At 40.4% G+C, this 52,408-nt stretch overlaps 1 protein-coding gene across 2 annotated transcripts; it reads right to left on the bottom strand.

The window, feature by feature from the left end:
- Nucleotides 1-13,019: 13,019 nt before the first annotated feature.
- Nucleotides 13,020-52,119, bottom strand: WARS2 (tryptophanyl tRNA synthetase 2, mitochondrial). Of its 2 annotated transcripts, none has more exons than XM_005523864.3 (6): nucleotides 51,198-52,119; nucleotides 31,221-31,478; nucleotides 20,162-20,242; nucleotides 18,359-18,444; nucleotides 15,543-15,661; nucleotides 13,020-13,550 (listed from the first exon to the last, which is right to left on the bottom strand). In XM_005523864.3, the coding sequence occupies exons 1-6, from the start codon at nucleotides 51,498-51,500 to the stop codon at nucleotides 13,102-13,104; spliced, it is 1,296 nt and encodes a 431-aa protein (XP_005523921.2). In that variant the 5' UTR covers nucleotides 51,501-52,119; the 3' UTR covers nucleotides 13,020-13,101. The 2 variants fall into 2 exon arrangements, with proteins under 2 accessions (XP_005523921.2, XP_087907692.1); XM_088051566.1 differs by lacking the exon at nucleotides 51,198-52,119 and adding an exon at nucleotides 50,705-50,973.
- Nucleotides 52,120-52,408: the final 289 nt, after the last annotated feature.

Raw genomic sequence — 52,408 nt, 5'->3', positions numbered from 1 at the left:
GTTCCGCTTCGTGGCCGCGGCCTCGCCCGCCGCCTCCTCTGCCCGAGGGACCCCGGCAAAGGCCCCACCGACAGATGTGACACCTCGGGGTCACACCTTCCCCCTCCGCCCTGACACCGGCCATGCGGCTCGGCCTGTGCACTGTAGGTTTTACTGACCCGTTTTTATTGTAGCTGCATCTTCTCTGGTTTTCACATCGGGTTTTTACTCCCTCTTTTGATTTTTAAACTCGCGGCTCGGGCGGACGCCGTCTAGCCGGTGTTATGCGATTAATTCTCTTTGCGGCTGCAAAGATTTGCAGGCTCCCCATTCCCTCTTTAGGTTTCACGACTGATCCCCGATGAATTGGTTTCCAGGTCTGCACGGCGCAGCTTAAAAGCGACGCTTCAAAGGCCGCCTTTTCGTTTTAATGTCGGCATTGGAAAACAAATTTAGCAAACGCTTCCCTCTCCCCGAGAGACCATCACCGTGCACAAGCCCCAAAACCTCGCCAGAGAGAAGACACCTCGGTGGCATCACACGAAGGATGAAAATCTGGTGTGTCACAAGCTCTCGGGAGCTTTACAGCACCGTCCCTTACGGTTTGCGGCCGTAAACCCGCGTGGAACTGCAGTAAGAGCTCGACCCCTCCGCTCTTTGCACACTTCCTATAAATAATCGTTGTAAAGAGCTACAGAATAAACTTTTCGGGGTCGGGATCTCCGCAGCTGTAGTTTCCCTCCTACACTGTTTCCCGGCTAAACGCCGAGAGGGTCGTCCTTTCGGAGAGCACCTTTTCGTCAGCATATCGCCATATTCCAAAACATGTGTGTCTAGAAACAGAACTAAGTTGGCGGCATTAACTCTTCTGGTCCTCTAACCCTGATCCCAGATTTAGAAATTGCTCATCTCCCGTTTGCAATGGCAGATACATCACAAAATAGGGGGAAACCCCAGGGGGAAAACGATTTCAAAAATCTGTTCATGTTTATTTCCAGAGGAAAAGATCCCAAACAACAAATTAACCATCAATAAACCTATTTCAAATATGCTTAGGAGATCAATGTTATCTCTTTTCACATAATCGGGGTTGACACCTCGTTTACACGCTGGCGCTTTTTATGGGTGTGTTCATGTATATGAATATAAATATATTTTCTTGAGAGAAATCCTCTGAATTTTGAGTATTGTGATTGGGTCTTGGTTTGGGGGCTCTAGGTGCTCAGGAGAGTGATGAAACTTTCCTTGTCTAATTACTCAAATAAGAACGAATTCGGGGGAGGGAGGGTTGAGAGCAGGCTCACCCCAAACAAACTGGAAGGGGTTGAACACATATTTGACAATCCGACCCGGGTTGCCTCTCCCAGAGAGGTCAACCCCAAAGGAAGACAGACGGACAGATAGCTGGACAAACAACACTTCGAGATGCCTTTAAACAAAAAGCAGGCACGGACACGGGTGCACAGCGCTTCCACACACACAGACACACACACACAGCGACACACGCGCCGTGAGAGGCAGGCGAGCCCCTGGGTGCGGGCTCCAAGCTGGGATAAGTTTCGGGAGCGGCGCGGGGAACCCAGGCAGCCCCGCTGTTTTCCTGGGGCCGGGAAAGAAGGGAAGGTTGCAGGGACCCGGCGGTGCCGATTTGTGTCGGCCGCAGGGTTCCCAAAAACGCCTCCCCAGGCGGGGAGTCGACGGCTTCACCGGGGCTCGGAGGAGGCCGTACCTGGGGGTGGCTGCTGGCAGGCTGCCAGACCATTTCCCCCCTCGTTTGCCCTCCGCCTTCACCCCTGCAGGGTACTCGCTGAGCACCAGACCCACGCCCACAGCACTCCTGGCTCTGCACGCATCCTCCCGTGTAAGAGTTTCTACACGTACCTTCCTTCTATCTCTTTTTTCCTCTTTATATTTTTATATATATATATTTTTTTCTCCCTCCACACGTGATCTTAACTCTTATTCTTGATCCATCTTTGCCATGGCAATTGATCGCTCTGTGTTCAGCCTGTTTTCGGCAACGGCAATAAAAATGTCCAGGGCATTTTTAGCTCTGTCTTAAGGATAGACTTACTTCTTCGGAATCGGCTTTAACAGTGCATTTACCTAGATTTAGTTTAATCTTTCTACCCAAACATATCTCCCAAACCATCCTGTACAGTTTCAGTGTATTAGAATGTGAAAGGAGTCAAGTATGTGTAAATACGCCTTTCCCGGCTGAAAGCTGCCCAGCTCGCAAGAATCGGAGGGGAAAGAACTAAACCATATGTGTACAACGCCACATTCTGCATTGCACTATAAGATAAAGAGCTTTGCCGCATCGATTCAATGGAAGTCATTAAAAAGAAAGCCAGTGAAGATTATATCCGTATTTGGGAGGCAAACGCTTGCTTAGAGCTTAGAAAATTTATTTGGGATACAGCAATGCCAGGTGAGAGTTTGCGAGGCACTAGGAGAATCGGTGATGTATAAGCCTCAGTTGCCTGGAATAAAAGAGGTTGAAAAGATACTCGGCGGGGTAAAAGATACTTCTACCTCGGGAGAAGACGGGAACAGAGACTTCCCGCTCGGGGTAAGCAAGCACCACGGGGGCAGGGAGAGAGACCCGCTGCTCCGAGACGCAGGAGTGATGCGCTACCCGCCCTCGGCACTGCCACAGGCTACAGCACAAGGAGCCTCCGACGAAAACGCGAAGGGATCGGCGGGACTCGCCAGGCTTTGCCGAGATAAGAATGAAAATGAGCAGCGGGATTTATCTACGGCAGCCAGCGGGGCACCCTTCACCGAACGGTGCCGGACACGCAAGGTTCCATCTCTCGAAACGTACCAACTAATTCATTAATTGTTTCTATTCTCCTTCACCTCCTAACTTGGTTTTCGTTATATGGAAATTGCTGCAATATTCCCCGCGGAGATGCTTGAAAAGAGCGAGCACTGCAGCCTGCCGCTGTTGCTTCCCCGCTTGCCCCACGCACGTTGTCTCCGGGGCACTTCCACGTGAACCTGGAGTTTTGCCTCTAACTAATCCCAAAGTGCTCAAACCGTGGGCAATAATACATGATGGGGTGCTCGGGAACTCACAGACTTATTCCCTGCCTCAGCAAAACAAGCTCGCTTTGCCCGTAACAGGATGAAGGCAATCATTGCCTTGCTTTAAGCCCTCCCCGAAAGCCCGTGGATGGGAACAGAGGCGTGTAATTCTTCCCACCCACGGGCTTGGAGCCCAAGGAGAACAGCAGATGCGAGGGGCTCCAGACTCGCCCCTCTCGTCCATCACCTCTTGCCTTGCCGGGATTTGGAGACTTGCGGATCCGAGGCGATGCAGGGCCAACGAGAACTTTAAATCGCACTGCAAGTCTGAGAGAGGCTCAAGGTTGGGGTACACAGCCAGGATCAGATGTGGCTTTCCAATCCCCACGTCTCCGCTTTTATTTTATTTACCCAGCAGAGGTAGCGGGGAACGAGTGAAGGAAAGAAAGAGGAAAAGGTCGTGTATCGGAGCTCATACTGCAACAAAATAGGGCGGGCAGACCTTTTTATCTGCCGGTGCGTTCATTCTGTTCTCTCTTAGCAGCATCAGGTGTATTTTGCCCTGTCGCTCCTATTGCCGACTGTCGAGAAGAAAATAAAGAAAGTTTTCCCGGACATCGCTTCTCCCTCTTTTCCCACGTTACGGAGGAGACGGCTCGGGCCAGCCTTTGGCTCGTCTAGTATTTTCCGCGTTAAGGGAAGCGGGAGCGCTTAGTAAATAACCCCCAATGAGCAGACCTTATTGCCCCTGCACAGTCCCTTCACGTGTCCTTTTAAACCACTCGGCCACCGAAATCAGCCCCAGCTTACGGCTCGCCTGAGGGAAAGCGCTGGGGAATTTACGTTGGGAAAGGCACGGACAGAGTCAGCCGCCTTTTCCCTGCAGGGCTTCACTACTCCAAAACTGGAGCAGGGACTGCCCCTGTTTCTGCTTTAAAATCTGTTCGAAGGAAAGAGCCCTCCGGGATGCGGAGGTGTCAGGACAGCCTTCAGTGTTGGGGCTGCATTCCGTGCACTAAGCTAGCACCGTTCCAGAGGGAAGGAGAGAGAGGCTAGGCGGCTTAGAAAGGCCCTTGACGCACCTCCTGATGGCTTTTAACCTTTGGGAGGATGCGGTGAGTGCCCAGAGTCTTACGAGGGGACACAGCCCATCTCCTGTGCAGAGCTGCGCAGCGTCGCGACAGAGGGCTCATGCGATACTCCCGCACTCACCCCGCCCTACGGGCTGAGCCGGGTTCCCTTCCCGGGAGAACTAGTTTGAAAGTTTCCTTGAACCCGCGGAGCTCGGAGTCCGCTCCCTCGTCCCGGTCAGGGCAGCGGGACACAGGCAAAAGCAGATCCCGGCCCTGTGCCGTGAGGAAGCAGAGCGCTGTGCGGGGCCGGGGAGCCCGGACACCGGGCCGGGATGGGGAGCGGGACACCGGGCCGGGATGGGGAGCGCGGACACCGGGCCGGGAGGGGGAGCGCGGACACCGGGCCGGGATGGGGAGCGCGGACACCGGGCCGGGATGGGGAGCGGGGCACCGGGCCGGGATGGGGAGCGGGGCACCGGGCCGGGATGGGGAGCGGGGTTTGGTGCGTGTGTGGCCCGGCCCGCAGCGCCCCCCGGCCGCCGCTGCCCCCTGGCGCCCGCCGCCGCGCACTGCGCCCCCGCCCGCAGGGACCCCGCGGCTCCCCCCGCGCTCGGGAAGCGCCTCCCCGCACACGGAACCCCAGCAACGCTGCCCCGCTTCACTTCCCAGTTCTTTCCACTGGCCGCTAAGTTTCCAGGTGGGGAGCGGGGAGAGGCCTGCAACAACAGCAAACAGGGGTGTGCCATCCTTGAGATACCCACCAGCCGTGAGAGGACCGAGAATGGAAGGACCAGTTCCCTAAAAAAAGACCCAAACGCCAGCCCAAACTGTTTCCTATTCAAGAAATTTAGTAATTATTTTTTACCCTCCCTGTAGCAGAATTACCTTGCTTTTGATATTAGATCCCGGGTAGCCCTTTGCGTTCACAGTGCAAGGAGGAGACAAAGATTAAGAGACATTATCAAGTATTTTGCAGCACAACAAAGAGTATCAAGGTAGAAATCAACAGCCTACAGGTTTCTGTGAAGACACAACTCGGATGCTTTTACTAAATGCATTATTTATTACTCTGTACTTAACTGTCTGCCCTTCACCACTTTTCATTGTTTACTTTCACCACAAGCATCACCAAAAGAGCACTTCAGGAAGAAATACTGTAACTCAGTGCCAAGTGAGGGCACCTTGAACTAGAAGGCTCAAAAAGCTTGGTAAATATTAGTTTAGCCTCCCAATATATGTGTAATGAAGTTTCCTATGCCTCATTTATAATGAGGAAACTGAAGCAAAACATCCTGCTCAAATGCAACAAAGAAATAAAAAGTAAAATGTTTTTAGATTTTCTTTGCTTAACCAAAGAGCAAAACTCATTTTGCAGAGAAAGTAGTAAAGGAACAGAAAACTGCAAAGCAGACAACAAAGGCTCAAATCACATTAAAAACAATACACCAAAATTACTTTGATGATGAACATTTTGCTGTTTTCTATGAAGTTGTAGCAAAACATTCAGTGAAACTGATAGGGAATATTTAATATTCTCTATTTATTAAATTCTCACCTGCAACTACAGTACACTCTCTTTTTTTTGTTTTTGTTGTGTTTTTTTTTTTTGTTTTTTTGTTTTTGCTTGTTTTTTTTTTAACTGAAGACAGATAAAACATCCTCCCCAAAACCTTGCAGCATCCATGAAATCTTCTCAGGCTACCCAGAGATCTCCCTTTACACTCTTCATCTACTGAAATAGCCTCATAAGCCATAAAGACAACATTCACACTCAAGCTAATTCACCTCCTCAAAGGCAAGCAGAAAGTAGACTGAAGCCCTTTGGGTCAGAACTTGGTTGGTTTGAAGAAAAAAAAAAAAGTGGAGTTTCTAATCCTGACAGTGTGTGATGCTGGTAAGCAAAGTGGATTAAAACAGCAGCAAAGCTCATAATTTCTATTTTGTTGTTATGCTACACAGATATTTTGGAACTCCGAAGTTTATTTTAACAATATCTCTGTAGGAATTAGGCCCATTAAATATAAGTCACCCCAAAAAGCACATTACATCCTCAGGGGAGCCAGAATAACCCACATAAAAACCAGCAACACATCTGAATATACACAATCACAGAATGGGTCAGGTTGGTAGGGATCAGAGTGGATCAGCTGCTCCAACCTCCCTACTCAAGCAGGATCCTCCCAGAGCGTGTGGCACAGGATTGTATCCAGATGGTCCTGGAATATCTCCAGTGAGAGAGACTCTACAACATCTCTGGGCAATCTGTTCCAGTGCATCTGCGCAGTAAAGAAGTTCCTTGTGTTCAGGTGGAACTTCCTGTCCATCAGTTTCTGTCCACTGCCTCTTGTCCTAGGGCTTGGCACCATCAAGAATGGTGTGACTGGATGCCTGGCTCCATGCTCTTGACAGCCTCCCTGCAGATACTTGTAGACACTCATGAGGTCCCCTCTCAGACATCTCTTCTCAAGGCTGAACAGGCCCAGCTCTCTCAGCCTTTCCTCATAAGAGATTTGAGATCTTCGGAATCCCAGCACATCCTTGGGCCATTTTGGCAATGGTTAAACACCAAAAAACACCAACAGGTCACACCAATCATACAGAACCTGCAGCACTTGTGCAGTGTACTCAGTAAATTTATCCACTTCACAGCTTCTTTCTAGGGGGGTTCATGTTGGTGAACTTAAGGTAGGAGTGTCACAGTTTGGATCAGTTGTCTCAATGGTGACAACAGTAATCCTCTCCTCCCAAGGCCCTTCTTCCTCATGCGCCAGTGTGCATGCATAGCAAAGACACAAAGGCTCTGAGACAGAAATGGGTTTAGTTGTGGACATCCAATGCTTTTTCCCCTGAATATCCACACAATTTTAACTTTGGGGGTGTGCAAACAGTTAGATCACTAAGAGAAAATTAATGACGACTGTCTAAAAATAATGGATGCCACACTGCCACTCACAGTTTACATTTGGCCTACAACCCTAAGGAGAAAATTTCTCTTTCTCACATTCTTGCTCTAGGAACATCTGCCAGACAGGCCATGAAGGAGTAAGTATGGGCAGAGCAAACCCCAACCCACTCATAGATATTTCTTGGCTTAAATACTCAAGAGGCACTTATTGAAATCTTTGTTATTCATTCAGCAAACACCACAAAGAGACTCTTCAAATATATTTGACCAACTGTTTCCAGTCACAATAAAAAGTCAGTATCACAACATTCAACATGCAGGTTTTACTTTACACAGAGAGGGATGTGGCTTAGGGGAGGAAGCACAAAGGTAAACAAGGTGAATGAAGCCAGAAATCAGCTACACCAGAAACTCCAGAAAATGCCAGAGAATAGCCTTGTTTTGATAAGTTCCTTATTTTTTTTGCTTAATGATTTCTTTCTATAAATCCTGGGGCATCAGGAAAGAACTTTTCACCAAAGATAGTAGAGAGCATACATCCAGTCTTTCAGACCAAAGTTCCATGAATTTTATCAGCATGTGGCAATCATTTCACCTTGACAGGTTACAATAAAGTCACGCCAAACTGAAATTGGAGGAATTGCAGAGTCACAGATACAACAGCAAGAGGGACAAGTGACACTGTTCATGCAGCATGTCCCCACCTGAACTGTGAGCACCTGTTTTCAGAATGGTTTAGGATACAAGAGAGCTGTGGTACTACCTTGCTCTGCCATAAACTGTTATTTCCCACCTGTGATGGTTAATCCAGTAACCCCTCAAATTAGACTCATTCTGTCTTTAGATTATTGCACTGAGAAGCAGATGGCTTACCTTATGCCACCATCATACTCAGCTGTGTGACTGCTCCTGTCAGCTGTATATGAGTGAGGCTAAGAACACACTATCACAGGCCCTATAAGCCAAGCTTTACAAGCTTGCTGTACTTCCAAACATTTAATAACTTTTAAGGATTTTTGTTCTGCAACTCTTGTCTTGACATTTCATCTGGCAGATACAGCAAATGTAGCACATCTGGAACTGATCTAGCCTTCTGGTGTGGCACAGATTTGCTCTGTTCCTGTCTCACAGCCATGTTGGAATGCTGAGAGCATGACAGCACAACAGACGTTAAGCTCAGTGCTTAACTTTATGTCCACAGGCAGCACGAGACCACTCCTGTAGTGGATAATCTCATCTTCAGTCACGGTGTTCTGTGACAGCAATTTACAACAGTGGCAGAACTTCTTCCCAGGTGTTAAACTGTTTACCTGTGCAGGAAGTTGGCATTTGGTTTTATACAAAATAATTGTGAAAACAAGGCTCCTGCCTACAAGTGATCACTGAATCTTCCATTTCCATAATAATATGGGACTGTTGCAGGTAAAATAAATACTTCCACAATATGACTATTAGCACAACCAGCAGACTAACAGAAGACAGTGAGAATCAGAGCAGAATCTTTTGATAATGAAGAGAATTTTCCATTATTTCAGCTATAATCTGGACAGGACTATACAATAAAAAGCTTAGCTGGGAATTCAATATTTAACAAGTCTTCTTCCACAGCCTAGTGAGCTAAAAAACCCCAACCAAAACACAAAAGCTTTAAGCAGATAAATTAATGTCACATATGACTACAGTATTGCTGCAGCATTTTTCCCCAAACCGGCTGACGCTCACAGTAAAGTCCCACTACGTAAGAGACTTTAGAAAAGATTCGAGATGTCTGGGTCCTTCCAAGGCTTTTGACTACACAATACATAGACATTCTTCTTGCAGCTACTGTCAATTTTACCTAGAAAGAATGAACAGATCAAATAATTTAAAGGTAATTAGACTGCCCAACACAGCAGAAAGAGGGGTTTTGTTTTCCTGTCAAGAACAGGTAATATATTTCCTGAACAAAACCCCTTTTCCACTAGACTTCCTACACCAGCTTGCTAGTCTATTTCTCTCTGTGCAGCAGACCATCAGCCATAAAAAAACAGGTAGGCAGCATCCAAGAGCTTAAATGCACAGACCAAAATGGTGAAAGATCCATCTGTTGTACTGAACATAAATCTAACCAAGCTGGAGCACTGAAAGAAAACACTTTCATCATCAGTATTTACTGCTACACTGTCAGGATCATGATGGCCCTAACCAAAGATAAGAAAACATTTGCTTTGATAACCTATGGTTCCCAAAACATTTAGATGCAGGTCAGTCCCCAAGGATCCCATTTCACTCTCCTTCCTTAGACTTTCAGCTCACTTTTATGAATTCCTCAGCCTTTAATGGATGCAGCCATAATCCTGCAAAGGAACTTTGCTTGAATTGATTGTAGATAAACACACATTGAATCAGAAATATGCAGAAAGCCTTCTGGGGAATCTGAGAAGCCAGGTCATGGTGTTTGAAAACTAAGTATACTTCAACCACATCTTTAAAGAGTTACAATTAAGTTCCAGTATAATGTACAATATCCATTCACTCCCGCTATTTGAGGCAGGGATGCATTCTGGAGCAGTCCCAGAGTTAATTTATGGGGCCAACCATCATTTGTAATCTTTGCTACAGAAAACATTGTCCCTGAATCTAAAATTCTCAGTAAATTCTGTGCTCTAAATTGAAAGCACAGAGCTGAGACTCACTATGTGATATCATGACTTCTTAGGAACAACTAGCTGGAAAAATAAATGTCTCAAGTGTAAAAATGTTTTTGTTATATATTTGCAAGTAATTCGCTGTGGAGTTGATGGTTTATCTCTAGAGGTGAGTGAGTTTTACCAGGAGATGCTATGTCTGATACATACGTAGTGATTTGGATCTGCAGTAGGCTAGGTGCACTAACATACAGGAATGGCAAAAGAGATTTTGAGTCTAAGGCGCAAATTACCAATGCATTCTAAATAAAGGATCATTATTTCTGCTTCCTCTTCTTCAGTGAGCAACACAGCAAGGGGTAAGGATATCTCTCCACCTTTTGGCTCTTTTTACTTCAATTAGGAAAGAGCTTTGTCCCACCTTGTCCTGGAAGAACACCTTACAGTGACTTCCAAAATACCACAGGGTATGTACATTCCACACTGCAGCTGGGATGAGTGTGCTTCTGCAGAGACTTTCCACCAACTGCACTTCAGCTGTCATCCCAGAGAAGTCTTAGAGAATGTGATGAATAAAAACAAACATGAAAATGCGTTTCAGGAGTGCACCTACTTTGTTGCAAACAAACATTAAGTCCCCAGCACTAGAGTTAGTGTGCAACAAATAATTATGAAACATAAAGCATCAAGTCTTCTCCAATAATTGTTCTCTTATCAGCTGTTCTAACTGTTGAATTGTTGAATTGTTCTAGCTGTTCTGTGTAGAATGGGTGCTTATAAAACATTCCCAAGAAGAAACAGGGAGGCAGAAGAGGAGGGAGCAGCTCGGAATTAACTCATTGCTTCAGCTAATCCACCTGAATGCCAAGATGGTTAACTTTACAGAAAAAACATGCTCTAAGAAAACTGAAATAGGCAACAGATACCTGCAAACATCTACGTTTATTGTTTCCTCTCAAGGGATTCTAAAGATCATGGTTGCTAATGGAATCTGGATTATTTCACTGAGCAAACATGTTGTTTTGAGAATTCCTCCACAGGAGAAACTAAAATAAAAAGCTAACTCGACAATCAGTAGGTTAATATATTAATTTTACACATGTTTAACTTTTCTGAAGATAAAAAAACATATATATTCCCTTAAATGAAGGAAATAGGTCAGGCGAATAAGACTTGTTTGATTGACAGGGGAAAGGGAAGAACCCCAATGTATTATTGAATTAAAAAGATGCAAATTAGTGAATTTGATTGAAACACAACAAAATATGTAATGCCTTAAACCCCTACCCCAAAGAAAAGGCTCTTTTGAAGCGTTTTTTTTCCTGCTTTACTTACATGATTTTCTGAAAAAGAATCTAACAGTTTTGGAAGATTGCTCAGAACAGTTTAAGTAATAAACCAAAATTACCTGGTCAAGTCAACCCCTCCCATGAATGCTCCTATTTTCCTTCCACTGCAGAGAAGATGTGTTGAATGGCAACTCTATATATTAGATGATTTGAGTATCAGAAGTGTAAAGAGACCTTGAAACTCTGATTTGCCTTTTGAATATATGCTTCTATCTTTGCTAGTGAAAAAGAGGTACAGGTAGACACTAGATACATTAGTATTAAAGATTTTCAGAGTCTTCATGAGGACAGTGTTAACTTCTCTCAAGGTACATACTGCGGGACCTTTGCTGAAATCAATCTATGTTAAAAAGTGCCACAGTAAACATTTTATGCCAAGTCAGGAAGTAGCAGTAATTGTGTGCTTTAATTTTTCATCTTAGTGCCCTAATGCAGCTGTTAAACACTGACAAAAGTTCTGTAGAACTACATAAATATGTACAGTTAAAACATGTCCTTTCCTTATCCACTACAGTTTAGTCGAAACCAGGGACAATTTTTCAATATTATTTCCCGAGGCCAAAACCTTAGACTTGTCTATACTGATTTTGGTTCCAATCACTCTGTCTCCATCCACTCTGCCTCTCTAGTCTTGACTAATTTTAGAAAATCTGTCATCATCAAGTTCTTGCATGGCAGTTCTCTTCTTCAGATCCCTAACAAATAAATACAGGTCTCAGCACAGATTTGGATATACTCAGTTCTCAACTTTATGTTTTGGAAAATTAAATATTTCTTTCTAAATAAACTCATTATAATTAACTAAATACTGCTTTTTAGAAAAAAACCCAGAACAACTAATCAACCAACTGCACTATGTAGAAACAACCACCTGAGTTTCACTAACTCAGTCATGTAAGACTGCAATCCTTCATGACAAATGCCACAGGCATAGAGTGGTTATGAGCTCCCAGAGTACAGGATTAACTCAATTTACATTACAGTACAGCAATTTCAAACACAGCACCATAAAGTGTAATGCCATAGTTAAATATGCTGGCACAGGACTTTACCTTTTAACATGTACTACTACCCCTCTTCAGAACATGGTGTCACCTTTTGGCAATTTCCCTGTGCCACACATTCCCCAACAAGTGCCACAATCCGTGGGCCCAAGTCTGTGGAACTTTTGAGGCCTCAGATCAGGGCAGGCTAACATTGTTCTCCCATCACTACACTTTCTCAAGACTCAGTAGTGAAGAGTCCATAAAGATCTATTTAACTATTCTGGCTCTGACCTTGGCACAATTTTTTAAAGAAGCAATTTTGTAAACTTTACAGAAAGTTCTCTGATTCTCAATCCAAGATTCCTTTGATTCAGGATTACATCTTCTCTTCTACACCTTCCTTAAAGCAATCCTAGACTTGCTGCTGAACTGAAAATCCTGGAGCTCCCTGCTAAACAGAACAGCAGGTGAAACAGGAGCAGCTGAAGCACATGTCATTTCTCACTGAAGTACCTTAGCCCTGACCAGCAGGAAGGCACTAATGGCAGAAGTGGAATTCACTTCACACAAACTACATAGATAGAAAAAAAATTTACACTGAATTTGAAGACACTATAGGGAGAAGCAGTAAGTTCTCTCTTCATCATCCTGAGCATTTATTTTTAAATATCTGCTTTTATTCTGGTTATCCAAAAGCATGTTGAATCACCATATCAAAGCTGAATAATCCCCAAGAGGATAAACTGTCCAAGTGTAACAAGATCACATACACAGATAAGTACATTTTTTAGAGGATTACAAATCTTTCTGCTAGATTCTGATCACCTTGCCTACACTTCATCTTCTTGCAGTGAAAAAATCCAAAAACCCACATAGGCAAGCTTATAATCTGCTTTTGCACAATTTCTTTGTGAATTGTGACTGCTTCTGTCCTCCCTCTGACTATCCAGATAAGCTTAATGCTGGTCCCACTGGAAATACCTGGCTTCATGCATGTTTTAATGCAACCATATTCAACGTTCTCCTTGGATCTTCCAGGAAAAAAAAGTTTTTGTTTCAAACCAAAATGATTAATAATTAATAAATGATTTTATTACAAATAACAAATCTCTGTCCCATGATACAAAAGTCCTTGCAACTTCTCAGCAGCTTCTATTGAAATCCCACCAGTCTCCTTATTTCTTGATAGACAGGAACAGCCAGTTCTTTGGCTTTCTCTGCTCCATCCTCTAAAACCTTTATCAGATGGGACTTGTCTTCCTGGAGTTTCTTGATTTCATTCCTGATAGGTGCAAATTTTTGGATAACTGACTCAGCTACCACCATTTTGTAGTGAGCAGTGTCGAGACCTGTGGCTTGGTGCACCACTTCTTTGATGCTAAGCCCTGTTACTGCAGCGTGAATGGACACCAGATTGGAGACACCGGGGCGAGTGGCGGGGTCATAGGTCACCTCCGAGGTAAAGTCAGTCACAGCTTTGCGAAATTTCAGCACAATTTCATCAGGGCTGTCTGCTATGTTAATAGTAGCCAACTTCTGTGGGTCTGACTTGGACATCTTCACTGATGGATCTCTGAGGGATTTTATTTTCTTTGTTGTACCTTCAAAAAAGAAAAAGAGTTATGAGCTTAGACAATGGTTTCTCATGACAATGGCTAAGAACAATGTGCAGCTATATGATGAAGCTGTTTATCCTTGCTCAAAAATGAATTGTGAGCATAATCATGTATGCTCTGTTTAGTCCTTGCACCCTTCCTGTCCTTCTAAGAAGCCACCTTTCTCCTGTCATAAACTGAATGAAGCCTGTTCCATCTCTCCCATCCTCACTAAGCAGGAACTTCTGCTGGGGCTGCTCCTAGTATTTTATGTGGCTTACATGCTGATTTCCACCCCCCAAATTTCTCCTCCCTTCTATTACTTCATATTACTGAAAGGTTCTGAACAGTAGAGAAACAGGTTAACTCCACTGGTAAAAAAAAATTAAGAATCCCATAAGCAGTTAATCTCCTTATTTCAGGAAACTCTTCCACTCAAAATCTCTTGGCAATTCTCCTAAATCTCAGTAAAAGCAGTTATTAAAACTCTCTAAGTCAACACTGACCAGCTCTGTTAGATGTAAAGCACTGTTCAGATAAGAAAGGTGTGGGTATTGTACAAAGTGCTAAGATAAATGCATGTGCATGTAATAGATTAGTAGCATTAGGAGAATATTGTGATGTACCTTAACAGTTTTTCACCAAGAAATATCATTCATGGAGTACATAAAGTATCACTTATCTACAGAGTACTCACACCAATTGTTTTTAGACATCTAATAAAGCCAACTAAATTACCTGCATACTGCTCATAGATGGCCTATGCACTCAGTGGAAGGATAAGGGTTCTTCCAGCTTACAGTTCAGATTACCCCAGAAAGTGCTTTGTTCTGAAATCCCTTTCTGTCCCTTTTCAGCAAATTTGAAAGAGTGCAGGTAATTCAATTGTCTACAGCTAATGAGTCTGAATATGAGATGAATGTGAATGAGAATGAGTCTATCTTCACCATTCATCTAGGATATTTTGTTGGTTTGCAAATATTTGTGAACTTAAGAAGGAATGCTTTTTGGGAGCAAAATTAATTTTTTTTTCCTTTCTTTTTTATTTTTTTTAAATGAGCTTTTTATTTAATGGTAAACAGTCTCATCTGCATCACAGGCTACACTCAGCTCCTCTTTATAATGCTTAGTACTCAATTAGAAACTGCAGAGTTTGCAATCCCTAATATTCTCAAAACTCCACTCTAAGTCTAACACCATTTTTGTCACTGAGGCTTGAAAATTGAGAAAGGTTTATTACTGCCTGTCTTTTGAGAGCTCCTTGCCCTTTTGGGGGCGAAGGTCTCTGCTGTGCATTCCTCTACATTACTTACAACAAAGATGCAACGCTTCATCCTCGCCCAATTCTTCACGTTTCTTAACAAACATGCCATTTGCGCCATCTGACTCCTCCTCACCCCCCCGGCCTATGACCTTATAGCTCAAAAATGGCTGAGAAGATTTTCCTTATAAGTCTTCCTGAGTGTAAGATCAAAAACCGTAAAGTCTTAAGCTCTGTGGCAGACACATATTGAAATATTCAAGCGTATATTAAACACCCTTAAAAAAAATTGGAGCGCTGTGCATACAAACCAACAGGCTGTTCAGCATGCTTAAAGTAAACAGCTCCCACTCAGACACTGAAGAATTCTGCTTGCTAGAGGTCTCTTGCCTTGTTACGTATCTCCTGAATGAGCAACATGGAATAGAGACCCTACTCTTGAAAGTCCAGTACTTGAAGAGCAAGGCTGACTGACAGCAGTAGAGTGCATCTGGCCCCCTGGACTAGAATACCAGACGTCACATACACTCCTCAACCATAGATTTCCAAAGCCTTATATCTATCTTGGAGTTCATTTTCACAGCCTCTAGTCTCTTGTTGCCAGTTTTTAATTTTCCACTCCCTTTATATCAGTTTGCCCCCTCTTCTTGGTCCCTGAAACTATTTCCACAATATTTAAATCTATCTTCAACTTAGAAGTGCAGTTATGGGAAAAAAAATAACCAAGACCAGCTCACTTAAAATGGCTTTGGGCACAGGAAAGAATTCTCCATATTTCTTGTTGAAATGTTGTGCTATATCTTGGGCTAGCTCCAGGTGCAGGACTTGATCTTCTCCAACAGGAACACGTGTTGACCTTTTAATAAAAGACAGATACAGGAAACTCAGCAAAGCTCTCTGGTTCTGCCGAAATGTTTCTCAAGACTGTCACAGCTTCTGCCATGACTGAGGACCAGACTGAGCCAAACACTCATTCCCAGCTAGGTATAGGTGCTGTGGGAGCAAGATCCTAAACTGAACATATTCAAGGATGACTCTGCTTTTTATGCTGAATTGAAGCACATAAGCAAGGGCAAAAATAGCCCTTTGTGAAGACATATATGGCAAAGATACCTGTACAAGCAACTCATCAAACTCAGCTCAAAGAAAGGCTTCTGTGGTATCTCCTGCTGCCTCTTTAGAGATCAAAGAGCACATGTTATAGTGCTCTTGTTTGTGCAAACAAAGTAAGAAAGATCTGCAAGGCATAAAGTGCAAGCACCTTGTCATGTCCAGCCTCAGGTAAACATAACTGTTGTTGTGGAGCTAGTACTGAGAAGGTATCGAGGGAAGGAAAGAAGAGTGTTTCTTCCTCACCACAATTGTATAAATCATGTGGTCCAGTGCCTCTATTGTCACAAGTGTTATTAGAAGATTAGAACTGCTAGATTCAAAGGATAATTTGATCTTCTGTATTGAACTCAATGGCTTGAATGCGCTTCTGGAGGGAAACAATCTGCATCAGAGGACATGAGGAGGTGAAGAATCCATTACTTCCCCTGGTGATTCTTTCCCACAGTTAATCATACTTGCTAAAAATGTATGATTCTTTCAGATGAGGCAGACTTGAAATCTTGCCAGCTTTTGATTACTCTCCCATCCCCCAGTAGATTTTTTTTCCTAAGGCTTATGGGGTATTCAGCTATGAATACTGGACATGTTCCAAAGCAAGGAAGTTCACTATGCATCTTTAAAGTTCCCAGAAAATTTCAGATCAACACGGTACTCTTTCCCTCTGATTCTGAATTACTGGGCTGACATCCAGAAATCAATTTGTCCACCTTTATTCCAAACCAGCCAGCAAGGCAACCTAAAAGCAGTTACAGTAGTCAATAGGAAATTACAGTGCCCTATAACTGAGAGAAAATCAGTTACCATAATCAATATCCTTTAAGCAGGTCAAAAGAAATGTTTCCATATGCCAAAATGGTTCCATATTCACCAAGTTTGCCACTAAAAAGAAAACATATTATCTCTATAAAAGTCTCTGCATGATACCTTGCATTTTTCCTTGCTTTTTTTTTGTTAATATTTCTATTCTGGTGCTATTTTTATTCCTTTCTGTCATGTATTTACCTTCTGTCCATTTTCCTGTCTCTTTGATCTTTGGTTCATCTGAGCTAGTACTGTTTCTCCCCCTCTTCCAGCTCTTAAATTTTACTTCATAACTGCTGTTCTCTTCCTGTGTTTCTGTTTCTCACCAATTCTCGTTCCTCATATTATTTCGCTTACATTAAAACATTTCTTATTAAAGATATTAAGTCAAATTTCTTCAAAGACATATTGTTTCTCTTTCACCTCCTTGTTTTGTGGTCTGTGTGGACAGCCTGCTGTTAATACAGATCGTAGCCAACAAACCACTGGCTTTACTAAAGAAAGATGAAACACCTGATCTTATTAGAGGTAGAAGAGACAGACACGTTTGAGCTCAATCAAAACAACATGATTTCTGATAAATGTGTCTAAATTTCACCCTTAAACACTTGACACTCAAATCACTCAAATATTTGACAATCAGATGGGACTCACTTCAAATAAAATCATTATAATAGTCAAAAAAATTTTGACTTTTGCTTGCTTCCTGCTATTTTCAGTTAAAATTTAGGTAAATTAGAAATACCATCTCTTGGTCTTCTAACAGTCCTTTCACCTAACAGTGTTTTCCCTACTATGATCAATTAACATGTAATTTCTCTAGATACATTTTTCTGAATTCACAACTGGTTAATCTTGGTTAGTCTGATCTGACATCCTTGTCCTCAGTCCTGTGTTACTTCTCTGTCCCAACCAATACTTACAATTTCCTTCAGAACAATGCCACAAAGTACTTAAGTTCTGAACACAAAAATATTTCATACATGGTGCACTGTCTTTAACATTTACTTACTGAGACAGTTTAAATCATATTATGAAATACAACCAGTCATGACAATGCACTACAAATTCTATCTGCCAGCTTACATGCCTAGGCATGCTGAGTTCCCAGTCCTTCACTAGGGGCTATTTCCAGTGCAGCATGCAGTACAGCACAGAACACAGTTCAGAAAACTAAACCAGCCCAGGTACTACAAGCTGCAGTCAGTAACTCACTCTTTTTCATCAGTATGAACTGATGTATGGCCTACACAGAATCCCCCACTAATATTGGTATACAACATGCAGTTTAAGTATCTCTACAATACACTGCATAAAATAAAGCATAACTACTTTAAAAAAAAACAAATCTGTGTGAATGTGCAATATGTATAATTAAATATCAGTCTGTTATAATTCCCTAAGAATTATTCTCATGTCACCAGCTTATGCTCTTTACAGCCCCATCAGTAGCTTTTTAATCCAGCTAGATTTCAACCAGCCACTTGAGAGTCTGTCATCCATTTCCAGTCTTCTGGAACTGGTGTGATCTAATCACACACAGCTCCCCTGCTCAATAAGTCAGCATGTTGACCTGACAAGCGTTCATTCCAATGCAGCTGCAAAGACATTGCCCATGGGCTCACATTCTGCCTCTTACTTGTACAGCAAAATATCTGCTGCTTGAAGCACAGGGTAAGTCAACAAACCAACAGTTCCTTCGCTATTCTGGCTGGCACGCTTCATCTGTTTGGAAAAGAAAAACAGAGAAGAATCACACTTTTGACTAATGGTATCAAAGCCTATGATTTTAACTAATTAGAATTCTGAATAATCAAGTAATTTATATATGTAGCTCTACAGAAGACAGCGGCACGTAAAATCTTATGAATATATTCTGGGTTATGTCCTATATTTATGAATTTCCCAACACTGTTCCAATATTCTAGTGAGAAGGAAAACGTTTTCTGTTTGTAACCTTATTAATGGAAACAATTTCAAGTGCAAAACCATCAGGCTGAGTTATTACACTTGCATATTACACATAAATCCTACTTTTTAAATAGTGTCTTCAGCAATAAATTTTTGAAACACTTCATAATAGAGATACAAAATGGTATTAATACCTGTGTTAGAGATCAAGATACAGTGATCACACAGGACAGCCAGTGACAGCTGGGAGAACCCAGAACTACAGAGGCAGAGTACAGTGTTGCTTCCATTAGTTCACAATGCTCCCCACAAACCACCAAATGCATTCAAGTCCCCTACTGCTCCCGAATATGGATCACCTAGATCAAGACAGTCAGGCTACAGACACTAACTCTGTTCTAGTGATGGCATATCTAAGTTTTACTTTTAGCAATAATTAAATATACTGATCCCCTTTAATTCTGAATTATTTCATTAAGACTGTTCAAATATATTAAGACTTCACTCACACAGTCCAACAGATCCTGTATTCTGCCTACATCTCTAAGTGCCTAGAGTTCAGGAAACCTAATTTGCAAAGCCTAGCACCTGTAACGACTATCTGTAGGTCTGGAAAGTCAATCCAGTCAAAGTAGGATTTAAGAGCTTAACTTTAGAACCTCAGGTTTGAAAAGGTTTGCTTTAATCTAGGCCATGCATTAACACTGGTTGCTGTATTTAAGTTTTACTGGTTTTATTTAATTAAGAAGGAAAACAGGAAAAAAGAAAACATCTGGAGGTATTTAAGATTGCCCTGAACTCTGCAAACCAAACTGTTCTTAAGCTGTTGGTTTTTTTTTTTTTTTACTTTTTCAGATACTTCTCTCTCCTGTCTTTTTCTTTTTCTGTTAACTAAATGTCAAAATAAAATACAAGGAAATTAAACGGAAGAACTTTGTTGATGCAGTCATGCTGATGCAACATCAAGATTAAGAAGACGAACATTTGAAACTTGTAAAGGCAAACACTTAAGATACAATATCACTCAGCACATTTTTAGTATTTATAATTCCTATACTCCTCTTCAAACATATGCCTCTTTTGAATACTCTTCCATAAAATCTACAGAGCAGCCACTCCTTGTAGCAGAAAAAGAAAAGCTGTTTATGGAACTCCTTAATCAGCAAGGCCCAAGGTTTCCACTTCAACACCTTGCATTACTTTGCATCATTAAGCATTGAAATAACACTGAAGGTTCTAGCAAAATCAGTTTAACAACAGTAAACAAACCTCTTATTTAGTCGTTTTTCTGCAAGTCTCTGCGAAAACCACAATTCTGTAGCTTCCAGCAGTTAAATGCTCACTAAGAGGAACATGGAATGATATGTTGAATGATATGAGAGATGTTTTCCCCCTTCCACCACAGGACTACAGAATTGCTTAAATTGAAAACCAAGGTACAGTTGATATTTCATAGATGACAAGTATTTCCAGGACAATATTTCCACTGAATTCCCATAATTTTCTTTTAAATTTACCAAACTGTCCATACCTTCCACTGGGGCAAACGTAGCAGACGTGGCACATTAGTTATGCACCCAAGAATCCAGGCAAGTTCTGCATGCTCAGGAACCTGAAAGTATGACGGTAGAATCTATTTAAATCTTCTTCTTTTATATGCATATGTTCTCAAAGTCAATAAGAATAAATTGCATAAAAGATCGGAAAATTATTTATTTATCTATATTACTTTTTCAGTAAGGTCAAGTGACAAGCTAATGGAAAGTTTTGGACACTGCAAGGATTGAATGCTCTACAGTAAAATAGTATAGCAAGGTTCTTGATCCTATCCACTCCTAAACAAGAAAGAAAATGCTTTAGCAATAGCAGAGTTGAACACACATGTAAACTCCTTTGCTTGCATACTTGATTAGCCTCTGTTGACAGGTTTGAATCTTTAAGAGCATGCTGTCTCAAAGATGTTCCAAGTTTCATGCCTGCAACATGATATAACAACCCAGACAGAAGGCAGTTAAAAAGTGTTTGTTAACAATTAAGAATTACTAGGATTATTAATTGCAATTCTTTTTGTTGTCACATTTTAAATATAGTAATTTCCTAACTAGCAGTCATTGGACTACTTTGGTCACCAATGTGTAAAAGTATCCAACCTCCAGACTACAGCTCAGTGGTTAGAAATATTTCAGGTTGATTCTTACCCTTCTTTCTGCCTTTCCCACAGATTCAGGGTTTTTATTAATTCCCTCATGCTTATTTGACCTGCAATCTTCTGTGCACAAGACAAAGTGCAACAAAATACCGGAGTAAAATGAACTTCATGGAAAATACTAAGCACAAGACTCCTATTTCATCTAGAAGGAATCACCATCTGGTTCAAAGTGGTTTCTCATTTCTTTCTTCTAGTCACGGACAGAGAGGAGATGGTGCTCTGTTGCACTTGTGTTGACAAGAAAACTTTTTAAAAGCTATGCAGTCATTGATTCAGCTCTGTCAGATGTTGCTTTCGCAGCCAAGACTGCACGTGCGTTTAACTGGATCAGTGGATTTGACATTACATCAGTTACCAAAACACCAAGTGATCTAAACAGCACTTGTTGGGTTGAATACACAATTCTGGGTCCTACCAAGTTATACTCATTTCTCATCTTCAAACACACAGTCCTTTCCTAAGTAAGACTAAAGTGCTGAATATGCTGAAGAAAAAGCCTGATAAAATGGGGACAAAATACATAAAAGTGTACCAAAGGGTAGAGATTTCAGTTGGAACAAAATTCAGTACCAGCAGCTAATGAGTCAGCATCCATCATCCAAATTGCAGTAACCGACTGTGCGAATCAGGAGGTTCTAGGCTTAAACCACAAATCATTTGTCAGGCTAAATCATGGTTTAAGCTACTGTGTTTTACTTGGCAAGTGGGGCAGGTAATTGCTGCCTTTGGTTGGTCATGGTGCATCTACTAAAATGTTACTCACTTAACTACAGTATTCCATCACATTGATTTGATAACTTTGATACAAAGAAACTGGAAGACATGATGATGTACATGAAACTGGAAGACGTGATGATGTATAACACCAGTAGAATAAAGTCTTCTTTATTTTATTACTGAGTCTGCTCTTCCTTTCACTGAGAAACACCCATGGATCACAATCAGGAGCAGCCATTCTCCCAGACAAACTCCATCAGTTTCCTGCTGCAGGTCCTTTTCAAACAAATTCATTAAACAACTAAAACACAAGAATGTAAGAAATAACACTATACTGGATCACATCAAAGGTGATGCAGCCTTGTGCTCTGTTTCCAGGAGTAGCACTTGGGGCAAACACATGAGCCCACTGTTTCCTACAGTATCTTCCCCTCTTACTTCTCCAGCATCCATAGTTGTTGCAGTAGGGAATATCAGAAGGTTTTATCCCTGGCCCAGTCCTGGTAAAGTATCCAGACTCCCCAGGAATGTGTCTAACCCTTTTGGAAACAGCTGCTACTGCTCACTTCATAACCCCATGGAGCAGCAAGCTCCAGAGGCTTAAACCTGATGTGTAAAGAAATAATTTAGCCACTAATGCATCCATGTTTGTTTACTGGTTTTGAATACTACCTGTTTCTTATATTGCACAACTTGCTGAACAATTCCACATCCAGCTTATTCAGTGTTTTTCTGATTTTGTAAACTTCGATTGAATATATGCCTCAGCCTTCTCCTCTTCAAACTGAAGCAACCCTGACTTCTGATTTTTTGCCTTTTTAAGGCAGCTACTCAATCCCCTGCTGCATGAATTACTCTTCTTTGTATCATATCTAATTCATTAGCTCATTTTGGAGATGTAGACTCTAAAACTTTACCCAATATTCAAAAAATGGGCACACTAAGGTTTTGTATGGTGACAAAACATCATCTGTCTTATTCACAATACCCTTGCTGGTGATGTGGTGATGATGAGATATCATTAGCTTTTTTGGAAATTGCTTGTGCTGAGCCAATGATTTCAGAGAACTGCCAATGATGACTCCCGGACTTTCTTTCCTACATTGTGTGAAGAAGGTTTAGAATACTTTTACCCAGATTTTTTTTTAAAGTATTTAAAGCTTTTCTACCCCTTATTTGCCTGTCCACTCTGTCTTACGAGTTCTTTTGGAAGTCCTTTCCTTGGCATAGCATTTGGCTACCCATTAGCACTGCCCATGAACTTCTGTTCAGTATCTTCTTCAGGTCATGAAGGAATATCTTGACCAGAACTGCTCCCAGAAAGAATCCCTGAAGAACATGACTGCTGACTGTGCCATTAAAAAACAAACCAAAACAAACCCTGAGCATTACAGACTATGTGGCTTTCAACAGTGAAATGAAAGGAAACAGAGAAGAGACATCTCATATTTGCATAAATCTACAAAACAATTTTCAGTTGATTCCTATTGTGTTAGGTAGTGTTTATTGTGCCATCACAAGGTAAACCTTTGCCAAAGAAGTATCACTTTTCACACAATTTCATTAAAAAGAATAGGACTGCTGGAGAGGTGTTATGCTTGGGTTTTTAATTTATATTTTAAGGAGGTTACTCAATAATCTAACTAGGATTTCAAGAAATAAAAGTATAAAGAGTTAAAATTAATTCAGGCTATTCTGTATATACTTCAACCAGTGAAGAACTCAACTTCTTTAGTATTTTAAAATCTGACAATAAACTACTGTCCAGAGATACAATGTACTTCAGGAATTCAGTTTTTCAAGAGAATAGATAATAATAAACTTAACTCTTTTCCAATGAAAACATAATTTTCTCAGCATGCCCTCTCCCCCAAATACATCAGTAGAAAAATAATACAAATGGTAGAAAAGCAGAATTACATCTCCAAGTAACAAATCTCACAACCAGTGACAGTTTCTGAACTGTATGTCAAACCAAACTCCAAGAATGTCACAATCACTAGTAATTCTGAAAGTCAGCTATCTAATCCATTAAATCCTTCAGGTCAACTTCAGCTACTTTTGTGTCCTGAAAAAAATATAAAAGGCTGTTTTCAGTATAAACATTATTTTTTTGGGAAGTATTTCTTGCAGCCTTGCTGAAAATATTTATAGGAATAACAGTCTTTTAAGTGCTCTATTTATTGTTTCCCTTTACAAAGTCAACTATTTCCCATTTAAAATTTTCCAAAAAATCTTAACCAGATCCATATAGCAATACCCCCTTTTCAGGCAGCCCAAATCCTACCCTTTGCTCTTCTCAGTAAATACAAGTTTCTCTCTTTTTTTCCTGCCCTGTGATCTTGCTCATTTTAACAGTTTTCTTTCCTAATCTCATACAAATCTGTAAAAAACCATCAATGTTTCTCAAAGGGTTGAGATGGTCATCTCTGCTCCATTACGAGGGACACATCTCCTCCTTCAATCTCCATTGCATTAAGCATCCTCCACAACCTGGCTTATTAATCAGTAATCAAAGAGTTATTTCCAGAGCAAACTACTTATATTCCCTCCTTGTGGCCTGACTAGGCCGAGGCTCCGTAGCCAGATTCCTTTTATTTTTTTAAAGCACACATATTTAACAGAGGTGACCACTTCCAAATAATAATGAACAGTTATCTGAAAGACACAAACAATTCTGTTTCTTCACCTGAGTGCCCTTCTCCTCCCTTTTGAAAGACAACTAGCTTCCTTTTGTTTACTTGTGCAGCCATTTGAAGTTACTAAACTCAGGTCACGATTTATACTTGGATCATCTCTGGAGCTTCATATGCTGAAGTACAATCTCAGGGCTTCTTCCTGCAGATCTATTTTTTTTGTCGTTTATCCTAGCTATTCCTTACTGAATTATTGCTGATATTCCCTGGCCATAGTCAATGATATCTACATGGAAAACCAGTAGCTGCTTTTTGTCCAAATACTTCTAGATGACTTTATGGTGAGACATGAAGCTGAGGAAGAAAGCAAACCATGAGATTCAAGAACAGTGGGAGAGGCATGAATACTGGAAGCAGATTTGAAAGCAGGCAAATCAGTAACACTGGGCCTCAGCTTTCTGAGGCTATAATACAAAGTTGTCTGTTGGCAGCTGAAGTGGCTTTCTGCAAAAGGAGATGCAGCATTTTATTTTCAAGATGGACTTCCTCAAGTTGTAACATATACGCCCTTCTCTGTAAGGCACTGCAAATTTGCTGCATATCTAACATATGGAAACAGGTTTCCTTCAGCAGTGTAACCTCATTAAGGACTACATTTTAAAGGGGCAGTAAATATAAAAGATTTAATTTTGATGGAGTAGAGAAGAAACAAATAGTCTCAGGAGGTAATTTGGATAGCTGTGTACTAAAAGAAATTGGAACAGAGAAGGAAAGAGTCCTACATTTAAGAATAAATTAAACCTTTGTTTTAGGACTTTTGTCTCTTCTAGAAGTACCAGTAAGAGCTTCTGCAAAATTCAAGAGGCTCTTTTTAAAAGCAAATGATGCTCATATTTTTCTTGAATAAAAGGTAAGATTTTATTAACGCCTAACATTGCAGGCAATATGTACAAATTACTTAGCAATGTGTCTCTATATTATACAGCTAAAGAAAAAAAAGGCCATAAACAAGACAAAAAAATAGACTACTCTTGAATCAAATGCACACAGTGCAGGTAGTCTTATGACAGAAAATTTGCCACAGTATCCCAAATTCCTGTTCAAAGAAATAATTAATTGGGTAGAATAAGTTTATGGCTACAAATAAGGTATGTCTCTCCTTTCTGAAGAACCCGACCAAGAATATTCCTACTGGAATCAAGCCTTATTGGCTATAAATCCTGATAGACCACAGTATTTTGGCCAAAGCACCCTTTCCTCTCCTTTATTCATTATGAAATTAACTTATTTACAGAAACATTTTCCTAGTATAACCCACAATAGTGTTCGAATAATTAGTCTGGTGTGTCCAGAAGACTAGTGAAGAGAGGAAAACAGCTACATAATAGTATGAGATTAAGAAAGTAAATTAAGGCAGAAAAGAAAAAAGAAAAAAAAAAAAGAGAAATCCTAGTGAACCATGACTTTCCTTCCCACTGAGCTCTAGTTATGTCTAGTCCAGTCCATGAGAGAGAAAACAGAGGAATGAGAGAAGCAGAATAATTTTCTAAATTAAACAGTCACATACTTCCTCTTATGACAGGAAGTTTTCAATGGACCATGCTAAATTAATGTACTTTAATGAATTTATAAGCTATGATGCAATGGAAGCTTTTCAGCCCCTCTGGAAATTGGACAAGGGGTAGTGTGAATCTATTCAAACTCTGCCCACAAAACAAAGCAGAGAGATACTTCTGGAAAATAACAGCAGTGAAACAGTGCACACATTTATATTGTTGTATAGTGGCTTTTGGAGTTAAGGCTAAGACAAATTTGCAAATTCCCACCTCCCAGAGTTACTGCTTCAATTTGCTTGCATGCTGCAAGAATACTGCAGCTGATTATACTCAGAAAATAAATCACCCCATCCAGAAGGATGAAAACTGCAATTTTCTGCCCAGAAACTGAACATTATGTTGTCCAGAAACTCACAGGACTCCTCAGAGAAGCGTTCATGCAGCGTATCAAGCACTGCCTGCTGAATCAACTCTGATGGAATTTTAGTCTCTCTTGGGACATTCAGCATGTGTCTACTACAATAGATAGGTGGACAGGAAGAGCAGCCTGAGACCACATAAAAGCAAAATCAGTTTCTAATATTGTTTTGACTGTGAAGCAGATGAGATACAAGATGGTTGTGGGTCAGAACTGAAATGTGTAGTGTACCCACCAAAAGTCAGAGAAAATGGGTTATATCGTATAAGTTTACCATGTGTGCAGATTGCATACTGTCTTCCTTATTTACCCCCACATAGTCCTTTTTGGTTTCAATAAAAGATCTAAGTTTTATGAAAGATGACTGTTACAGCTTTTATCAGTTATGGTACAACTTCAGGAATATATTTTCTGTTTCTTCTAATACTCTCACGATATGTTGTATAAGACATTATTCCATAACTTCTTTTTTATGCCCAGTAGGCAAAGGCAGCCACTTAAAGCATATCTTGACATTATTTTCTCTAAGAAGGCTTAATACATCTTGCAGCTGTACTCCAAATAAAAATGAAATATGCAATTATTTTTATTTTTTATTCTTACCAAAATCATCACTTTTCTATAACTTCCTATTTGAGAAAATGTACTTAAACAAGCAGTAATGTAAGAGCTTCTCTCGCTGGGAGGCCATTTTACTGTCCAACAAACACCACAATTGTTTTTCTAGATATTCTAATTAAATGTGCTTGTTTATAACCCTTCACAGACAATGTGGTTCCAAACACTACCCTAATTATTCATCCCCATCCTTCTTCCTTCTAAATATTTTCAAGTTATCATCACTTGTTCTTTGCAGCCACTACTTCCCTAGGCTGGAATTCAAGTTTTTATATGGCAATGTAAGTGTGGGAGGTATTTGTTGAACTGCAATGTATTAAGACCAAATATACAGCCAGCCATTAACTTACTGCTTGTACATGTTTTAAAACAATATAATTTATAAATGGTAAATTCTGAAGCATACAAAACTAATTTTCATCCAACTAGTGCTTTCCATTTATAAGTAATTTAGCTATATATCCAGTACATAAGAACATAGGCCATATGCTTTCTAAACAATACAATAAAAAACTGCCTATGCAAAATTTCTGTCACTTTTATTTAATTTTAGTTGAAAGGTGAGGACATCACTGAAATCTGTTCTGGAATTCCAAGTCAACTTCACCTGTATCCTTATCATAACAGCACCTTTTGGATTTAGTATAAGCATGAGAGGTATCTGTTCTCACCACAGTTTCTCCCAGCAGTCAGTCTGTGATTCATATTATTCAGCCTTTTGTCTCTTGCTTGTACTGAAAAGGATGATAAAGTGTGTGAAAACTCTGAAGGCAGGTATTTCAGATATCTCTGGATTAGAGGTTTGAAAAAAAGCCTAAGAAAGCAAAATAAGTGAAACCCTTACCAAAAGGCACAGGCCTTTTGAGAAATCAAGTAGCATTATTTTTTTTCACATATGGCAAACATATTCCAGAGAAGCAACACAAGCAGCAAAATACAGAAAGAGTAAGCCAAACAAACAAATAAAGAACAAAAACACACAAAACAAAAAAAAAAACCCCACAACAAAAATAAACCCTTTTTCAGCAATTCTAGACCACTCTTGCCCAGTGTAATCCAGAGAAAGTGAGAGGACACAATAGCATTTACATGAATGACTGCATGAGCAGTTCCCTTAGTGGGGCTTACCATTACTACCATACTTCTGTAGTGCAAGAATTTCATTCTGCCTTACTGCTACAGAACCAGGGTACAGAAAAAGTCATTAGTTGTGCTGGGTTTTGGTGATTAAAACTAAAAGTTCATAAACAGCAATTTTGTTGCATGATGTTTGTTTAAAAAAATGAACAGAAATGTCATTCAGAAGTAATTAAAGAAACATTTCTGTGATCTACAGATTTGGTAATTTTCTAGATAGAGCTCAAAATAAAACAATAATTACAGCATGCTAAGCTACTGAGAATTCTCTCATTTAGCAGTTTCATCTGCTATTGAAAAAACTTACTCTGTCCATAACTAAATACCTAATCCAGTTCTTTCTTTGTGGCTGGATTTTCACTGCTTTCCTGCTGACCTCTGGAAGTACATACCCTATTTCAGTATACAATCAGTTTTGGTCACTTTGCTTTACACCTCAGGCAAATGTTTGTACACAAAAGTGGGGCATTTTTAGACCACCCTTGGAGACTGCTACAGTGGCTGAAAAGAAGGCCAGCTCCTTTTTTTTTTTTTTTTGAAATCTGAGAAATTTCCAAGCAAAATCAAACAATAAACTTTCTTGATTAGCAATAGCTGCAATCCATCTTACACCTTCATTTTAAGGAACAATCATCTCGGTATTATGACATTCCATAATGTACTATTTCATTATCATACTAAAACAATAATCACATTAGCAAGGTTCCTGTCTCCTTTCCTCACATCAAGAGCTACACGCAGATACTCCTTTTAATTGCTTCCAGAGAAACATCTGGTGCTGCCTATGTAAATGTAACAGATCATAGTGCATCTCTGGGTATACCTGACCACTTAATACAGCTTGTACAGACTAGGTTTGGGGAAGCTGACAAACCCCTTCAGCCTGAACCAGTGCTGAAACAATCTACATTCACACACAACTGTGATAGTTCTTCTGATTGCAGGGTGACAATAAGCTTTCAAAAATATCCTATAATCAGCCACCTCTGAAAGTTGCATGGATACTTGTGTGGTAAGTATTGGTAGGAATAACATTCAAGACATCAGACACAGCTCAAACATTTAATCTAATGGTTTAGATTTAATAAAAACGATGACATTAGAACTGGACAGATAAGGACACAGAAAAATTAAGGTAAAAAGGCAAACCATTTAACTGAGGCCAGCCTAACCACCATAAGGAAAATCAGAATGTATTTGGTGGAAGTTTTTGTTTGATAAAGCTGAACATGTTCAAATTTAGTTATCTTAGATTTTCATTTGTTTTTGACTGTATTGGTACTGTAGAAGCACTGCACACAAAGCCATAATTTCCTGAGTCTGACACTTTTTCTTTAGGAGTACAAGATTTCATCTCTGCATTACATTGTGAAAGATACAACATACTTTCTGTGGCTGAATGCAATGTAAGATCCTCACTGATATCTGCTGGCTTCAAGGGAAGCCTGAGTGTTGGTTTTAGCAAGACCTGGAACAGCACTAGTTTAGCTTTTAGACCAGCAGAAACATAAGAAAAGCAACACTGGACCAGATCAAATATCCATCTCTGACAGCAACCAACAAAAAAAAGAATGTAAGTGCAGAAAAGCATGGATACTCTCCCATCTGTGGTTTCACCACTTCCTGTAGAGGTGGCTGCTCAGATATGCAACAGTCCCAAAGCAATTTTTCAGATTAATTTGTTGAGTCCCTTTCTGAATTTGTATAAATTTTAGCACGCACTGTATCCTGTGTCAAGGGGTTTTGTAGCCCAGTTGTGGATTTTTTTTAAATGCAGCATTGTTATGCTTGTGTTGAATCTTCCAGGTGTTAACTTGTTTTGATATTTGTCAGTTTACATTCTTCAGTGGATAAAACAATTTCTCCATATAACTTGCAGTTTTATAAATCTTCATTCCTCTGTATCTTTATTCCTCTGTAACCAAAACTTGCAAAGCCTTTATCCTTCGTGCTGAAGAGTCCTCTCTGTGTATCTAGTCACTGATCCTGTGTTGTAACTAATTGAATTGTTCAGTTGCTTGAAAACAAGAAAAAAAACCCTCTAGACTGGTTTTTACTGCATCATTGACTTGTAACTCACTTTGCAATTATTCCAGCTAATGACTTCACCATTTGGAGGCTGACAAGTCAGAGAAGAGGAGAATTAAAACCCAAGCTGGTAACATATTTAAAATGATAAACAGATTTGAAAAAAAATGGGGTGAATTTATTTAAATATATTTCCACTAGAATTCTGAGCTCATCTATTTAGACTGGTTTTTTAACACCAGTTTTTTTTCCAGAGGAAAAGTGAAGCAGGAAGTATATCTGTCTTCATCAATTCATTATTCACCAGGGATATAGAGCTATGATTGCCATTTGCAGTTTAACAACCCCAGGAAACTCTGCCTGTAAAGAATTGTGTTGAAAGGGAGAATGCAACACAATTTCGGCTTGCACAGATAAAATTCAGATCCTGTGTGCACATCACCTTTGCAGTTCTGTTGCAAGGTGGACATCCACTTATGGGTGTCTTCACAAGAGCAGAAGTTATTGCACATCTGTGTCTGCGGAAATTACAGAAGTTTGCCAATTTAGAGTCAATAGCAGAAAGTTCATGGAGTAAGAAATAAAGTTGTGCTCCGGATAAATATAACATATGATAGCTATATGCCAGGTGGGAAGGCAAGCCCAGTACCCCCTCAGGGTAGTCAAGAGAAGCACATGGTTTACATACGAATTACCAGATCAGATGGAAATGCATGCACATGAAAAGGAGGTTATAGCAAAGAAGGGAAAATAAGTCCCAGAGAATATGTAACCCCCTGATGAACACAATGGAACCGATACAAAACTTACTATGTTAATCACCTGTTACTTTGTGATTACCGTGCAGCTCGCAGAACGAGTGGGAAGAGCTGATACAAAAGCATAGAAACGTGTTTTCCTTACCTTTATGGTTACACAGGCCACGTTTATGCATTTATTGGTTGACCTTTTGTGACTAAAGTAAGACTTATAAAGAGGTCTTTGAAGTATTTTACTCATAACCTGCATAAACTCCTAGCTCTGCTTCAGAAATTTACAGTGTACTTATCCCTAAATGGGCTTCTCAGTCATGGTTGCAGCCTTCAAAATTTCACAACAAATTTCAAAAAATTTCAAAAGCAAGGCATAAGTTTAAAATCCGACACTGCTAACATCTTCTAGGACCACCAACACAAACATGATAAAGGAGTTCAGCAATGCTACACTCATTCATTAAGATGTGTGGAAATACACTTAATCAGAAACAAATCCAACACAACAGGAGCACTCACCAGTGACTGCCTAAACAGGAAACACTTCTTTGGGTCAATCCCACAGGCAAGGATGGCAGCAGTGGTGTCCAGGATGTTCTGGCGCAGGACAGCTGGCTCCTTGGGCATGGTGAGAGAGTGCATGTCCATAATGCTATAGAGCACCGAGCTGCACTTTTCCTGCAGATTCACCCAGTTCTGAATGGCTCCAAGGTAGTTACCCAGATGAGGGGTCCCAGTTGGCTGGATACCAGAGAAAATACGATCCACTGCCATGTTCTATGACAAAGCATTGGCAAAATTAACACACACTTTTTTTTTTTTTCCCAGATTCTTTTATATTTTAAAGTAATTTACGAAGCTTAATTTATGCCTGTCAGTGCATTAATATATAAATATATTAATTTTTTTATATTAATATTAATCTCCCCTCCTGTCAGTGTATTAATATATAAATGACTTCAGAACCGATAATTGCAGTAAGTCAGTTAAAATACTCTACCTTATAGCAGAGAGACTGACAACTACCATAATTTAAAGCTGTCAGACTGCATATGCAAAAAAATACAGCCATAAACAAGACTGGCAAAAAGTTGGTCTCAGAAACCAAGTGGTAGATTCTTTTCCTCTTCTTTTGCACCAAAGCTGTATGTTTCTCTTTAGTTTCTATACCCACACTTCAGTTTCTATATCCACTCTGATATAGAAACTTAAGGTCACAGCATAGAGAAATTCAAACATCTTTGCAGTAAACTCATGCAATGTCCCAGTAGATTTCTATCTTAAGTCCCATGAACATTGAAGTCTTATTTTTCTAGCTGCAAAGAACATTTTGAGCAGTTCCTGAAAGAAAACTACTTCTTGACCCAAAGGTCAAAGAATAATGAAAGGGACCATCAAAGTTCTGAAACTCCCTATTTTGGCAGCAATAGAATTTTTAAAAGAGATCTACAAAGAAATATGGATATAGCTCAAGATCACACCTGGAATACTGTCCATGCATCAGGAGCAGTAAAATGTCAACAACGGAAAAGTGTTCACAGAGAAACAACAAAAACAAAAAAAGACTAAGAAGCTGAGGTTGTGAGCAAAGATTAAAAAGCTTGAAGCATGTATAGCTTGGCTAAGTGACAGTTACCATCTTAGAAAGTTTGTTTTCCTGCATCCCAGCCCTCCATCTGACCATTTTCTCAGAGTTCCGAGCTGTCAGCATATGATCAATTACCTCCCTGCCCTTCCCAAAGAATTCCACCGTATTCAGAAGTAGCTCAGCAATGTTTTATGTGAAAATGCTTGTTACATGCCAAGTTGTAAGAGCATGCAAGACCGCTCAACTTATAAATTAGGGTCCCCCCACCACAGCAAGCTGTACAATAGAAATCCTCAGACTCAGCTGTGTGGCAGGATCATCAACTTCATTATGCCTGTGGCTGCATGATTTTTTCCTGCTAACTTTTATGAGCAACATCTATAACTTAGCAGGAAGAATTTATTTACTGATGTAGTCTGTTTTCTTTTCTGTGAATCTCTTACAAATGTGTGTGGGGGGAAAAAAAAGTCATACAACTATTAAACCACACAAAATGGTAGTAAAAGTCAAGGCCAAGTACCATTACTTTTAACTATTAAAAAAAGGACTTCAAATTGACCCAGTTAATTTTGCCTCAGACTTGAGAAAAATTAATGAGAAAGTGTTTCCAAATGGAATAGGACTTTTTTACTTTTAAACATGATCTATAGGTCATAAAGGCCTAGACTATTTCTTTCTAAATTTGCTGAAAAATTCTCTTTTCTTTAAAGTAAACTTGTGTTTCAGATCAAGACAATTTTCTTACCCAATGTTTAAGTGTTTGTGCTGACAGATGAGAGAAGCTTTGGGCTAGCTGCCATGCTAATTTCTCCTGCTCACATAAATGCCTACACATTTAAGTCTTGATGGCAACCCCTTCAACCCATCCCAAATATCTTCTTGACTTCTAGTATATTCTTGAGTCAGTTTCTAAGTGCTCTTGGAGAACATCCAGCACAGGAACTTCAAGGTGCTTGAAGCAATGAATAGCACACCACTTCTTCCAACAGCAATTCCAGTTCCAGTCCTTGAGTTCCAGTCTTTTGACACCCATGTGCCCTTTTTCTTCATTACACAAAAATGGAGTTATGATACTCAGTCTCTCACTTGGCATTTGATTCCTTGTTTTCCTAGGAATCTACATCAGAGCATTTCTCACCACTCACAGAATCCACTCACCTTCCACTACCTGGCCCAGGACCACAGCCAGATTCCTGTTAACAACAAGAAGGGCCAGGTGTTCTCCTAGAGAAGGAGGCATTCAACATTCCAATGTGTAGAAATTAGATGAAGTCATATAGAAACCTGGGATTTGCTGGACTTCAGAGCTGTACTTCTATTACTACAGGCCTAGAGCAGCTGCTAGGCAATGCAACAGGTACTTAACAGGCATAACATTTGTCTTTTGCTTCCTATGTTTCTTAACCAAGACAAAAAAAGTCAGGAAGGAAATAGTTGACCACTAACATGGTGTTCTACCCCTTCTGGGATCCCAGAATAGTTTATCAGAGCACATAACCCTTTTTCATGTCCATGTCTCCCCTCACTAAGCTCAAACCCTGATGCTCCTTCCCATTACTTCTCCCCACAGTACTTGGTGGTACATAGGCTTGCTTTCTGATACCCATTTAAATGCCTGTTTAACAACACTCTTCACAAACAATACTTCAAACTAATTTCTAATTAAGCTATTACTGCCTTAACTCCAGTGACTTTATATAAAATTTGTTTTCTACCTGCACAGTTATAAAAGCTAAGAACTTTATCATGTGCCAAAAATCCACTAAGGATCCACATCAATTAAAGTATGTTAGGATGACCAAGTTAAAGCATAGTGCAGAAACTTGCACATCTTCCAACTTCAGTCTAGCAAAAGACAGCATCACCTGACACGTCTCCTGATGTTACTTTTCCCCGGGACCCTGAAGCTGGTGCTACTTCAGTGCAGGAGCAGCTCTGGGATAACTGTGTGTTATACCAAGGCATGGGAATTTCTGTGCAGTCAGCACAGGTCAGCTCATGTGCCAATACCTTGACCCAAAAAGTGCTGACACCCTGAGGAGAACAGGTCTGTCAAGAAACTTTGCTGGTCCCCAAGTTGGGCAGACTCTGATCCATTGCAGCTGCAGTCCTTGCTTCCCATGTTTCCCATAACATGTTCGTTATCTGCCTTTTCAACTTCTCAGATCACTGTCCAGTCTGTAGATAATGTTACTATGAACATATTGGATGTATTGGCAAAATTGTGTCCCCTAATGTGAATATAATACACTCAATACATAAAAATGCAATAGTGACATTTAAACAGGCAGTTTGAGAAGGTCTTTCACCAAGAAAATACAAGACATCAGTGTCTCAGCATAAACTGCATGTTCAAATACTGTAATAACTCCAAATATTCAAAGGCTAACAATGAGCTAATGAAAGGTAGGTTTGTTGTAATACTACATAAGTTAGCATCTGGTGACACACTACATGTTGGAAAGAAAGCACAATGTACAATGTCAAATGGACACAGTTTCATATAAAGAAAGAACCAAGTTTTCTATCCATTAAAGAGAATACCTGTGAAGGCAAGCTTGACATCTTTAATGGTGCTTTGTATGTTCAAATGGTAAAGAAATACTTACAAAAGGTTTGTTGAATATAAGGGCAATAAATAGCAAGTGAAACGTTAGAAACAAACAGTAGCAGTATTATATTCAGTCTAAGCTCAGCAATTACTTAACCTGAAGTAGAGAATTCACAGAAATAAGTAAATCCAATAATGAAAACTGAGCTAGGCTGAACCTGAGTAAAGCATTAGCAAATCCATTACAAAGAACAAACCCATACTGGCTCCCAGCTGAGGGACCAGTTGACTAGAAGTCTTTCATCTTTAACTCCTTTGATTCCATTTAACAACATAAAGCATGAGAAGTTACAGCAAACAGGGTGGCATGAAATATTCCATTGTGTTAGCAGAAGTCTATATTAAAAAAAGCCCACACAAAACACTCTCAAATGAATCTTGGATTTCTTGCACTAAAAATATACAGAGAACATTGCTCCTTTGGAGAGAGTTTATGTTCCCTGTTTGTTCACTCCGTGAGAAGCAGCGGGCAGCATAGCAGCGTGGCAGGGGACTTCTGCCTGGTACCATGAAATCATGGGGCTGGAATGCACTTCAATGGAGCTGTTAGGTCAGGGGATGGGAGCTGTGTGCTCCAAAGTACTGGAGCTGGAAAAGGATAAAAACAAAAGGAGTGAAGACTTCCCAATGGAGCAGAGTGAAAGCCACAAGACATGCAGCTCCAGCCCACAGGCACTCACTCATTCAGACATCTGTAGTAAGCACAGTGCGAGCCTGCTGTTCGTATGTTTAACTCTGTGTGGTGTGTTCACCTACATCAGCAGTGCTGCATGTTAATCCTCACACCTGGCAGTACCTGACAGATGACTTAGCATCTACTATTTGTTTTCTCTCTAAAAGATCTCTGCATGGCAATTCTAAACATCATAGTGCATTTCTCAGTTGTGTTACTGAATGAGGATTGGCCCCAAAGCCATTAAGATTTAGGGGTTCTTTCACCTAACCTCCCTTTTGTCATGAGATAAACAACTGCCACTCCTTATACTGAAAATATATCAACATCAAAATGCTCTCAAATTATCAGGAATAAGCATTACATCCTTATCCCAGAGGAGGATGGCTAAAGTCTGATCCTGCCATTCTGCAGCAGGGCCATATCCATTTTCAATGCAAAACTGGAAAGATGACTTCCAAAGAAGCTTCCAAAAGTCCAATTCTGCTTTCTTGGATCAAAGCAGAGCTTTTCTCTGTATGGAAGAAGAGCTCCCAATGTCAAGGCCTCAATTCAGTCATCAAAACCACAATCATTCCCTCTCATGAGATAGCTGTGTCAGAACTGGAAGACACACCAAAGCTGATAAAGGAAAAGATCCATGCAGATCCAAGCATCCCATATTACAGCCAATTCTTCGTATCTTGGTTATATATTTCATGTTTAGCTTTACGAATTCTGTGACTACTGAACACAAGAATTTATTTACCTGTTGAATATTTGTGTGGTACAGTCAAGAAAAAACTGTATCTCAAATACGTAGTAAAATCAGTCGTAAAACAGCTGCCCCTTTACAAAGAGTTACAGAAATAAAATCAAGTGAAAGCATTCACAAGACTTAAGTTCTCAGAATCTTTCTTCTTTACAACTCCAAATAAATATTGCCATCACACACTTGAAATAACAGCAGACAGGCTACAATTATAAGGTAACATTATGCCTATGCTTTCATCTCTCTCGGGTTTTAAAATCAGAGAAACGTAGCACCCATTCAAGGAGCTGGGAGAAAGCTGCCAGTAGACAAACAATTCTCAGGATCATTCTCTCCTTTTATTTTGGCATAGGCATGTTATAAAATTACATAAAAGTATACATAAAATTGTGGCTGGTTAGAGCCCAACTAAGACCTATTGTTTAACGCAACAAACCATTACATGATCACATTAATCTTGCCCTAGAAGTACAGAGGCGGTGCCTGTCAGCTTCTCAATTTATCCAGTCATGGGGAGACAGATACATCTTCAAAATCAAATTCCAAGGAGGCTTTTGCTAATTATATCCTTGGAGTGACTGAAGGTAAGGACAAAGCTTTGGACTAACCAGCTTCTTTGGACTTTGCTCATGATTATCCCAGCAGCCTAACAGATTAAAGATAGGCTTATGCCTCCATCTATAACATATCTTATAAATTTTTTAATTTCTAAATAATAAGAAGACTGACTCACAAACTCCCCCTGAGCTGAAAAAAAAGCAAGAGATTTTAGACCCAAACCCCACAATGTTACAGAAAATTGTCACAGTACTACAAGAGCAGCTGCAACAGAAATCACCCCCCAAGCCACAGCGGTGGTTACTATTCACATGCTATAGCATTTAGCTGCTCTGCTTTATTTTAACAGCCATTTACTAGGGGCAGAACAGGTGAAGAGCCAAGTGAGATCTGCAGCATCAGAGCTAATTCTAAACACAGGTGGTGGGCACGGCAGAGAGAGCAGGAAGTCGACAGGAGAATCAGTGCTGACATGTAGGACAGGGAAGATTGATGGCTTCCCTCTCTAGTTTTCCCCACTGTGTAGGCATGCAGGGGGTGGGGGAAAGGGACGGAGAAGCTGCTGTGCTGGCGACATAACACACCACAAGCCTCCACAGCACCAGCACTGATTAATGACACTGGAACGACTCAGGAAACAGCAAAGGATCATTCACAGACTTTGCTCTTCTTGTTATAATTTTATTCGTGGGGTTTCATTTTGCCCCAGCTGTCCCGAGCTGAAGCAAGTTCAAATTTGCCAGACGAAAAGAAAATGTGGAAGCCAAAGGGAAGAAAGAGCAGCATAAGCAAACACAGACATGCATAAAAAAAAAAAAAAATTGGAAAATTTGAAATTTCAAACATGAAGATCCTCTCAACAGGGATCAAAAAGGGAAGAAAAATAAAACCAAAACAACACAACCAAAAACTTGTTCCAACCTCAGAGACAAAAGAAATTCTTTGACTGACAAAAGTCACCAACTACTGCATCTTTTGCATCTGTCTACAATTTTTTTTATTTCCCTTATTAATACTTTGCAACTTCAAAGCTCTGGTTGCTAAAATAATATGCTCGTCTGTTAACACTGGCTTAGCAAAACCTGTCTTGAGACAGTTATTAAGCAGCAAAATGAAGGGAAGCCAAATGAGTCAGATTTTACTAGCTAAAGCATAAATTTTAAAGCCTAATTGGGACAATTTAAGTATTAATGTTGTTACAGAAAGGAAAAAAAGTGAAGGAAAAGGGAAACTTAGGAGCAGTGTATGTATTGCATACTTTGTTTCATTTATTGTTTTTAATGCAATTACTTCTCTGCAAACTTGCTGTAGAAACTTTTAAACATGTTTCTTTTGATCTGATAATTCAATATGTCAAATTCATCTGGTACAAATGCTATTTCAACATGCTTAATTCTTAAAATGAGAGATTAAAGATCTAACATTAAATTAGAAAGAAACATATTTATACCAGAGCAAGTTTTCAGATAAATAGCTTCTGAGAAAAGATTAACTCGTTGCCCAGAAACTGAACTAAATTAAGATTTAAACGGCACTGCTTAGTATCCCTTTCTTGAATGTCAAATGCACTCAAACTTCAGTAGGACTTTAATATTTATATTTCAAATGAGAAACACATTTAAAGGAGGAACATTTACAGCACATACTAACCCCACCCTATAAATTTAACTCTGCCCTCTAGGGCTAGCAAAAGAAGCCAGCGTAACTGCGGCTGGCTTAGGCTGCCCTCTCACGCTGCCTTGCTAGAGATGACTCAGCGAATGGCTCCTTTCATGTGGGCTCGCTGCATCCCGCAAGTGGATTCTCTCATTTGCTTTATGAGCCCCACGTGCCACTCGGGGTGCTAATGACAGCTGCACTGACAGAGCCGAGCATTATCTACAGCAGCCTGCCACACACCACAAGGTTCCTCTGGACCTCAGGCAGCCACGGACCCTTCCCACCCGTAAGGAGCAAACAGGGGATAGAAGCTCTGGGTAGGGACCTGGAGGCAGCCGGCAGCCTCCTGCCTCAGGAGAGCTGGCTCTGGCTCTCTGCAGAGGCCTGGGACAAGAACCTGTGCTGACATTTGTGCAGAGCTGGTGAAGGAACCAAGCACTGGCTCTGCATGCAGCCAACAGCGGTCACCAATCTAACCCTAAACCACAGTGCCTTAGCAAGGACACAACATGGTGGGTTTTGTTTTTTGTGCAATGCTCCTACATCTCCTTACGTTCTCCACATCGGCTTGAAGGACAGCATGTTAGAGCTCCTGTTCAAAGCTGAGCCATAATCCAGCTACAGAGCAGGTCCAATGCACACTGAAGCACTCACTACTTTTGCACCTCCTGGGTTTCAAAGGTGTGCACAGAACTGCAATTAATGGCCTCACATGCTACCTGATGCAACCTTGACACTTGCCTATTCAAAGCTGGGGCAATGAAGTTTCTTCAGTCAAACTATCTAACCACACACATTAACTGCAGGTCTTAACAATCCATTTCACCCAGGGTAGGTGAACAGCTAAGAATTTATAACAATATTTTTTAAGAATTACCACATGAGGAAGGTAATCAGTGCCTCACTGACAGGAATCTGCAGCAGGAGCTAAGACTGACTATCAGCATGAACATTCTGGCCAGACAGGCAAGGCAGAAAGGTAAGGTCAGATCAGTACACGCTGCTTCCAAAACCATCAGATGATGCACTTGATGCTCAAAAACTGAAAATCTGACAGTTCCAGAACTGCATGCATTTCTTGGAAGAGGTGGCACCAGGGAAAAGGAGAGGGAGAAGCAGGACAACCTTTGTTACACTGTGAAGAACACCCCTAAGATACAAATCCATATAAAAAGTAGTTTACTGTTCACTGAACAGTGTGATTGAACCAGCAACAACTGAAGTTTTCAGGCCAAGGTGCCTCCTGGAAACAGCTCCTCAAAGCACCCACCAGGTCTGGCTTCTTTCTGATCCATATGCAGCCCCTCAAAGCACACTGGCATGGAAGCACTGGGCCAGAGAGCTCACAGAGAACCTTGGGTTCCACTCTGCCACCTCAAGGAGTTACTCTGTATCAGTCAGCTCAACTTCACTTCCTGGAAAAATACAGGACCAAATAACAAACTTCAAAGAAATTACAGGAATAACAGAAGACAGGAGTATTTCTCAAGAACTAGTGCCCCACAAAAACTCTGATAGCCTCTAGTACAAGAGATGCTAGAATGGAGAAGAAATACTAAAGGTTATATTCTGATTTTCATTAAGTTCCAATACTATCTCAGTTTCCAACAAGCTACAGAAATAGCACCTCGAATACAATATTGTATGCTGGGGATGAAACTGGAGAGAAAAAAAATCCTGAAAACAGCACTTCTTGATGGCTTACAGTGGTTGGGGTTTTGATCTAGATGATGAAATGGAGTATTCGTTAAATCTGCAGACAAAACAAAGTTGGAAGGATGATAAGGGCTCAAAATAATCTTGACAAAGCCAAGAAATGGTCTGAAAAAACAGAATGCTATTTATCAGGCAAAAGTACACAGATTCATACAGAAAAGTCTACTCAACCACACAAACACAGGAAGGAGAACAGCTGTCCAGGCAACAACTACAGAACAGGGTCTGGGGTTTGTAATATTTCAGAAAGTGAGCATGAATCAGTATCATGTAGCTGCAAAACCACCACATTTATGAACTACACCAAAAATTGTACAGGAATACACGAAAAGGATGAAAATCCAGGAGACAGAAAACAATTTACTCATTTTACTCAGGATGAGGATGGCCTCAAGCCGCAGAAGTTGGATAGTTTTAGGTCCTGTATTTCAAAAGAGTGGTAGAAAGAGGCCACAGAAGTTTAGCCAAGTCCAATGAGTGACCTGAACAAAATTGATTACAGAGGAAAGCCTAAAGTGTTTTTAGTCCAGTGGAAGGAAGACTGTGGAAGTAAAAGGTGTTAAACAATGAGCTTAAGATGAAGTAAGAAAGATTCAGATCAGATGTAAAGTTTCAGAGAGTAAGAAAAAGACAGCATTTCAGAAGAGTGCTCAGAGAGGTATTTTATTAAAAAAAAACCCCAACCCCTCATATATAGATAGATAGATAGACAGATGGATAGACAGACAGACAGACAGATGTTGATAAAGATGTAAGGGCACTTAATTTTTCTTTTAAGACAGGGGAAGCACCAGATCACCCCAAACAGGGTCTGTTCTAGTCTTCTGAGCCCGTAATCTTACATAGGTGTGTTTAAAGTAAAAGTGAGATGACCAAAGAGGATGGAAAAGGAATCAGAATTATATTTAGATAGATAAAATCTAGTGTCATTTCAAGATTAAAGTCCTTCTACCTGCATTCAACAAAAATTTAAGAATTGAGGCCTTTTCACTGATAGCAGCTGAACACTGACAAGCTTTGAAAAACCATTGCACGTTGCTGAAAGATGGGAAATCCAAGTTAACATTTAACACTTGTAAGCTGGTACATGCCCACATTTAGAAATGTACATTGCTCAAAAGAATAAATGTAATAGCAACAAGTAAACAATTAGCATTTATTTTGCTACAAGATACATGTGGAACTGTCAAAATGCAGTGAAAAGTGTAATATATTTCTAAATTATAGACAATTTGATATATGAAAGGCTACTGTGATTTTAATGTGTTACATTATTCTAAGTACCAAAACTTTAACAATCATGAAGCAAAACAAAACAGAAGGCTAAAGAATGCCCCCATAACTAAATACTGCCATTACAGAGAAATTAGAGAAGTTTTGTTTTTGATCACAGTAGTATCCAAATCTCTTTAAACCATCTGATTGTTCTTACTCTTTCTCTGACCTCTAGCTGAAAGAGATTTTATTGTATTTTTTATATATATTTTCTCCAAGTGAGGAGTCAGCTTGCTACTAAGATTGCCCTATGGGACATAAACAAAGAATATCAACTTACATCTTAGAGGGATGTTTTTTAAAAAATACTTTTTGTTTGGAATTACTATGTTTCTTCAGAATATTGTCCTAGAAACTCAAAGAGTAGTTCATTTCCTCTCCATTATTTTATTTGGCAATTTCCTGTAGCAAGGAAAAGTTGGCTTTGTTTCACACGGGTCCAAAATTAACACAGCTGTTCAAAAAACTTTCACCTTGTGGTCACAGCATGAAATTCACCTCAGGTGAACAGAAAAGTTTTAAAACCACCTGATGGATGTTCAGAGGCCTTAGAATGTGGAAATCCCAGTAAATTCCCTAATGATGCACACATGAAGGAAAAAAATACTACAGCTGGTCGTCCTTGTCTATGCTGGAGAGAATTCTATGAATTTAAATATTTTAGACATAATAATCACACTCATATAAGAGACTTCTAGAGAATTTAAAAAACCTTTTCTGTAGCTAGACAATACTCACAGACTACATTTAAACTGTTAACAGTGCAGGCTGGTCCTGAAATCACCAGGCTGGGCTATTTCCACATTAAGGACAAATGACAGATGAGCAATGGATGAGGGGGACAAACACAAGTGTTCATTTGTGCTCAGATCAAGAGGATATAGCCAAGTGAGATGAGAATGGTGACAGCAAACTGTGATTTGCTTATCAGACAGCTTGAGCCCAGAAATATCAAATGAAAAGTTCCCTAGTTTGTGTGTGACAGCCACTGCTTTGCTTGTCCTAAAGAGATGTTTCTTGCTAACTTACCTGTATTAATCAAACTGGCCCACAGAATGCCAGGGAAATCACAGACTCTCAGTTTGGATGCACCCCATGGAGGATATCAGCATAAAAAAAGCCAAGTGTTTTTACTCTTAGTATCCCAGAGATGTACAATATTCCATTTTCTTTGGGTATTGGCAAGTATTTTGAATACTGGAGATTTACAATGCTGCTGTGAAAACATCCCTCTGAAGGGAGTGACAGCACCTCTGGCTGTTGTGACCTGGCTTAATGCTTGACGAACAAGTCAGAGCGCTGACGCTGCTTTAACTCTGCAAAGATCTAAAATGTAGATATCGTAAAAAAAATACCCAACAAAACACTCCAGTGGAAGTGTGTGAGGAGCAGAATGTGAACTTGACTGCAGAAATTACATGGGCTAATTTGTTGCCAGCAGAGATGCAAAATGAGATTCAGTCAGGAATTCAGAGGGCTGGACCCCTCATTCCCTTTACATAAGCAACAAAGAGGCTTTGAAATGTTTGAAACTGTTTTGTTCTTCCATGCAAACGGAAAGCACCCTATGGATGCCTATTAAGTAAAGTCTTTCCACATCTTGGCAAGTATGTGATTTCAAGAAAAATATTTGCAAATGGATAACCCAATTCAAGAAGAAGTCAAAGACCACCTTTGAAAGAAACTTTGATGTGGCTATAAAAAGATTATATTTACGAAGGATAGCATAACGTGGTTCTGTTGTTAAGAGTTTGTACCTCCCCATATTTTTTTGCTGTTTTTCATGTAAAAAGCAATGCTGGTAAGCAGAAAAGTGAATGCCCATGAGACGTAGGATTAAGGCAAAATCCGGAAAAGAACGGCTCCCGACTGTTGAATAAAGACAAAACAAGCCATTTAGCAATCTCCCTGCCAAAGGATAGGGATATTGGAGCATCCACAAGTGTGAAAGCAAATGACAAGAATAGCTGCTATGTGAATCTTAGGTGAAATCATCAGGAAGCCTGGAGTCTTCTATTAACATGGAAACGCTTCTATATCTTTCCCAAGGTACAGCTATCACACACAGATTTCAAAGTCAGAACTATGCATCCATCTGGCAAAGGAAAAGATGATGGTGAGACTAGGAAATTGTGAAGACATTTGCAATTCACTTTTTTTTTTTTGAAGGCTGTCCAACAACCTTGAAATGAGATTAACAGGTCAGCTAGACTCTGAGGAATACACTATGCAGACCAATATACAGTAATTGATTGCCAATGAGTGTATGTGATCAAAACCAACAATAATGGGATTCAGAACAACACATATTCCATCTGTCAGAAAGGAGAATGCATATTCTCATGAATTTCATCTCCTTTCAGCTTCTGAATACTTCTGGGAATTGGAAGAATCTTACAGAAGCTCTGAGCTTCAAAAGTAGAAATATAGCACTATCTAATTCTAGGATCTTTCTGCAGAAGAATGTAAATATTGACACCCACCTACATAAGTGAATGAGATGGGCTTACCACACTTTGAAATACCAATAAGAAACATTCAATTCGCCTTCTAATCTGTACTGTAAGGATCCAAACCACTTATCCATAAACAATACACGTAGTCTAAACAAAAAGAAATTTCTAGTCTGAACAGTTATGAAAGTGTCATCTAAACACAAATGAAGCATAGAAGGGTTTTACTTGCCTGTTACAAAGATAACATCCTTGCAGTAGTTTATAACATGAACTACACGCAACACCATGAGAACTGAGGAAAACCCTGTTTTTAAACGTCACGCAACACTTATTCTTCATTCAGTTATTGTGCAGACACCACTGAAGCAACTGGGTCAACTTCACCACTCCATTGTTTGGCCAGCTCCAAGGAGCAGATGTATGCCCTAGCATATTTCAAAGAACTTGAAGCTGAACGTAAAAGCAGATATTTAATTTCTGGTAGCAATCATCACATTTCATCACAAGAATGAGGGAGATGAAAATGTAAGTATATATATTTCATTGTCTATTTCGGTGTGTATACTTATATACCAATATGTATATATTTCCTCTCACATGCAGCAAGAACTTCATTGTACTCTCAAGGCTGATATCTATCTCAGGGGGCAAAAATATATTTAATCCTGTCCAGTGGATATATAGATTTACCTGATACAGCAGAAAATTATAAAATCTGCTATGTTATTTGTCTGAGTTGGGGACTCCAAGAATGATACTGTTAGTTAAGGGCTCAAATAATCAAAGGGAAAACAATTTCAATTCACTGATTACAAACACAGCAAAAAAAATATATGATCTAAGGTGACTGACTTGGGGTTTTCCTTCACTTCAACTTCTGATCCTGCTGCAATTTGAGTCAATTCCACAAAATGTTTATTCATCTAACCCTAGAGTCACATCATAAACCACAGCTTGTGTCATGGAAAAAGTAATTGTTAAGTGTCTAGAATAGCACTTGCTGTATTAGTAAACGGAAATTCTATCTGCCAATGAACCAGCATTAAAATGGGACCCCTGTCTGCTGTCTAGAGACAGAGGTGATCTGCTACAGACTGACTCACAATGCTTGCTCAGCATATGCACTGGAGAAATTCACACAAAACTTCAACATCCACGATGCCCAGAGTAGCATCTTTCATTAAACTCACTGTACAAAAACACATTAATAAAAACAGAAGTCCCTCAAGAGAAAAAACAGGCTCAGTCAAGACACTGAAAGCAAGGGCCAGAGGGGGAAAGAATGGTGGGACTCTACCCAAGCCCTGCCAAGATGCCAGAATAAAGGGCTGTTTCCTACTAAAACATTCTATGTTTGCCAGATTTTATTGTTAGAACTCCATTATGGAAATGAATAGGACCCATTCACGCCTCAAAGCTCCTTCATTTTTGTCTACAGTGGGGGCTCTCTCTGCACAGCTGTAACAGTGGTGAAAATCCACTACAGACAAGGCACTAAACAAAGCAGATTACAAGAAGTCTCTCTACAGCTGGAAGTCTAATAAATCTGTGTAGAAACCTGAGATCTCTCAAATCTAGTAAAAACCCAAGAAATGTGTATTTTCACTGTATACCAACTCGCCTTCTGCTCTGAAAATGATACAAAAGCTAATGAATTCATTCTTGCATACAGAACTATTCCACTGCTTTAGCTGAAAGATAAGCCAGTTTCCCTAGAGGGTTAAATATATTATTTAGTTATTATTTACCTATTTATTAATTTAGCTATTTAGTGATTAGAATAAAAACAAGTGACTGATTAGGAAAAACTTCCATTCCAACCTAACTAGAAGACACCAGGGGTTTAATCCAAAGATTGGAATATGTTGCTAAATCTAGTTGATTTCATAAGGATCTGGGAAACTAACTTTCAGTACCTGTGCCAAATAACAATAGTTAAAAATGTTAAAACTCAGGAAAAAAGAAAAAAAAGGCACCAACTTGTACATATGAATCCACATAGAGGCTACCTTAATTGGAAAGAATTTCTCAAATCACTTGTATCTCTCCTAAAGGTCCTGGATATGACAATATATTGAACCAGCCCATATTGGACACCAGGAAACATCGGGGTCCGTGCTGCCTAACAGGTATTTGCATTTCCAGCCTTTTTTCCTCAGTCAAAAGCACTTTGCTACTTCCAACCTTCGTGCTCTCTAGAAGAAAGAGATGCAACACAGGGGACTGCTACAATCATAAATCCAGGGCAAGCACTTAAAAATCTGACTATTCATCCATCAATTTCAGCACACAAGTGTCTGGACAGGCATTCTGAAGCTGACCTGCTGCAGTAACCTGTGTAAGTGTGCAACTTGTTACATGCACCTGGGGACTCATTTCATTAATGGTTAACAAAGTGACCCCTACGTGACAGCAACAAATTCAAGATGGGAACATGGATGCTTTTAAATTGTTTGCATTTCATTCATAACGTAACTGAATGATACTGAAAATTGAGCTCCCTCTCCCACTGTAGTTTTAACTACAATCTTTGAAATCCTTAAGGATTAGAGTCTGGTAATTTCAGTTACTTCCTTTCTCTGGAGCCCATATGGTAACTATAGCTAAAAATTTTGAAGATTTTATTTGCAATCTGGGAAAAACCATTTTAATGGTCTTCTCCAGAACAACCCTTCAATTTTTACCTGCCTTCTTCACAGCCATCTTTGTTAAAAAATATGAAACATGACCAGTTATTAACATGACTAGCACAGTAGCAATAGAGTGATCAGGTGGCCTGAATACTGAAGGAACAACACTTCCTCAAAAAAGGTAAATCAAATTTCACCAGACCCAATCAATCTGAAGATCTCCTCTTAAAGTACTGACAGTACTGGCAAGAATCACTGAGGTACACAGAGGCCCAGAAAAGTATCAGAAGACCAAAAAAGGAAAAATGGCATTCCCATCTTAAAAAATACAGGAAAAGTGCAGCAGTCTGGGAGGTAGTCTGCTTAGCATCAATACTCAGTGAACAAAACCTATCTTTTGTAATTCTCTAGAAGATAACTAGAGGAAAACTACAGCAAATGTGGATTTGTTAAGAGCAAAGCATGCCAGATTAGTCTAACCGGCCTTGAGACTCATTAGGCTGCCACAGCAGGGGAAGATGCAGCAAATGCCTCTTAATTTTAGCACCACCTTTGGTTACAAACTGTAAAGCAAACCAGCGAAACTACATTCAGGGATCTATACTGTGGTATTTTTTTAAAGATATTGACTCAGGTAAAGAAACACTCCTAAATGAGCTGCTAAGATTACCACTGTACTTGCTAAAATTCTTTGGATTTGAAGATCCTGTACTTGCAGTGATCCTTACTAAACATTCACCAGAGATATTTTCTGTGCAACACTCACCAAAAGGTAGAAAAAATATCATTGGAACAGTGGGACTCAAAACAAATTTTCTCTTTGTTTGGCCTGAACAGCATGCACTAGAGTCAATGTCCTGAGTTTCAAAAAAGATAAATTCTAGCACCACAGAGGAAAGGATTTTGTGCTAAAAAACATTAACCCTTATGGCTGTAAAATGCAGTTCTGTACCACATAAAGCTAAAAGAGAATCCACTCTCTGATGCATCACTCCTGTGAAAGTTGACAAGAGATGAAGGTTGTAGGAAATCAAGATGTACAGCTTAGCAAAAATAATACAGCCACTGTGTGAAGATCATATGTGAAGGCCAGGCAAGGCTTTCCTACCAAAGAGGAAGGCTAGGGTGGGACAAAAGGCAGCAAAATGAGAAGTTCTTGTTTTCTTTAAAAGATATTCTCAGGAAGAAAAGCAAAAGGTATTAGTGTATCCTTATATTAATTTTAATAGTGATAGCTACTTTGAAACTAGAAAAGAAAGATTATGCCAAAGACTCCTGACTTTTTGAAGGCAAATAACATCTAAATGTACTCTTCCAGCTGCTGTCTGGAAAGCCATCTAGTGATGCATGACCATTAAAAGCAAGACCTTGCCATTCCTGTACTTCCCCTTTGCAGCAAGGACTAAACCTAATCCATGTTTTATCAGGACATACACCAATAACTCACTGACTCACCTCAGATTAAATTTTCCTACTCACAGGTTACGCCAGAGTTGGATTTCTCATGATTTTATCAGTAATTCCCTGGTGTACCTGTACTTGCCATTTTTAAGAGTGTCTCATCAAAGAAACAGACTTGATGAAATGACTTACTATAACCCTGGCTTAGAGAGCTCTGAAATAAAGTAAATCAGGGAATTTGAAAATAAGCTCTTAAAAGTCAAGCTACCCTAAACATAATGAATCCCTCCAACAAAATGTTATTTTCTTCTTAACCACATTTATTATGCCTACAAATTTTAGTTGCATGCTAGAAATACGTAGAAATAGAAATAATACAACAAAATGCACAGAGCAACTTTTCCACAGTATGGTAAATCCACCGTAGTGATGAACTGTGCACTACAGTGAAACAAAGCTGAAACCAGAGAAATTATGTCTTCTAGTGATGACTGCATTATTGAACACTTAAACATCAAAACTATAAGGGTGGCAGTAGACACATTGCACAAGCTTGAAGACAAACACTTTTCCAGCTTGAAATTTGAATATTCCTCATCAGCAGGCAGCAAATGCATGATCAGTTCCAAACTGTCCACCGTAGTAGCTGAACCACTCCTGAGTCCAGCCTGGCAACGGGAACAGCATAAATAAGGAAGCCATTTTTTCCCCTCAATTCTTTTGAAGACACAGTGTAAGTACTACTTCAATTCCAGTGCAACTCTTTCCAGATAGACATAAGAGGGCACTTAAAGTGAGAAAAGTGACAAAATCCCACAACATACTGGACTCACAAATTTAAAACCACAGGAACACCTTAAATTACTGCTGTTACTTGAGGGTGGGTGATCTGAAGTTACACAAAGTTGGTCAGAGCACTGTGTTAATAACATCAGGGCTGTGGGTTCAATCCTCACATGGAGTTTTACTTAACCCCAGAGTTGAACTGGATGATCCTTGTGGGTCCCTTCTAACTCAGAATATTCTGTGAACCTGTGAACCAACACTAACTTTGTGTTTTGGTTTGTCTGGTTTTTTTATGAGAACATTTACAGAATAACAGGAAGTAAGCACATTCTCAAACCTATCACTCCTTTAAGACATCATGGCAACAGCAAAGAGGTGATAAAGCACCTGGTACATAATCTTGACCTGACAAGCAACTCAGAGGTGGCAAAGAAATGCACATTAGAGTAAATATTGAAGTATAACATGAGCCATGTTCATCCAGAGCAGATTTCTTTATTATGCAAGATAAACCAGATTTCTTGCTGGAGGAATGAAAGCAGAGGAGGGCATCTCTTATGATATTGAACAGAACCAAAAGAGTCACCAAGTGCATCAGGAAAGATGAGCCTACTCAAATCCTTTCAATATTTTTCAAGGAACTTTTGAGTTCTAAAAATATTGAGTGGTTTGAGGTATCTTTGCAAGACCTGCTTTGGCAATACATTACAGGGACAGTGTAACTGTTCAAATTATAAATTTTAGAAACCTAGGAGGATTTAGGCACATGTGAATGAAATTAAATCAAAGCACCTCAAGACGTGGAAACACCCACCAACCTGAGTTTGCCAATTGAGATTCTTTAGCTCTTCTATATTATTACAGTTCAACACAGTCTTATACATAAATGAATTCTAAAACAAAAAAATATGTTAAAAAAGTAAGAAACCCTACTTTTGCCTCACACTTACAACTAGTAGGAAGAACATAGTTACTAAGTAAAGTATCAGTTATCAAAGCTTCATATGGCATAGCAGGTTCTTCTTTTGCTTTCACTCTACCTCCTCAATAGAAAGGGCAGAATCAAGGTCATCAGCATGGTTGGTATTAGCTGTTTAGAATGTATTGAATTTTGCCTTGACTTCTGAATTCTACAAATCCTGGTTCTGAAATAGTCCTGCAATGTGTAGTTTACTCAGATTCACTACCATATAAAACAACTCCTTGAGCATTAGTGTGTCTTACAGCTTGATGTGCTCAAAATACCAACTCCACGGCTGAAGGTATCAGCACTCACTGCAAAATCACAGAAGACACACAAAAAAGACAATACAGATTACACCAGGGAACTGAATCTTTGATCTTCTACTATTCTTCTATTTCATCTCACAAGTAACACAAGACATATCTACCCTGGCAACTATTCTGAATAATTAACTATTGATTATAGAACATTATTGAAACATACCATACCACTCAGGATTTGGATGACATGTGAAAAGCAAGATTTTAAAGAAAAAGCCAATTGTCCAACTAGGGGAAACATTCTCTAAAACGATGCAATGTTAGCATTACTGTCATCAATTTCTTCTACTCACTTTGAAAACAAGGCTACAAGCTACAGAAAAATTTAGATTTCTAAGGCAAGCCATTCAATAGATATAAAACTATGGAGGCTGCCTACAAACACAAGGCCACTGAATACATACCTACCTGACCTGGCTGACTGCTCAGCGTTATCTTCCAAAGTACAATCAAAGCAATCAGTTGTTCCTTTATTTCAATTTTCTAACAGAATGGGGGGAATGAGATGGGAAAAGGCTCACAATGATTATAATGAAAATCCCAAAAGTATTAAAGAAATTTAAACACTACACCCCACTGAGATCGTGTAAGTACCAAGAGGGGGGGCTGACATACATTCATTCAGACACTTATGAGGTTCGGTTTTTTCCTTCCTGCCGGAGAAGACAGAAATTTGTGGCCAGTAGGTGCATTTAAAATCGAAAGGGAAAAAGCAAAGACCAACGCTGAAACCTCGCACAAGTCCAGCGCTATCTCGACGATTGAAACGACCGGCACTTGCCGCTTCAGGCCTCCCTCTCTCCCGCTCCCCGCGCCCCTCGCAGAGTCAGAACCCCTGTGGCTGAGCGGAGCCAGCGAGAACCAGCCGGGAAGCGGGAGGGATGAGCCGGGAAGCGGGAATTTCGGGCGCACAAGTGGGAAGGACGGGCGGGGAGCGCGGCTCCTGGAGGGGCGGCAGGAGCCGGCCCAGCCCCGCCCCGCGCCCTCAGCCCCGCGCATGCGCGCAGCCAGCCCGGGCACAGGCGGGATGGCGGCCGGGCCGGGGCGCGGGGCTCGTCCCAGACCGGGCACACCGGGAAGCGAGGGGGAGATGGCCCAGGCCGGTTACCTGGCCGAGGGTCCCGCGGTGTAGGGCCCGGATCAGGCCACTCGGTGTCGCCATGGCAAACGCGGGAAGGAAGAGGCAGGGGGAAGGGAAACAGGGCAGGAGCCCGGCAGGGTCCGCGCATGTCCCGCAGGCGCGGTGCCGGAGCGGCCGCCGGTGGGGCGCGGTTACCGGGAAGGGGCGGCGCTGGTGTCGGCATTGGCACAGGCCCGTGTGGGGGTGAAGGGCGTTGCTTCCCGTTTTCCATGGCTCCCGCCTGGTCTGCGGGGTGCCCTTGAAGCGACGCCTCTCAGCAGCGCGTCCCATCGGGGCCTCCTCCAGCCCTGCATCCTGCCGGCCGCCTGGCCTTGCCCACGGCAGCTCTCCCACGAAGAGATTGCAGCGTGGCCGCTGCTGGAAGATGCGTGCTTCTGCCCGTCCTGTCAAACTTAACCAAAGCCAGCCCCTGTAGAAACCCCCGAAAAGCTGCTTTCTGCCCTCAATCGGCTCTGCCCGACAGCCGAGGCAGAATCAGCTCTCGTAGTCCAGCACCTCAGACACAGCGTGTCCCCAAGTCCGGTCTTTGTGCCCATGTCTCTTCCATTGCACCAGGTAATAGAACCAAAGCAGGAAACACCGAAGTTACCGATGAGGGTTGACAAGCTCCCGAAGAAGTCGCACATCAACCCCTCCTGTCAGCTCCTCTGCAAGAGGTGCCTGGCTTCTCCCCGGTTCATTTCTCCCCAGGCTGGGAAGCCACAAAACGCTACCAGTTTTCAGGTGGTGAGAACCCAAGGTCATCTGCAGGTCTGCAGGCATCTGTGACAGTGACTGTGGGAATCTGCTGTTGCAGGCCCCAGGAAAACAAACCACCGATCAGGAAAGAAGGTGCACTTGTAGGTCTGTTACCAGTGGCACTGTGCATTGATTGGACCAGTGATTATTTCCAGTAGCCCACTGCAACCCTGTCACTGAGGATATTATTATAGAATGTTCCCAAGTCTAAAATCTGGGTTTAGTAGTTAATCCCACTGTAAATTTACATAACTGTTTATTTATTTTCACTTTGATGCATTGGTTAGTGACAATTTTTATATTTTAAAACGATGTATGTAGAGTGCTTAGTACGTAAGAGCGTAATCTTCATTTACTTTCCCAAGCACTGCTCTGATACAAATGGTAAAAAATTGACTTTGATATTTTTAAGAACTTTAACTTGAACCCAGAAATTGCAC

Source organism: Pseudopodoces humilis, chromosome 2, assembly GCF_049639895.1.
Source record: "Pseudopodoces humilis isolate 2021_Gansu_Grassland_sample_001 chromosome 2, ASM4963989v1, whole genome shotgun sequence".
Taxonomy (NCBI): domain Eukaryota; kingdom Metazoa; phylum Chordata; class Aves; order Passeriformes; family Paridae; genus Pseudopodoces; species Pseudopodoces humilis.
The sequence above is the reverse complement of the archived record's forward strand: the minus strand, read 5'-3'. Positions and strand labels throughout refer to the sequence as shown.

Coding starts and splice junctions, on each gene's coding strand:
- WARS2 (XM_005523864.3), bottom strand. CDS start 51,500: ATGGGACGCGCTGCTGAGAGGCGTCGCTTCAAGGGCACCCCGCAGACC. Junction 31,479..51,197: donor ACCGCGGGACCCTCGGCCAG/GTAACCGGCCTG, acceptor GCTTTGTCATAG/AACATGGCAGTGGATCGTAT. Junction 13,551..15,542: donor TGTGCCCAAAGCCATTTTAA/GTGAGCTGGTCT, acceptor TCTTTTTTGAAG/GTACAACAAAGAAAATAAAA.